Source organism: Tenrec ecaudatus, chromosome 10 (assembly GCF_050624435.1).
Source record: "Tenrec ecaudatus isolate mTenEca1 chromosome 10, mTenEca1.hap1, whole genome shotgun sequence".
NCBI lineage: Eukaryota > Metazoa > Chordata > Mammalia > Afrosoricida > Tenrecidae > Tenrec > Tenrec ecaudatus.
Genome location: NC_134539.1, coordinates 99,041,986 through 99,106,702, shown reverse-complemented (window position 1 = coordinate 99,106,702; position 64,717 = coordinate 99,041,986). Strand labels below are relative to the sequence as shown.

General features: G+C 50.2%; 1 protein-coding gene across 1 annotated transcript; it reads left to right on the top strand.

Moving 5' to 3' along the window:
• Positions 1 to 4,268: 4,268 nt before the first annotated feature.
• Positions 4,269 to 35,411, top strand: LOC142458127 (myosin-3). The gene is made up of 39 exons (XM_075559171.1): positions 4,269 to 4,472; positions 6,923 to 7,066; positions 7,505 to 7,661; positions 8,716 to 8,743; positions 9,126 to 9,234; positions 9,921 to 10,013; positions 10,861 to 10,924; positions 11,009 to 11,107; positions 14,010 to 14,113; positions 14,198 to 14,336; positions 15,508 to 15,626; positions 15,706 to 15,855; positions 17,140 to 17,310; positions 17,402 to 17,708; positions 17,820 to 17,890; positions 18,877 to 18,964; positions 19,048 to 19,165; positions 19,793 to 19,916; positions 20,022 to 20,158; positions 20,245 to 20,500; positions 20,667 to 20,909; positions 20,993 to 21,169; positions 21,290 to 21,435; positions 21,519 to 21,609; positions 22,558 to 22,947; positions 23,056 to 23,182; positions 25,141 to 25,259; positions 25,426 to 25,622; positions 27,077 to 27,260; positions 28,105 to 28,270; positions 29,221 to 29,345; positions 30,299 to 30,607; positions 30,728 to 30,931; positions 31,017 to 31,142; positions 33,315 to 33,485; positions 33,578 to 33,682; positions 34,000 to 34,095; positions 34,212 to 34,349; positions 35,385 to 35,411. The coding sequence occupies exons 1-39, from the start codon at positions 4,269 to 4,271 to the stop codon at positions 35,409 to 35,411; spliced, it is 5,823 nt and encodes a 1,940-aa protein (XP_075415286.1).
• Positions 35,412 to 64,717: the final 29,306 nt, after the last annotated feature.

Here is a 64,717-nt window from a genome sequence, read left to right as displayed (position 1 = left end):
TTTTGTTCATATTTCTGCTCTATCCCCAGCTGTCCGTGGTTTGCTGCCCAGGCTTCCCCAGGAGGTGATGGGGATTCAGCCGCCATTGGGGCACGGGGACAGTGAGACATGGCGATCCTACAACTGGCTGGCAGGAGGTTGGGTGGTGGTGGTAGGGATGTGGGTCCACAATTGGGTTAGCAAGCCCTTCCCAACTCACTCCCTCGCCAACCTCCTGCGTTACCTGACAGTCACCCAATAGCCACTCAGTAGATGCTTGTCGGGCCCACATAAAATCCCTGAAATCTTCGAAGCATGTGCACTGTTGCTAGGACAAATCACTTCTCACGTAAGCGGACTCAGGAAATGCCATTCCTTTTTGTCACCTTGTGCCCCACAGAGGGCCTGCATGCAGCTGGTGCTCAATGTCCCTTCCTTGTAGAACTGCAGCCCTACTTCCCCTTGCCTCTCCCTTCTGCTTTTCGAGTACCCCACTGTCCCAAGGGAAAGGCTGGCACTCAGGACAAGCAGCCCACCTGGGCATCATCCCGAAGGGAAACTAGCAAACAAACAGAATCGGGAGGAACACAACTTTTCAATCGGCACTTGGTTCTCTCTTTAAGGCTCCTCTCGGCTGGCTTGTCACCCTCAGCTCTCCTTTTCTCTATAGGCTACCTCTCTCTTCCTTGTCACCCGTCCCCCCACCCCTCACCAGCCAGCAGCTGGCCTTTCCTAATTGGTGATCTATCTTCCTAACAAGGAACCCTGAAACAGCTGCTGCAGTGAGTACTGGCTGGCAGAGCAGCTCCTAGTCATTAATTTACTTGTTGGTCCTACTGGTGCTTAAGAGAGGATTAAATTAATAATGGCATTAATTAGACAGAAAGTCTCCCCCCCCCTCACACACACACACTGACACAGAAAAATTAATTGGCAACATCATCATCCTTGGCAAAAGTTTTACAACGACACAGTCCTGTAGAAAGCCTGGTTGTGACAAAAAGTCTCACTCAAAATTCCTTAAAGGAATTCACCATCTTCTTTCATCTTGGGAGTTAGCCAGCCATTATCCATAGGATGAACTTTCCATGCGAACCCGTGCTGCATGGCGTGGGCTCCAGTCCACATGAGGGTGGGGGTGGGCGTCCACAGGCTGTTGATGTCACCTGCGACCCCTGCCTGGAGAAGAGATTTGGGTGGGCTCCCCACAGTGAGGCAGCCCCTTCACCTCCAGTGACGATGTGTTGGCCTCCATGTTGCCAGAAAGGCATCTTAAGCTCAACACGTTCTACAGCTGGGAAAACGGTGACGCCCCCTGTTCATTTCTATATATACCTTTCCCTTGGCAATGACCAAAAAAGAAGAAAAAAATAGGAAGGGGCCCGTCCTCGTCCTGTGGCATCTGTCATCCTCATTCCAAATATAGAGCAGGAATGAGCCCAGGCATGAGCCGCTGCCTATAAAAACCAAGGGTTACCAGCAGCCTCGCTGTGGCCACCTGCTCCGTCTCTGGCTCTGGGTAGGCAGAGGTAAGTCACCCCCTCCTCCTCCACGCCTGTTTGAGGCCACCTTAGCAAGGACGGCTGAGTGCATCTTCTTGCCCTGGTGGTGCAAACAGGTACCATGCTTGGGTGCTAACGGAAAGGATGGACGTTTAAGTCCACCCAGAGTCACTTTGGGAGGATGGAGGTCTAGCAATGGCTTCTGAAAAACCAGCCATTGAAAACCCCATAGGACCCAGTTCTAGTCCAATACATGCAGGGGCGCTGTGAGTCAGGGCTGACTCTGTGGGAAGATGTGAAGAGCGGTCGCCCGAGGCCTTGGTGCCCACGTACCCTGAGGCCTGTGGCTGCCTTTCAGGCTCGCTCCTCTCTTCCCCACTCTCCCCTTGCCCTCTTTCCTCTGGGGTCTTGGGGGCAGCGTGCATTTAGACACTGCACAGATGCCCCGTCTCTGATCCCTGGACAAGGGGCCTCCTTCCCTGGCCCTCACTATCCCTACCTGGGCATTATGGTCTTTTTTGAGACCACATTTGCTGTACCTACCTGGTAGAGATAGAGTAGCCAACCTCGGGGATTTCTGCAAGTTCTCAGACAACAAGGTGGTCAGAGCCTGGTCTAGTGAGACGAGCTTTTTAAAAGGGTTTCTGCCCTTGTTGCCTGATTCTAAACAGGAGGCCTGAGGACGCGGCTGGGTTAGGCCGGGAGGAGACAGCGTTATGGACAGCTGGGGGCTTTTCCAATCTTAGTAACTAACCCTACTGTGGGCCCTTTCCCGTCCGCTCCTCCAACTAGCCTCTGACAGACACTTGCAAATCTATCAGTCCATTATCCGCATTGGAGCCCCGGTCGCTAGCACAGTAGGTCTAAATGTTGGGCTGTGAGCTGAAAGGTTGATAATTTGACCCCACCAGCTCAAAGATGCGTGGCAGCCTGCCCCTAGCAAGATGAATAGCTTCAGAAATCCCGTGGGGCAGGTCTACTCCGTGCTTTAGGGTGGCTAGGAGTCGAAATAGGCTCAACAGCAGTGTATTTATAAAAAAAAAAAAATCTCCAAACTCACTGCCATGGAGTGGATGCCGACTCATAACGACCCTATAGGACTGGGAACTGTCCCTGTGGATTTCTGAGACTGCACCCCTTTACAGGTGTAGAGCCCGACCTCTCTCTCTCAGAGCGGCTGGCGGTTCCAAATTGCTGACCCACCACATAGCCATGACCTCACCAGGACTAGCAGCAAGCTCGTGCCCTCGTGGCATAGAGTAGTTACAAGCTGGTTTGCTAACCGCAAGGTCAGCATTTCCAAACCACCCGCTGCCCCTCAGAGAGGAGGCACCTCTGCAGAGCTGTAGTCTTGGAAGCTCACAGGGACAGTTCCTACCCTGTCCCGTAGGGTCACTCATTATGAGTCGTAGTCGACTCCGTGACAGTGAGTGGCTTTTGGTAGGTTTTCTTCTCACCAGTAGAAGTCAGCAGTGGCTCAAACTAGAACGCTCACTTTGCAGAAAGGAACCCAGTTTTGATTCCAGCCACTACATCTTACGGACACACACCACCCACCTGTCAGGAGAGGCTCCATGTGTTTCTGATGCTGAACAGGTTTCAATGGCGCTTCCAAACTCTGATGAGCTTGGAAGAAAAGCCTGATGATCTATCTGCAAAATCAACCTGTGAAAACCCGTGGCTCTCAACGATCTGATCCACGAGGGCTCACAATAACATCTGTATCAGTGCGCCTCCCAAGGACACATTCAACACCGAACCCAATACTTCCAAGTGCTCTGAGTTTTCCTTTTGCGTGTCCATTGTAGGTGGCAATTCCTGCAGTTCCTGTTGTCTTCTACTGTTCTCCTCTGGGTGTGATTCTCAGGTGAGAATTCCAGCCGTGCCTCTTTGCCCATGGGAAGTCTCCAGGTGGTTCAGGGTTTCCCACTTCCCCCTCCTCTCTATGGCTGCTGGGCACAAAGAGAGCCAGAGGAGCCAGAGAGGTCCGATTGGGGAAGGCTAAGCTGGAGAGCAATGGAGGGGACGCAGCGATTCCGGCGAGTTTCCAAATGGTTGTGTGAGGTCAGATGGTAGCTTCTATTCTTGGCAACTGAGAGAAAGAAAATGCTGAGTTCTTTGTCTGACCAGAGAACCACCTTGAAGAATCCTAAGGGTCCCCAGTTACTCTCCGTGGAGCACACGCTCTCCCAAGAATGTCTGAGGGTGGCTGTAAAAGGTCCTCACCGCGATGGAATGATGGGATAATAGAAAGTCTCCACAGATTTTTGAAGTTCCTTTGTAGCGTAAACATTACACACAAAAAGTCTAGAGAGGCCTTTGCCCTGATCCGTGCCTCAGATTACTGCTGATGACTGGATGGAGCATGCTCTGGGACTTTTGTACGGAGTCCCACCGATTGCTGCCAAGTCACCTTGGGCGCAGGGCAGCCCCTGTGGGTCAGAGTCGAATTGTGCTCTATAGGTTTTATCCTATGACTGATCCTTTGGAAGTAGGTCATCAGGCCTTTCTTCCCAGTGGCCCCTGGGTGAATGTGAACCTCCAACCTTCCCTTTAGCCACCGAGCGTGCTCACAGTTTGAACCACCTAGTGGCTCCTCATCACTCAGTCAACAGGTGATTTTCCCAGCACTGAACTCCTGAAGGAGGAAGGCCCCTGGGGCGTGGCCTCTGAGGGCCCTGTGGCCAGGTGTGGTGAGGCGGAGGCCGAGGCGGGCCGGTGGTGGTGGCCAGGTGTGGGCTGAAAGGCAGCCCACTCACCTGGCCTGCTCGCCTTCCAGCGGGCAGCATGAGCAGCGACAGTGAGATGGAAGTGTTCGGCACGGCCGCCCCCTTTCTCCGGAAGTCGGAGAAGGAGAGACTGGAGGCTCAGAACCAGCCCTTTGATGCCAAAACCTACTGCTTTGTGGTGGACTCCAAGCAAGAGTATGCCAAAGGGAAAATCAAGAGCTCACAGGATGGGAAGGTCACCGTGGAAACAGAAGACAACCGGGTAAGCCGTTGCCTGGTCCCTCGCCCTTTCTCAGGCTGGGTGGGCGTCGTATTGAGTTGCCTTGTGCGAGCAGCTTCCCCAGCCTGTACACACACATTGTTTCTGCCTCAGCCTTCCCTTCAATACTGGCCTCAGACCACAGTTTGGGAGAAGAGGCTGGCTGCTGATGACCAGAGCAATTCGTGCCGCTCCAGGCCACAGGGGCCGGCACCATGCATACTGAGGGTGTGGAATGCAGGCCCAACCCTAGCAGGTGGAGGCCTGGTGCCATTGGGCTCCTCACTGCAAGGTCAGCAGTTTGAAACCACCAACTGCTACATGGGAGAAAGTTGAGGCTTTCTTCTCCCGTAAAGAGTTACAGTCTTAGAAACCCCTAAGGGCAGTTCTACCTTATGCTATAGGGTCATTATGAGTCAAAAGCAATTCAGTGGCAGTAACTTTTTGTTTGTTTCATTTTAATAGCCTAGGTTTCCCTCCTAATACTTCTAAATCAGCGGTTCTCAACCTCCCTAATGCCACCACCCTTTCATAGTTTATCATGTTGTGGTAACCCCCCCAACCATAAAATTATTTTTGTTGCTACTTCATCACTGTAATTTTACTGCTGTTATGAATTGGGCAACCCCTGTGAAAGGGTCATTCGACAACCCCCAAAGGGGTCACGACCCACAGGTTGAGAACCTGTGGAAGTGAGGAAGTAAGGAAAGTGAGTGGGGCCCTGCTGGCACACCCCTTAATGACATTGCAGGCGCTGCCATACATGTTGGTGCCTGCAGTCCCTCTGTCCCAGGCCTCTGTGGAGGGTGGGGAGCAACCCTGGACCTCACTACCTTCTAGACCCAAGGTCACGGAAGTCTAGAAATGATCCAAGGAAAGTGAAATACAAAAAAAAAGAAAGAAAAGAAAACGAAGAAGAGAGGTTAAAGGAAATCTGAGAGAGAAGGGTCAAGGAAATGGTATCGTTTGGGTGTGAGTTGACTGTTCACCCACTGCCATCAGGCAACTCTGGCTCATAGCTACAGCACAGAGCAGAGCTGCCCCCGGCCTCCAAGTCTGTCAGCCCCTATGGAAGAAGACAGCCTCGGCTCTCTCCCGTGGCCCCGCCTGAGCAGCAGCCAGTGCTTCCCTCACCGCACTGCGGCATTAGGACTGCTCTTCAAGGCCACAGGAACCCTGATGGGGTAGTGGTTTCTGGGTGGGCTGCAATCCACATGTTCGAAACCACCAGCAGCTGCTCGCGAGAAAGATGGGCTTTCTTCTCCCGTCAACAGTTACAGGCTCTGACACCCACAGGGCGTCGCTCTGAGCCTGCTCGGACTCGATGGCAGTTAGTGAGAGTTTTTTTCAAAGCTACTGAGCAATGACCCTCCCAGGAGATGGCTCGACATATTTTTCAGATAAAAGGGCAAAGAAGGAGTCTCTCGTGCTTCGGGGAGGACAGCAGTCAGGCGAAATGAATGAAAATCAGAGACTGTATCAGAGGCCCTTCAGCAGACGGACCTGCAGTGTGGGGCCGTCTAAGTGGTTTCTGCTGCTCGAAGTGGGCAGAGGGTGGGCCACCTCCCCACTTTGCCCAGAGCTCCCGTGGGCAGGGAAGAGGAAGACCAGCCCCACATCCCCAGGACTTGGTGGTCTTGCAGCCCGAGGGCCACGGGGTGAGAGTTTTTCCTCAGAGAGAAGCATTCGGAAGGACTGATCTCACTCGTGCTTCCCTTTCCCGGAACGGTCAGCTCTTCTACTCACGGAGTGATGGGGAGGTAGAGGAAACGTAGGTGGGAAGCGGGGCGCTTGGACAGCTGCTTTCAGAGCACTCCCGATGTTAGCCCACCCCATGGGGACCTGGTGGCCAAATGTAAAACAAACAAGCAAGCAAACAAACTCACTGCCATCGAGTTAATGCCGGTTCACAGCACTCCCCTGAGGGTTTCTGAGACTGTAACTGGTTAAGGGGTGAGGGTGGGCGGGGAGAAAGCCCAGTTTTTCTCCCTCGTTGCTGCTGGTGGTTTTAGCCTACAGACCATGTGGATCACAGCCCAGTGCATACCCACTACACCACCAGGGCTCCTTAGGTTCTTGTGTGCCCTCAGGACAGCCAATGGAGAGGTCATTTCTCCTGAGTAGCTAGAAACTGCCTCCTGGCTGCGGGAGCCAGCAAGACTGAATTGTTGGCGCCCTGCTGTCCTTTCCATCATCTCAGAGACCCTCTTCTCTCACCTCTGCCTTCCTTTCCTCAACCCAAGGACCTTGGAGAGGAAGTTAAAAAGCCCAGGTGACAGAAACAAACCTCATCCTATCACTACCCGTCTGGCTGGCCACCCTTACCTGGCAACCTGACCTTACTGCACTGTGGACTCCATGCTAGCTCTTGGGCTGCCCCTTCAGGCCCCGGGTGGAGTGTCTCCCTGGGCTGCAGGCTCTGTCAGGGAAGTGCCTTGCCTCTTTCCTTTCAGACCCTGGTGGTCAAACCCGAGGACGTGTATGCAATGAACCCCCCCAAGTTTGACAAGATCGAGGACATGGCCATGCTGACTCACCTGAATGAGCCCGCCGTGCTGTACAACCTCAAGGACCGCTACACCTCCTGGATGATCTACGTACGTCAGGGCCAGGCCTTGGGAGGACGTGGTGTGGGGAAAGGGGCTTGTGGAGATGCGGGAGTGGGGTCATCTGAGTCTTGCTTGCCTGGGCTGCAGAGAGCAGCAGGACAAATGGAAAAGCAGCAGGGAGGTGAAGCCAGCAAGGGGAGGATGAGCCCTCACAGGTAAACCGGGGTAGGGAGAGGAGTCAGGACAGGAGAGGGCAGGAAGGATGGGGGCACAGACATTGCTATTTGTGGCTGGGTGAGGCCCCCTGCATCCCACTTTGGGTCTCAGTCACCTCACTGATAGAGAGATCATAATCTCTTCCCTCGTCTATGAGGTTATCGTCAAGAATAAGAAACTAACAATACAGGTGAAAGGATTATTTCATATATATATATACACATCTTGATTATCATTACCAATAGTATTTGTTGCTATTTACTTCCACAGACCTACTCGGGCCTCTTCTGTGTCACCGTCAACCCCTACAAGTGGCTGCCGGTGTATAACCCCGAGGTGGTGGCCGCCTACCGAGGCAAAAAACGCCAGGAGGCCCCGCCCCACATCTTCTCCATCTCTGACAATGCCTATCAGTTCATGCTGACTGGTGTGTTTCCTAAGGGACTATGGTGTGTGTGGGGGGGGGGGGGCGGGGAGGGCATGCATTACAGAGAAGAGCTTAGCTGTGTACCTGGGCCACCTCCTGTCTGGGATTCTGGCACCCAGCTTAGGGCACAGGAGTTATAACGGGAGTTAAAAGACCCTGAAAAGTGAAGAGCCCCTGGGTGTTACCCGCTCTCCTTTTACAGTCCAAACTCAAAACCACCCCTGCCATGGTGTCCATTCCGACAACCCTGCCTGACCTCTGGGAAGCTGTCAGTCTTTAAGGCAGTAGATAGCTGCATCTTTCTCCTGAGCAGTTGGTGGTGGGTCTGAACTGCAGACCTGAATGTTGGCAGTTCAATGTTTATCGCGTAGCGCCACCAGAACCAGTTAAGTGCTCAACTACTAACTGAATGGTTGGCAGTTCAAATCCACCCCCAAAGTGCCTCGGAACAAAGGCCTGGCAATCTGCTTCCTTGAAAAACCCACGCCTGCAGTTTCCTCTGCGCACAGGGAGTCACTAGAAGTCAGAGTGCACGCAATGGCAGCTGGTTTAGTGATGGAACAACATGGAACTTTTATGAATCTAAAGTAAACAGTGGCAATCTCATATGGTTTCCCAAATGCAACATGAAGCCATTAGTTGGTGAGAAAGGACCAGTTTAAGAAGTGGCTTCATGTCTCCAAGTCTCTTTCTCAAAAGGAGGGCTGAGGCTCTTCTGTTCCTATTGACCAATAACTGCCCATCAACTCCTGGCAGCCTTCTGCATGTCCAAGGAGAGGTGAGAGCCATAGGCTTGTCAGTGGCTGGATTTTCAGATGCTCAGGCCTTTCTTCCAAGGAGCCTCTGGGCGCACTTGAGCCTCCAACCCTGCTGTGAGCATCTGGGTGTACCCTCACCCAAGGACTCCATGTTCCCATCTAGCAATAACCACAAACGAAAGGTCAGCAGGAGTGTGCATCGCACCTCTTGTACTTGGGAGAAATGGAACAGAATCAGGACACCCTTTCTATATGGTCATCAACCCTGCTTTACCTTTTCGTTTGTCCTTTGGCAGATCGTGAAAACCAGTCCATTCTGATCACGTGAGTACCCCCGGTGCAGGCTGGTGTCATGGAGGTGGCCACTGTTACCCATGGGAGGACAATGAATAGGCTACCTGTGACAGTCAGGTCCTTAGCAAGTCTTTGGAGCTCCGTCTATGAAGGAAAGTAGATTGGGGGGTGGGCAAGGGCTCAGGACCCCAGAAGGACCCATCCTACACACTTGGCTGTGATAGTGCTTCCCCTTGGGCTGCTGGTCTATAGGTGTGTGTGTGCTGGTGCTCCAAGCAGGTCCAGGTCTCTGGGTGACTGGCTCTCTTTGCGGGCTCCCAAGAGCACACAGTGGCGGTGTCATCCTGGGGAAGCTGCTCTTCCTAACAGGGGCTTTTTCCCTCTCATGTCTTTCCTTCGGTCACCTCGACAGCGGAGAATCCGGGGCAGGAAAGACGGTGAACACCAAGCGGGTCATCCAGTACTTTGCAACAATTGCAGCTACTGGGGAGCTCAGCAAGAAGAAGGACTCCAAAATGAAGGTAGGGAGGTGAGGGTGCGGGTGGGGGGAAGGAGAGGGAGAGGGAGGGAGGGAGAGAGAGAGAGAGAGAGAGAGAGAGAGAGAGAGAGAGAGAGAAGCAGCCTTGCATTGCTTTCTCTGCTGACAAGGGAGGGGGCAGAAAAAGGAAACTCTTTGAGGGGAGGAGAAGGAGAGGAGCGTAGGCTTCAAATCCTCACAGGACAGTGAGTCATCCAGCAAGAGTGCGTACGTTCATGTCTGCGTGCGTGCGTGCGTGCTCGTATGGCCCCAGATCCTGGGACTTTCTTGAAAGTAAAGCTTGAGAACGTCCCAGAGGAAGCGCCATCCTATGCGGAGCAGCTCCCTGACCTCCCTTCTGTGGCAGGAGCATGTACCCCAGAACAAGTGAGACCATTGTCAAGGGGAGGCATTTTGTACGAAAGCACACCCCCCTGAGAATCAAGGAATCGCAGCGCTGGGGGCATTTGAAAGGGAGGAACTCTAGCACTAAGTCACCAACATGGGCAAAGCAGCAGGGGTGCGAGGATGATGTGCGACTCAGAAAGTGGGCCCTCAGGAGCCTGGCTTCAACAGAGCTGGCCAGGTAGTAAGGACAGGCAGGAGGAGAGTGAGCCAGGTGCTTCTGATGGCCACCCTGGGACACCTCCCTTCTCCTCCCCGCCCCCCTCCCCCTTTGGGCTTCCGCAGGGGACTCTGGAAGATCAGATCATCAGTGCCAACCCACTGCTGGAGGCCTTTGGCAACGCCAAGACCGTGAGGAACGACAACTCCTCCCGCTTTGTGAGTCTGCTCAGGCTGGGCTCCCGCCCTCAAGGAGATGGCGGATGGAGGGCAGAGCAACTCCAATCCTGTTGGTGTAAGGGGTTGTTCCATAAATAGAGGCATATCCCTCCATCTCTCCACCTGGTGGCCCAGGGCTGACACTTGGCTGCTAACCCACACAGAGGCTCCTGGGCTGGAGTCCGGATAGACTTAACGGTGATGGGGATTATTGATGAGAGAGAGACAGAGGCAGAAGAGGAGTCTCCTTTCTACAGAGGTGGTCTGGCATTCTCGGGGCAGACGGACTGAGCAGCAGATGAGGAAAGAACAGGGAGGACTAGGGGCAGGAGCAGAGCTTCGGAGGTGGCCGGAGCCTGGTGGTTAGAGATCTTGGAGAGTTGGGCATGGAGTGAGCCGCAGGAGAGAGGGCAGAGGAACGCGAGCCTCTTTGTGAGAGCAGAGCAGATTTCAGGGGCTGATGTGTTGAAACTGTAGCCCCGGGTCTTTCTTCTGAGCCTCCTCTGTGCTGGCTTGACTTCCAACCTTGCCGTTAGCGGCAGGCACACTCAACTTTTGTGCCACCCAGAGACTCCTTCCAGGAGACCCTCCTTGCCATCCAGCCAGTTCTGACTCATAACAACCCTGCACGACAGAGCAGAGCAGCCCTGGGGGTGTGAAGTCTGTCCATCTTTATGGGAGCTGACAGCCTCATTTGTTTCCCACGGAGTGGCTGATGATTTCGAACTGCTGACCTTGAGGTTGGCAGCCCAACGTGGAGCCCACTGCCCCACTAGGGCTCCTCCCTTACAGGTGATGACCACGTGCTGCTGTGTTAGACCCTGTTCCCCTCCTCCTCCTCCCACAGGGCAAGTTCATCCGCATCCATTTTGGCACCACAGGGAAGCTGGCCTCTGCAGACATTGAAACTTGTGAGTCAATGGAGGGGATCCGATGACGTCCCCAGGGTAGGAAGGGAGTCGTCTGGGAAAATGATCCTGTGTTTGTTTGCCTAGATCTGCTGGAAAAATCCAGAGTGACCTTCCAGCTGAAGGCGGAGAGAAGCTACCACATCTTCTACCAGATTCTCTCGAACAAGAAGCCGGAGCTCATAGGTGAGGAAGTATATGCCATCATGCATGGCCACCCGTCTGTGGACTTGACTTCCTCGATGTCTGGGATCTCGGATGCCTCCACTAAGGAGAGTTGTACTGGTACACAGTTCACTCGACTCACCAATCAACACAAAAGAGTCTCCACACTCACTGCCATCGAGTCTGTTCCAGCTCACAGCAACCTATAGGACAGGGTAGACCTGCCCCTGTGGCTTTCTGAGACTAACTCTATATTTTTAAATCATTTTATTGGGGGCTCATACAATTCTTATCACAATCCATAATACATCCATTGTATCAAGCACATATGTACATTTGTTGCCATCATCATTCTCAAAACATTTGCCTTCTTCTTGAGCCCTTAATATCTGCTGCTCATTTTCCCTCTCCCTCCCCACTTCCCCCTACCTCATGAACCCTTCATCATTAATAAATTATTATGATTTTCTATTTTTAAGATCATTTTATTGGGGGCTCTTAACAGCTCTCATAACAACCCATACATCAATTGTATCAAGCATATTTGTACATATATTACCATCATTATTGTCTAAACATTTACTTTCTATTTGAGCCCTTGGTAACAGCTCCTCTGTTTTTCCTTCCTTTCCCCCTTCCTCCCTTGTAGCCCTTGATAAACTATAAATTATTGTTATTTTCATATCTTAGCACTGACTGCTGTATCCCTTTCCCCACGGTTTGTGTTATTCCTCCCCCTCGTTGGTGTGTGTGTATTTATGTTTTGATCATTGTGTTCAATTCCCCTTTCCTTCCCTCCTCTGTCCACTTGCTCCCTACCCTCCTGGTATCACTTCTCCCATTTTCATTCTTGAGGGGTTTATCTAACCTGGATTTCGTGTGTCATGAGTGTTCATGCTCCAGTTTGGTCCGAAGTGAAAGGCAGTATTGGGGTCATGATAGTGGAGGGGGGGTGAGGAAGCCTCAAGGAACCAGAGGAATATTGTGTGTTTCACAGCGAGTGTAACTATGGGAGCAGAAAGCCTTGTCTTTCTCCCTCGGAGCGGCTGGTGGTTTAGAACTGTTCACCTGTGGTTAGCAGCCCATCATGGAAGAGGACGTTTATTTCAGAAATCGGACGAGGTTGTTCTGACAGTAGCAGAATACCAATGTGAAATAAAAAGAAAAGAATCCAATTGATGGCAACACGATTATTCTATCATTGGGTTGATTTCGACTCACGGTTACCCGCTATAGGTCAGAGTAGGATTCTGCTTTGTGAGGGTTTCAGTGGCTGATGCATGGCCGGAGATCACCAGGCCTTTCTTCTGAGGCCCTCACCGTTTTAGTTAGTGGCCTTTTGGCTAGTGGAATTCAGCTGGTGAATGCAAACCTGAGTAACTAAGCACTAAGGAATCCTGGTGGTTTAGTGGGTTGGTGTTGGACTACTAACTACAAAGTCAGCCGTTTGAAGCCACCGGTCACTCCATGGGAGAACAATAAGGCTTTCTGTTCCCATAAAATTTTATGGTCTCTGAAATCCACAGGGACAGTTCTGTAGAGCCATACCTGTGAGTCAGAATAGGCTTGCTGGCAGCCCTTTTGGTTCTGAGAATGAAGCCTTTGTCCTTTAGCGCCCCCTTGTGTTCTATCTTGGAACGAACCAGCCACCAAATGCCAGTATAGAGTAGATGGAAACATCTAGCCTGGGGATGGATGTTCACTGTGCCTCTAGAGTCACACAGAGCAGACGCCTGCATGCACACTGTCTTCCTGTGCTCATTAGGCCTTCTGGCCCACCATTATTCTCCAACCCAGTGAGGTGCCATCATTTGCAGACCAAGAGAGTGCATGTACCCTCTCTGGACTGCTGCGTCTATACTGCACGGAAAACCTGCCAACGTCTCCCCGGAGTTCACAGTCAACCTGCAAAGGTTTCCCTGAAGTTCACACTCAACTGTGGCTGCGTATCTTGAGGCTGTCTAAACAGAGACTTGCAGCTCCGCAGTCAAGTGAGGTTCCAGCACTAACCTCCAGGGCCAGGGTCAAAGGAAGGGCAAGGGAAAGGAACAGCAACCGCAGTTGCTGTGGGCTCGATTCTGATTCATGGCAATCCCCTGTATGTCAAGATAGAAACTGGGGTTTCCATCCCGCGTTTCCAACCTGGGGTTTCTGTAGTAGATGATGGTCAGGCTTGCATGCTCCCCTCCCCCTCCCCAGGCCTCTCCAGATGGATTCAACCAACCACTTGCACCACCTGGGCACGATCGGCACAGGGTTACTATTGGGCACCTTTGAGCCGCCTCTGACTCATAGCAACTCTATGCAACACAGAAGCACGCCGACGACATGGTCCTGCTCCATGCTCACAGGTGCTCTGAAATTTGAGTCTGTTGGTGCAGCCACTGTATCCGTCCGTCTCATTGGGAGCCGTCCCCGTCCTCACTACCCTCCACATTACCAAGCATGAGGTCCTTGTCCAGGGACTGGTCTCTCCAAAGCACGCGAGATGGAGTCTAACCATCTTTGCCTCTGAGGAATACTCTGATGGATTTCTTCCAAAACAAATCTGTTTGTCCTGTTGGTGGTCTTTCAATATTCATCACCAACACCATACTTCAAATGCATTTCTTTTTCTTCAGTCTTCTTTATTCAATGTCAGTCCTCTTTATTCAATGTCCAAGGTCCACAGGCATATGGATTGCCTGATTGAAAATACTGTGGCTTGGGTCAGGGATCCCTTAATCCTCAACATAATACCCTGTACTACTTTCAAGAGGTCTCGTACTGCAGAGTTCCGCAATGCAATATACATCATTTAATCTCTTGACTGCTGTTTCCATGAGCATTGATTATGCCCAGAGTGCAGGCGCTCCCATTGGCTGGGGGTGGGGGTGGGACAGTTCCTTGTATCTATCTAATCGCAAGCTCTTCTTCATTTCAGAGCTGCTGCTTATTACAACCAACCCTTATGACTACCCGTTCATCAGCCAGGGAGAAATCCTGGTGGCCAGCATTGATGATGCTGAGGAGTTGTTGGCAACGGATGTAAGTAGGGCCTGGAAGAGAGACGTGGGTTGTCCGTCATCCACCACCTGGACACCTGCCTGACTTGTGTTCTTTCAATGCCAGAGTGCCATTGACATCCTAGGCTTCACCCCGGAAGAGAAATCTGGGCTCTACAAGCTGACGGGAGCCGTGATGCACTACGGGAACATGAAGTTCAAGCAGAAGCAGCGAGAGGAGCAGGCCGAGCCAGATGGCACAGAAGGTAATGGATCACCGGGGCAGGCCAGACGCCAGTGCCAGGGATGGAGGGCTAGGACAGAGGTGATCTCAGAGGACTGTGGTCATCTGGTGCCTCTTCCCTGTGGAAAAGGGGGCTTCTGCGGTACTCGGGTGTCTTAGGTACTGTTAGCACACACCGTTTGTGAGATCCCAGGAAGGCTCCCATTTCAGAGTCAAGGGGAAGTGATCGGGGCTCTCTGGGCCCCAATCTGACTTCTGCCAAGCCCATGTGGCAGGACTGAACTAAGCTCCGTGGGCTTGTCAGAAGCAGTTGCTAGGACTGCCCACCTAAGAGGCTCTCCAGAGGTTTAAACTGCTAACCTTTTCAGCGAGAGTCAAGGGCAAAAGCTTTTGTGCCACCCAAGTATTTTGTAAGCAGTTTAGAGTTTAGGATTATGAAGCACACCGTGGCCATGCAAAAGGACAAATAGTGACTGAACCTGCTTATATGGAACAGGTAGACCAGGCAAAACGTCAAGAGACAGAGAATGGAACAGTAGTTACCAGGGCCTGGGGCAGGGGCAGGGGGAGAAGCTATTGCTTTAGTGGGTTCAGAGTTCAGTTTTAAGTGATGAAAAAGCTTTAGAAAAGAATGGCAGTAAGCCAAATGAAACAAAAATAAAAACAAACTCACTGCCATGAGTTGATTCTGACTCAAAGTGACTCCATTGCTACGAGACTATAAATCTTTACCACACCAGGCAGCCCATCTTCCTCCTAAGGAGTAGTTGGTGGTTTTGAACAGCCCACCTTGCAGGGAGCGGGCCAATGCTAAGACGACAGTGCCCCCAGGGCTCCTTCAAGTGGTGATCACTGTAAAAAAGAAAGAATACAGACGCTCAAGTAGAAAGCCAATGTTTTGAACAACAAATGTACAAATGTGCTTGACACAATGGATGTATATGTGAAATGTGATAAGAATTGTAAGAGCCCCCAATAAAATGATTTAAATTTTTTAAGAAAAGAAAGAATAAAATACTCCTTTGCATTTGACATTACTCAGGAAAATACAAAGCAAAACAAGAACAAAAGCCAGAACCAGCCCCTGGCGAACACATCTAGGCTTTGAAATACCTGATCGATTTTCAACACTGCTTTTCTGTTTTGCGGAGCCCTGGGAGACCCCTCTCTCATGGCCTTTCTTTCCTGACCAGTGGCTGACAAAACAGCCTACCTGATGGGCCTGAACTCATCGGACCTGCTGAAGGCTCTGTGCTTCCCCAGAGTGAAAGTTGGGAATGAGTATGTTACCAAAGGTCAAACTGTGGATCAGGTAAGGAGCTGCCCGGGGCTGGGAAGGGACCCTGCTCCCCCAGGGACGTCGAGGGAACCACCCCGCTTTCCCCTGACAGGTTCATCATGCAGTGAATGCCCTATCCAAGTCTGTTTATGAGAAGTTGTTCTTGTGGATGGTCACACGCATCAACCAGCAACTGGACACGAAGCTCCCGAGACAGCATTTCATTGGGGTCCTTGATATCGCGGGGTTTGAAATCTTTGAGGTGTGTGTCACCTGGGGCCCTGCGTTCATGTATCATTGTGTGCTGTGCGGGATGGGTGCCTGGGATTTTCTAGGAAAACCCAACTCACTGCCACTGAGTTGATGTGGACTCACAGTGACCCCTGTGGGTTTCCGAGACTGTAACTGTTGACAGGAGTACACAGCCCAGTCTTTCTCCCGTGAGCTTCTGGTGGTTTCAAACTGCTGACCATGCGGGTCACAGCCCACTGTGTAACAACTATGCAGAAATTGTTGACTCAATCACGTTGATACACCAAAGGTTGGTGGTTAGAGTCCACCCAGAGGTGCCTGGAATCTACGCCTGAAAACATGAGCCATCGAGCCCTCTGGGAGCAGCATTGTACTGTGACATGAATGGGGTCGCCAGGAGTCACAATGGGTGTTGTGCCAACTCTTTTAGTTTAGTTTAAATGGGGACACCATCGAGAAGGTCGACCTGTCCCAGCACCTGCTATGAAAACCAGGCAGAAGGTGGGTCAGACAGAAGAGGTGTACCAGTGAGGGGTGGAGGCGTTTGCATGATTTCAACCTGGGGGATGGGTGACTCCTGCTAAGATAGGTTTTAGAAGGCATTATTACCAAGTGGACAAAAGAGAGAGAAAAAGCAATTATTCAATTAGAGGGAGCCAGAAAAGGGATCGAGAGAATTGAACAATAAGCCAGTCATCCAATATTTTACAAACCTATTCCGGTTGGAGCCTAGTAGTATGGTGAGTTACACTTTGGGCTGCTAACCACAAACCAGCGGTTCGAGCCCACAAGCCGCTCTGAGGGAGAAAGAGGAGGCTTTCTGCGCCAGTAAAGAGTTACAGTCTCGAGAACCTACAGGGGCAGTTGTACTCAATCCGATAGAATTGCCATGGGTTGGAATCGACACAATAGCAGGTTCTGTGCTAAAAACACTCATCAAGGTGTATCATTTGCTATAAGACGTAAGCATGAATTAAAAGATGAGCCTGTCCTCTTGTGAAGGAACATGAAAAATATGCAAGGCATGTGCCAGGTAAGTATACTGTAAGGCTGGTGTGTGGGAGATAGCCAGCCATGGCCACTTGGAAGAAGGAGAAGCACCTTCTTCTGATGGGGAGTTAAGAGGAGGTCCCACGGAGGAGGAGGAGTGATCTGAAGTAGGCAGTGAAGAATGTGACTGTATCTAACCTGATGATGCGCTGGCGACACCAGAGGCCATGAGAAGGGGTGCCCCTGTGCCCTTGACTTTGACGGAAGTCTAACTGCCCATGCTAACATCATATTTTGGTGTCAGTATAACAGCCTGGAGCAGCTGTGCATCAACTTCACCAACGAGAAACTGCAACAGTTTTTCAACCACCACATGTTCGTGCTGGAGCAGGAGGAGTACAAGAAGGAGGGCATCGAGTGGACCTTCATCGACTTCGGCATGGACCTGGCTGCCTGCATCGAGCTCATCGAGAAGGTATCACCTTTTTAATCAACCTAGCCACTTCTCATACACTCTGCAGCTCTTTATTGCCATGCATACTTACCCCGTGTGTCTTCACGCCTAGCCCATGGGCATCTTCTCCATCCTGGAGGAGGAGTGCATGTTCCCCAAGGCCACAGACACCTCCTTCAAGAACAAGCTGTATGACCAGCACCTGGGCAAGTCCAGCAACTTCCAGAAGCCCAAGGTGGTGAAGGGCAGGGCTGAGGCCCACTTCTCGCTGATCCACTACGCCGGCACGGTGGACTACAGTGTCTCCGGCTGGCTGGAGAAGAACAAGGACCCCTTGAATGAGACCGTGGTCGGCCTGTACCAGAAGTCCTCTAATAGGCTCCTGGCGCACCTCTATGCCACGTTTGCCACGGCCGATGGTAATGGGCTCTCGGGAGGGCCTTGCGTTCGGGTTGTGGTCTGCTGCTGGCTCCACGGGACCTGAGGTCGCGTCGCTGTGCTCAGACGTGGCACTCTTTTCACTCTTGCAGCTGACAGTGGAAAGAAGAAAGTCGCCAAGAAGAAGGGCTCTTCCTTCCAGACGGTCTCGGCCCTTTTCAGGGTAAGAAAAGTGACCCCAAGTTTGTTTGCCTGTCGCTGGTTTGTGGCATCCCAGAATGAGCAGCGTAGACTTTGTGTGAGAACAGTAACATTGTCCTGATCTGAGGACTGTCACTTAGTCAGGTCGCATGGCAGGGCGATAATATACACGTGTGAGGGCTAAGAAATATAGATCCAGGAGTTAGTCATCATTTTGTAGGACGGCTGGTTGGGTGGACTGGGCGGTGTGGCCTGAGTATCCATGGCCTGGCTTGTGTGAAGGACAGACATGTGGAGTGGCATCTCACGGTCACAGTGTTCTCCTTGAGTTGGTCTCAGAAATAATGTACTTCACCGGTCTCTAGTTCACCAGCTCTTCTAGCCATAAACCAACCACCCAAACACCCCCTCCACCCCCAACCAAATCCACTGCCATTGAGTGGATTCCAACTCATGGCGACTGTTAGAAGTCTAAGGTAAGTTCACTCTTCTTTAGAATTAGTGGGATCCTGGGGGCAGAGTGGTTCCACGTTGGACTGTTAACTGCAAAGTCAGCAGTTCAAAGCTCTCAGAGGCTCTGAGGGAGAAAGACAGGACTTTCTACTCTCAAACAGAGTTGCAGTCTCAGAAACTGATGGGGGCAGTTCTACCCTGTCCGATAGGGTGGCTATGAATTGGCATGGACTCGATGGCAGAGAGTTTTGTTTTGTTGAGAATTAAAATGATTTTCAACCATCTTTTATTACAAAACTTGCCTCTGTGTTTACAAAGACTTGTTGGAGTGCTGGTGGTGCGAGGGGCTGAGCATTAGGCTACTAACAGCAAGACAGGCAGTGGTTCAAACCCACTTCCTGGGGGCAAGAGGAGGCTGTCTGCTTCCATAAAGACTTTCCGTCTCAAGCCCCAAAGAGCAGTTTCTGCTCTGTCCTATAGGGTCAGTATGAGTCGGAATCTACTCCTTGGCTGGGGGTTTGAGGTTTCTTGTAAGCAAATGTAATCTGCTTTTAGGAAAACCTGAACAAGCTGATGTCAAATCTAAGGACAACTCACCCCCACTTTGTGCGTTGTATCATCCCCAATGAAACCAAAACCGCAGGTAGGACCCCTGCTGGTGGGCGGGCTGGCACTCAGTGTTTCAGACAGGGTGTGTGAGTTGGGGTTTCTTGTGTCTGTTTGCAGGGGCTATGGAACACAGCCTCGTCCTCCATCAGCTGCGGTGTAATGGTGTACTTGAAGGCATCCGCATTTGCAGGAAGGGGTTCCCAAACAGGATTCTCTATGGGGATTTTAAACAAAGGTGGGCAATAAAAATGTCCTGCAGGTTTCCTCCGAGATGTGTGCAGGGAGAAGATGCGAGGAAAAGAGCTTTTTTCCCCCAAAAGATCAACCACGGACTGACTTCCACATAAAATGAATAACCTTGACTAAAATATATAGCCTTGTTTCTTCTTGATTCTCAGGCACTTAATGTATATACAACTTGGCAGGAAAAAAAGCCCTGCCTTAAAGTCAGAAAGAATCCCTGAGACGGGGGGTGGAGGTGGGGGGGTTCTAATGGCTCATGTGCATGACTGCTCACCAACTGGTCTGAAGTTCAAGGCACCTCCCAGTTGTCTCACAAGCAAGGCCTGGTGATGTACTGCTGAGAAGCCAGCCTTTAGGAACCCTGTGATGTGAAGTTTAACTCTGATGCCCACGGGGCAGCCGTGAGTCAGAATAGACTTGATGGTAAGTTCCCTGTGCCACTGAAGAGTCAGGCAGCCCAGGTTCTAGGTTGTTCCATGCTGTGTGGCTTTGGGCAGGTTCCTTCAGCTCTCTGGACCTTGCTGTCCTTGCCGTATGAAAGGAGAGGCCTGAACTAGATGGCTTGTAAGACTGATGGCCTGGCTAACAGTCTGCGCTGGTGTCTGTGTCTGCATGGTAGATACCGTGTGCTGAATGCCAGCGCAATCCCCGAGGGGCAGTTCATCGACAGCAAGAAAGCATGTGAAAAACTGTTGGCCTCTATTGACATTGACCACACACAGTACAAGTTTGGACACACCAAGGTAATGCATCGGTTCTGATGGGTGCTGGCCTCTAATTCTCTTAGTACAATGAACTTCTCCAGATGATGGAGCCATGGCCCCCTTCTCCCCTCAACTCTTCCCCAGGTGTTCTTCAAGGCCGGCTTGCTGGGGACACTGGAGGAGATGCGGGATGACCGCCTGGCCAAGCTGATCACCCGCACCCAAGCTGTGTGCAGAGGGTTTCTGATGCGTGTGGAATTCCAGAAGATGGTACAGAGAAGGTTGAGCACAGTCTTTGTTCAAATAGGAGCTCTTTGCGGGGCAAGGGGTGAGTCTCTTTGGAGAGTAACCAAGATTTTGCTTGTAGGGAATCCATCTTCTGCATCCAGTACAACATCCGCTCCTTCATGAACGTCAAGCACTGGCCCTGGATGAAGCTGTTCTTCAAGATCAAGCCCCTGCTCAAGAGCGCGGAGACCGAGAAGGAGATGGCCACCATGAAGGAGGAGTTTGCCAAAACCAAAGATGAGCTCGCCAAGTCAGAGGCTAAACGAAAGGAGCTGGAGGAAAAATTGGTGACCCTGGTACAAGAGAAAAATGACCTGCAGCTACAAGTTCAAGCTGTATGTATGGAGAACAACTCCTTTTCTCTCAATTTCGGGATTTGATTGTTTAGGGACACCGGATCATTCAGTTGCGATATGTTACACAGGGTTTCCAACATAGCAAAATTCCAGAGTGTCAAAAACCTTACTTCGTCCATGGCTACAGTGACATTTTATTTTACAGGAAAGTGAAAACTTGCTGGATGCAGAGGAGCGATGCGACCAGCTGATCAAAGCCAAATTCCAGTTGGAGGCCAAAATCAAAGAGGTGACAGAGAGGGCTGAGGACGAGGAAGAGATCAATGCGGAGCTGACGGCCAAGAAGAGGAAACTGGAGGATGAATGCTCAGAGCTCAAGAAAGACATAGATGACCTTGAGCTGACACTGGCCAAGGTGGAGAAGGAGAAACATGCCACAGAGAACAAGGTACTTTCTCCGTGCGTCTTTCTAGCCCGGTGTAGTCTTAGCGGATCAAAATCTATCCTCATCATGGCTTGTGGTTTTCTTAGGTCAAAAACCTTACTGAGGAACTTGCTGGGCTGGATGAAACCATTGCCAAGTTAACCAGGGAGAAGAAGGCTCTCCAAGAGGCCCACCAGCAGACCCTGGATGACCTCCAAGCTGAAGAAGACAAAGTCAATTCTCTGAGCAAAGTCAAGAGCAAACTAGAACAGCAAGTCGATGACGTAAGTACAGGATGTTACAAGGATCCCTAGACCTTCAGGATGGGGAGAGTCTCCCAGAGTCCTGTGGTACGAGACATTTATTCTTCCGTGGAAATGGTGCCTTTTGGATTGTCATTTCAGCTGGAAAGCTCCTTAGAACAAGAAAAGAAGCTCCGCGTGGACCTGGAACGGAACAAAAGGAAGCTCGAGGGAGACCTGAAGCTTGCCCAGGAGTGCATACTAGATCTGGAGAATGACAAACAACAGTTGGACGAGAGATGCAAGAAGTAGGTTCCCCGACAACCGGGTTCCATTTTTTGTGCGGTTGCTAGGCGTTTTGTCTCCACACAGTCTGTGTTTCCCCTTCCAGGAAGGATTTCGAGTACAGTCAACTCCAAAGCAAAGTGGAAGATGAACAAACACTGGGTCTCCAGTTTCAGAAGAAAATCAAGGAGCTGCAGGTCAGAAGGCTTTTTTTCCTTCCCAACATGGGGCCAGGCGGTCTGCCATAGCCAAGTGGGCAGGTGGGCAGGTTCATTGCTTTCCTTCGCCCTAGTCTGGGACAGCAATGCTAGACAATGTTCCCATAACTTAAAAAAAATACACCATCAGAACCATTTTGGTCAGTATTTATTTCAATGGAAAATCACCCTATGTCGCGCAGGGTAGGGCTGGTTCGGGCTGTGCTGTGGGTGAGAGCCAGGGTTTCCATGAGCTTGGTGTTTGGGTTCCTGCAGTTATTTCTGGCAACATTGTCATAGTCTGGACGTTTTCTCTAGATAATAATGAAATTTGGATTTTTAGCCCAACTTTCCTGTTCTTCATCGTTTGCCAGTATATCTCTATCGACATATTTGCTAGTGGTGCCTACAGAGCTGTCTACATCCTCAGAGCATCCTGAAGCAAACAGCTTCAATGCTCTTGGGGAAAAGGAGTCAAATTCCTTATGACCCTTGGGCATCTGTTTCATGTTTTAGTCTGCCCCCAATTGGGTGACTAATGGGCACTTGAGTCATCTCAGCCAACTGAACGCAAAGGGGAATGTGCTTGAGGACTTCTGGGAAAGGGCAGTGGATGATGCGAGCAGGTTCATGGGTCCCCTTCGTCTTTGGGTTCCTTCACTAGTCTGGTGCAGCATTGTTGGATAATGTTTTCATAGCACCAGAAAGCCCTCCATCAAAACCACCATGATCAACACAATATCCTAGGTTGGCCTCTGAAAGGACTATGTTGTGTGAGAGAGGGAGAGAGAGAGAGAGAGAGAGAGAGAAATTCTAGCAAGGGAAATAGATAGACATTACTCACCCTTCTGTAGAGAAGTCTAGGATTTCTCTGTTCCTCTAATGGGGATGGGAGCAAGCCGGTCCAGGGCACTGTGTCACTCTGGCAGGACTGGCTGCCCTCTGCAGGCTCGGATTGAGGAGCTGGAGGAGGAGATCGAAGCAGAGAGGGCCAACAGGGCCAAGACTGAGAAACAGCGCAGCGACTATGCCCGGGAGCTGGAGGAGCTCAGTGAGCGGCTGGAGGAGGCGGGAGGTGTCACCTCCACCCAGATTGAGCTGAACAAGAAGCGAGAGGCTGAGTTCCTGAAACTGCGCAGGGACCTGGAGGAGGCCACTCTGCATCATGAGGCCATGGTGGCCACCCTGCGGAAGAAGCATGGGGACAGCGCGGCCGAGCTCGGGGAGCACATCGACAACCTGCAGCGGGTCAAGCAGAAGCTGGAGAAGGAGAAGAGCGAGCTGAAGATGGAGATGGACGACCTGGCCAGCAACGTGGAGAGCGTGGCCAAGTCTAAGGTGCCTGGGCAGGGTGCTCCTGGGGGCTTTTGCTCAAAGAGCCACCTTGGACTAGGCAGCGCCAAGGTCGACTGACTTTCTGTTCCACACCCGCATCTAATCCTTTAGGCAAATCTGGAGAAGATATGTCGGACTCTGGAGGACCAGTTAAGTGAGTCTAGAAACAAGAACGAGGAGATGCAGAGAAGCCTGAGTGAGCTGACAACGCAGAAGTCTCGTCTGCAGACTGAGGCTGGTGAGGCAGGAAATTGAGAACAGCAGGAGGTCACGGATGCCCCAGAGGGGGGACAACTGGTCCAAAGCAGGGACAGATTTGGTGGCGTTGGGGTGGGGGTGGGGTAGAACTCCTAGGAAAGCATATTTTTAAGGTGAATGATAATTTGGACCTTATCCTGGGCTGAGAGAGAGATGGGGCTTTCTACCCCCATGAAGAGTTACAGTCTGGGAAACCCACAGGGGCAGTTCTACCCTGTCCTGTAGTGTCGCTATGAGTCAGCATGGGCTCACTGGCAGTGAGCTGAGCTATTTTATCCTGAAGGAGGAGGCTAGCCTCTAAACCCTAACCAAACTCACTTCCATCCAGTAGATTCAGCCTCATTGCGCCCTTACAGGGAACAGGATAGACGTCCTCTTTAGGGTTTCTGAGACTGTACTGTTTATGGGAGCCTATTTTGTTCCTGAAGAGCATCTGGTGGGTTTTAACTATCAACCATGCTGTTGGCAGCCCCATACAGAATCCGCAGCCCCACCAGGGCTCCTTCATAGAAATATAGAGGAACAGTTTTGGAACAGTAGCTTAGAATGCATGGCTTTACCCAGGGGAAGTCTCTTCGCCTCTGAGCACAGGTGAATCACCCTTCTGCTCATACCCACAAGCAAGACAGCTAAGGAGACAGGTTTTGTTGCCCCTGCTAGAGCCATCCTTGGGGACTCTCCTGTGGAATCACAAAGTACCCCACTTGTTTTAAAATCTCGAATCTCTCTGTCAACACCCAAACCAAGCCTGAACTTGACTATATTCATCGAAGAGTCTAGTTTCCAACTGCCAGAGGTAGGAAGTCCTAAGGAAAGTGAGGCTTATTTTCATGACAAAACCAACCAACTGTTGGAAACATCAGCCATGGGAAAGGCCTGATGGGAGTTGTTAGGTGCCCTTCATCAAAGTTACCACTGTTCTCGTTGATAGATGTGACTACAAATTCTTGGGAGTTTACAACAATATATATCTTAACATCTTAATATATATTAATATCTTAATATATATTATATTATATATTAATATCTTAATTATATATAAAATCATATATTAATACATTATATATTAATTAATATATTGATATTGATATATTAATTATAATATATTAATATAATATATTATACAATATATTAATATCTTAATATATCTTATATATTAATATCTTTATATATATATATATATTTCTCCCTTTTCCTCCAGAAGGGGCCATACCTTACACTATGTTATCTCCCAAACTTTTAGAATGTTATTGTTAGGTGCCATTGAGTCAGTTCCCAGTCATAGTGACCCAATCTACAGGAGAACGAGATGCAATTTGGTCCTTGGCCATCCTTACAATTGGTCTTATGGCTGAGCCCATTGATACAGCCACTGTGTCAACCTACCTTGTCGGAGGTCTTCCTCTTTTTCACTGTCCAACGACTATCGAGACCATATCCCGCTCCAGGGACGGGTCTCTTTGGCATCCTGTCCGAAGTCTCCCCGTCCTCGCCTCTAAGCAGCATTCTGGCTGTGCTCCTTCCACGACACATGTGTTGGTTCTTTTGGTTGCCCAGGATGCTTTTCTTACTCTTCACCAACGTCACAATTCAAATGCGTCCATTCCTCTTGGGTCTTCCTCCTTGGGTGACCAGCTTTCACATGCATAGGAGGCAATTGAAAAGACCCTGGCTTGGGTCAGGCACGTCTTAGTCCCCCAAGTAACCTCCTGGCGTTTCAGTACTTAGAAGAGGTCTTCTGCAGCAGATGTACCCAAAGCACTGTTATTTGAGCTCTCAATTGCTGCTTCCATGAGCATGGATCCAAGCATGATGACATCCTCAACAACTTTAATCTTTCCTCCCCTTGTCATGCTGTTGCCTGCCGGAGTAGATGTCAGGATTCGGGTAGGGCCCGGTAGTTGTGACTAAGATGACAACGTTTCCCTCTGCACACAGGTGAGCTGGGCCGCCAACTGGAGGAAAGGGAAAGCATTGTCTCCCAGCTTTCCCGAAGCAAGCAGGCCTTTACCCAACAGATAGAAGAACTCAAAAGGCAGTTGGAGGAAGAGAGCAAGGTACTCCATCAGAGCGAGTGCGTCCTTGATCCAGCATTCAAATCACACGTGCAGAAACAAAGGCCACCTTAGTCCGTGGGTGATGCTGGCAGGCAAAGAATGGGTTGCGTTTGGCACAGGGCATCAGTTCACATCCAACATTGCTCTTCCTTCTTGACTTTGGCAGGCCAAGAACGCCCTGGCCCACGCCCTGCAGTCCTCGCGCCATGACTGTGATCTGCTGCGGGAACAGTATGAGGAGGAGCAGGAGTCCAAGGCCGAGCTGCAGAGGGCCCTGTCCAAGGCCAACAGTGAGGTGGCCCAGTGGAGGACCAAATACGAGACAGATGCCATCCAGCGCACAGAGGAGTTGGAGGAGGCCAAGTAGGCAACTTGATCTGCCTCCAGCCCCTAATCAATCACAAGACAGCTCACACTGCCTACAGAAATATGTGGGAAAGAATCTGTCTTGTTGCCTCATCTCCTTTGTCTTTGAATGCCCTGACTCCCTTAATGGCGTAAAACAGCTTTGATCTTAGAGACAGGGCAGCTTATTGGCCACTGGCTTTTGGTAGACAAGAAACTCTCCTGGGCTGATGGATGCAATAGGTACACGTGCTCCCCAATTCCCAGCCATCTTGTTTTCCAATCTTTTGGATACATGGGAAACATCTACAATCTGACTATTTTCTACTCTAACTACATGTCACATCTGACAGTACTTACTTAATACCCCAAGGGCCCACTGTCCAGATACAATCTGATGGGTCTCTGACTGGTGGACCCCATGTGCATGTACAAAGGAGGTTTCTATCATATGGTATTTCACCACTTGGGAGGGAGAGGGGGTGAGGTCTCCCCCTGCTTCCATTGTGCTGGGTAGAGGAGGGAGGGCTGGGATGGAGTCAGCAGGGTTCGCACAGGGATGATAGATGGCAGGCAGCTGGTGGCCTGAAGGTGGGCTGCATTTGTGGGGGGCTGAGTGGAAGCAGACACTAGACACTGGGGTCTCATTGTAGCACCCAGCCTAAGAGGCATCAGGGATGGTCCAGACCCCACATTAGCCAACTGGTACTTTTGCAGCCTTTTATACTTCCGAAGTGCCCCTCCTGGGTGGGAAGGGCAGGCTACCTGCACAGGGGTGGGATCAGGTAGTGAGTGGCTAGCAGTACCTATAGGTGTTTAAGGTGAAGAGCAGAAGCCAGTTCTGGCTGCCATGGATCGGAAAACTTCTGGATGGCCAGTTCTCATTGGTGGCAAAGTAGAGGGCTGCCCAGTGAGTGGCGGGGGATGCTCAAATATGGAATGAGTATGTGGGGGGCTCCACTAGTCAGTGTGCACCCCTGACGCACTGATACACGCACTGACAATGTATTGGCAATGCACTGACAATAACCAAAGACATTTTGGGGTTGTTGGGGGGATGAGCCAGGGGCATCCCTCCATCAAATATGGTAAGGGCAGGAAAGGGGTAGGGATGGTACGTGGGCCTCTCTGGCTCTGGAAGCCTGGGCAGTACTCCCAGTGGGTAGCACTGGGGGGCTGAGGTCTCCCAGGGCATCATGGGAGAAGGAAAGGTGGCCCCCAGATCAGGTGAGCTTGGCAGGGTTCTGGGAAAATGTTCCCAGCCCAGGCCAGGGGGTTAGATGAGGTGGCCCTCCTCCATTTGGCCGGCTGTCGATTTTGGCCTAGCCATGGGTCTTTGGGGCTTAGCCACGTCAGCAAGCGAGTGGTGGGGCCCTTCCAGCGCTTAGATCAGCAAGTCCCCATTGATGCATACCGGCGTGGGAGAGGATTGCAACTTCAATAGCATCTACTTCTCTCGCATTTCCCATTAGGAAAAAACTTGCTCAGCGCCTTCAGGATTCCGAGGAGCAAGTGGAGGCCGTGAACGCTAAATGTGCTTCCTTGGAGAAGACCAAGCAGAGGCTGCAAGGAGAGGTGGAGGATCTGATGGTTGATGTGGAACGAGCCAATTCCCTGGCCGCGGCCCTGGACAAGAAGCAGAGGAACTTTGATAAGGTGTGTGGTCTGCCCTGCTCTGGCTGAACTCTCGGCTGAGGGGACCTGCCTCGTGGTAGGAGGTCTGGCACTGACTCTGCCAACACGAGTCGAGTGACCTTGGGCATGCCATGAAATTGGCTGGCACGAGGTTTCCTCAGCTGTAAAACAGAATGGGCATGGGGTGGGAGTCGAGGTCCTGACTAAACACTACCCCTGGAAGCCCACTGATTTCTCCAGGGTGCTTCAGCCCCGGGCTTCTTGCCTTCCGCCACATTGCTGGTCCACCTGGGTTGGTATGTGGAAATTCATCTGAGACCCCTTTTGATGAATTTTCTGGAAGCTCCCCGTTCAGTGTGAAAGGTTAGGCTGAGCTAATGAAAATATTGGAAAGTGCAGGGCCAGTGCTACATTCGGAAAAGGTCGCTGGGGTCTGAGAGAGTCCTACTTAAAGGAATGTTGGGGAGGAAGAGAGTGGCTGGTGGATGGCCCGGGAGGCTCGGTAGTGCAGGGGTTGTGTTGGGCTGCTAACGGCAAGGCCGGCAGCTGGAAACCACCTGTGGCTCCTGGGGAGAAAGACCGCGCGGGGCTTCCTACTCCCGCCCAGAGTTAGTCTGGAGACCCACAGAGGCAGGCTACTCCGGCCTGCAGGGTGGCCATGATTCAGCACTGACTCGACGGCGGTGAGTGCACGCATGGAATGGAATCCTGGTGAGTCGAATCATCGAGAACAAGGGACTAGCAAGAAAAGCCTCTGAGCCCAGCCCTCCCGCTCAGAGTGCTCGCTACCCTTGGGACCTCCAGTGGGCAGCCGGGGTGAAGTTGCTGGTCAGTGGGGTGTGTCACTCTCCTGGCGCTGTCTCAGGTGCTGGCCGAATGGAAGACCAAGTGTGAGGAGAGCCAAGCCGAGCTGGAGGCGTCCCTGAAGGAGTCCCGCTCCCTGAGCACGGAGCTCTTCAAGCTGAAAAACGCCTACGAGGAAGCCTTAGACCAACTGGAAACTGTGAAACGAGAAAACAAGAACTTAGAGCGTAAGCAAGCCAGGCCGCGGGCGGGTGATCGTGCGTGTGTGCATGTGACGTCACTGCGCAGCTACCGCTCTCAGACCCAGGCGTTCCCGTTCCGTATGGGTGCTCCTGCACGCCCAAGTGATGTTCACCCTCACGGGGGTGCTGGGGTGGCACAAAAGCTTGTCCACCGGGTAGTACTGCGGAAGAAAGGCCTGGCGGTCTGCTTCTATGAAGATGGCAGCCACAACCCCCTTCCCCCAGTGGGGAAGTTCCATCTTGTTGCATGTTGGGAGTCATCACATGTGGGTGTTGTAACCCCTTGAAGCCCACTGGGCAGAAGTAGGTTTGGTTCTCACTTACTTATACACAAGGCAGCCCTGGGGGCTCAGGGTGGTTCAGTATAGTTAATTCCCTGGGATGCTAACTGAAAGGTTGGAGATTTCAGTCCACCCAGAAGGGGGCTCAAAAGAAAGGTCTGGCGGTTACACCTGAAAAAAAGAAAAAACACCACCACCAAAACCCCTGGCCACTGATAACTTTATGGAGCAGAACAGTCCCCCAACACACAGTGGTCCTCCCAACACAGTGTTCCTCCGACACGCAGTGGTCCTCCGACACAGTGGTCCTCCGACACAGTGGTTCTCCAACACGCAGTGGTCCTCCAACACAGTGGTCCACCAACACGCAGTGGTCCACCAACACGCAGTGCTCCACCAACACAGTGGTCCCCCAACACAGTGGTCCCCCAACATGCAGTGGTCCTCCAACACAGTGGTCCCCCAACACGCAGTGGTCCTCCAACACAGTGGTCCCCCAACACGCAGTGGTCCTCCAACACAGGGGTCCTCCGACACAGTGGTCCTCCATGCGACGAGTCTAATGAACTAGTTAGAAAGCATTTCACCTGCGCCTCTCATGCCCAGAAACCTGTTAGAGGTGCTTGGGTGTACCTGAGACCCGTTTCCTTACAGAGGAGATAGCAGATCTCACAGAACAAATGGCTGAAAATGGCAAAGCCATCCATGAGTTGGAGAAATCCCGGAAGCAGATGGAGCTGGAGAAGGCTGATGTCCAGCTGGCGCTCGAGGAAGCGGAGGTGAGGGGAGCTCCGGGGAGGGAGCGTCAGGTACCTGTGTGAGCTGTGGCCCGCAGGGGGTAAGGTGGGGGGTAGGGGTCTCAGGCCCTGCTCAGCACCCTCATTCCTGCCTCTGAAAAGGTATTCGTACTGCTTGCTCCTTTCTTGTCCAACAGGGTGGCCACAGGCTGAGTGAAATGTTGTTAAGTGCCGTGGGGTCAGTTCTGACTCATGGTGACCCTGTGTGCCACAGGAAGAAACACCGCCCAGTCCTGCCCCAGCCTCATGATTATTCATCTTTCTCAGCCATGTGGCAGCCAAGTGTCAATCCATCTCATTGAGGGGCCTTTGCCTTTTGCCCTAATTACGTTGAAACTCTTAAAATGAGCTAGAAAATGAGATTCTGACGGAGTGCTTAGTTGAATTCCAAGTATCTAGAAAGTGCCTTAAACTCCTAAAATATAGGATGATTTCAGTATGTACTCATCAAAACCAATAACAATGAAGCTGAGTTCATTTCTGCACTGAACATAAGTGAAGGCCTTTTGTAAAGATAATTTTGAATATTACAGAGTTTGCCTTAGGAAGGTTGTTATTAGCTGCTGTTAACTTGGCCCCCAACTTATGGTGCTCCCGTGTACAACAGATGGGACTGCCTTGGATCCATAGGGCTTTCATCGGCTAATTTTAAGAAACTGATTGTCAGGCCTTTCTTCCTCATCTGTCTTAGTCTGGAAGCTCTGTTGAAGCCCAGCCACTATCACAGAAACAGGCGAGGCTTCCCTGGCAGCTGGGTGGTGGCTGCACAGGAATGGGCATCAGACCTGCCTAGAAGGGGAGGAATCTACCAGAGCCAGCCCCACCACTTCTAGGGCCAGGCCTAGGCCACTGACACATTGCTAGCCCCAAAGGCTAGCGTGGCAGGTTCTCTTCCATCACTGGTCCCGTTTGTGTTTTGTTTCTGCTCCTTCAAGGCCACTCTTGAGCACGAAGAGGCCAAGATCCTGCGAATCCAGCTTGAATTGACCCAAGTGAAATCGGACATTGATAGGAAGATGGCGGAGAAAGACGAAGAGATGGAGCAGCTGAAGAGGAACTACCAGAGGACGGTGGAGACCATGCAGAGCACCCTGGATGCCGAGGTGCGGAGCCGGAATGAAGCCATCAGGATCAAGAAGAAGATGGAGGGCGATCTGAATGAAATCGAGATCCAGTTGAGCCACGCCAGCCGCCAGGCTGCCGAGACCCTGAAGCACGTCCGGGCCGTCCAGAGCCAGCTGAAGGTCTGAGAAAGTTCCACGCTGTGGGTCCTTGCCCTACCTTCAAGCTCTTCCAGCTGTCGGTTAGTCTGGTGGTCCTAAAGCCTCAGCTTTTCATCTGCTTTCCCCATTCTCTCGGGCTAGGAAACCCAGCTGCACCTGGACGATGCCCTGCGGGGCCAGGAGGACCTGAAGGAGCAGCTGGCGATCGCGGAGCGCAGAGGCAGCCTGCTGCAGGCCGAGGTGGAGGAGCTGCGGGCGTCTCTGGAGCAGACGGAGAGAGCCCGGAAGCTGGCTGAGCAGGAGCTGCTGGATTCCAATGAGAGGGTACAGCTGCTGCACACCCAGGTAAGGGCACAGTCAGGGGGGCCAGGGAGGGAGAGGAAGAGGCCTCAGCTCCCCCAGGGTAACAGAGTCCCGTGTCTTGCCCTAGAACACCAGCCTCATCCATACCAAGAAGAAGCTGGAGACAGACCTCACGCATCTCCAAAGTGAGGTTGAAGATGCCAGCAGGGAGGCAAGGAACGCAGACGAGAAAGCCAAGAAGGCAGTTACGGATGTAAGACTTTCTCTTTCTGTCTCCTGTTTGGTTGCAGAGATCTGTGTTGTATTAAAATGCCCTTCCCTGCCCTGAATCCGAGTTTGCTACTATCAGACAGATTGGGGTCTCCTCAGGTCACACAATGACCAGCATTCTGCTCCCCAACTCAGCTCACTGCCCGCCAGCCAGTTCTTCTGAATCACAGTAGCCCTACAGGGCAGGGTAGAACTGCTCCATGGGGCTCCTAGACTGTAACTCTGCATGGGAGTTGAAAGCCTTATCTTTGTCTCAGAGTGGATGGTGGTTTTGAACTGCTGACCTTGTGGTTTACAGCCCATCTTGTAACCAGGGCTCCTTGAATGCTGCTCCACCTCCCCTCAAACTCAACTTGTTCCCTACTGTGCTCAATGCAACAGCAACAAAATGAATAGAACATGGCAAAAAGAAGTTTTGGTGGTACAGTGGGTTAAAACATTGGACTGCTAACCACGAGGTCCGTAGTTCAAAATCACCAGCCCCTCCAAGGGAGAAAGAGAAGGCTTTCTACTCTCATAAAGAGTTACAGTCTGGGAAACCCATGGGGACAGTTTTACCCTGTCCCATAGGGTTTCTATGAGTCAGAATTGACTCGGTGCCAGTGAGTCTGTTTGTTAGCTTTCGAGTTTGGATAAGAGAAAGGCGGGAAGGAATTCTACCCCATTTCTCTCCACATGCTCGTTGAGATGTGTGATCTTTCCTTCAGCGTCTAACTAATTCCAAATATGAAAATAAGACCCCCAGAATTTAATACTGCATGAAATCTCAGCCCCCAGGAAGCTAGCTTCCCTTCCACCACCATCTAGCCTGCTCCCTCTGAGGCGGTCATCTCTGGTCCAGACACAGCTACAACAACGTCGCCTGCTGCTGATGGGAGAACATTGCCTCTCACCTCTAGCTCTCCAGCACAGCCACACCCCACGTCTTAACCTCTGGATCCCCAAACCTGAGATGCTGTGTATCAGATTAAACTCCTCTGAATCCCAGGGCCTCCAAAAATCCAGCCTTAACCGGTATCCAAGAGTTGAATGTTCTTAAGAAACCTTTCATAAGCCAAATGGTGTCAAGTGAAAAAAGCAATTCATGTTCATTTATACGAGAAAAATATTTTGAGCCATGCCAGAACCCCCAAGCCCAAATAACCTATCAAGTCACACCAATAATGCACAAAACCTAAAATAACACGAACATCACACACAGCTCAGTGTTACGGCCCCTTGATAGTGAGATGCTGGATGTAGTTCCCAGATAAGCCACTGGGGACGCTGTTTTCACTGCTCAGGCTGCACATTCTCCTGAATTACTGGACACTACCTTGACTCTCTCCCCACCTCCCCTTTTTTGGTGGGTGTGGTGGGGTGGGGAGCAGAAACCCCACTCTGATTTCTTTATGCAAAAAACCTTACTCCCATCCAGTCAATTCTGACTCATAGTAATTCTGGAGGACTGGGTAGAACTGCCCTGTGGGTTTCCGAGACGGTACTTCTTTATGGGAGTAAGAGGTCTGGCTCATTCTCTTGAGGCACAGCTGATGGCTAGCAGTCTGATGAGTAAAACCACTACACCCCCAGATTCCTTTAGGCTGGTGAAAACAGGTATTCATATAGTTCCTTTGTAAAAATGAAGTGGCATAAAGTGAATTTCAAAACAAGGATCGTTGGAGTTATTTTCACCCAGCGATGACCAGGAAAGCCTTTTCCTGGGGTGGATGAAGTTCTCTCAGGGCCCAGATTAAACAACCACCAGGCCTCAGCCAGCCTTTGAGGTGTCGTGTCTTAATTCCATATAACTGCTGGATCTCTTGTCATATTCTGTGGTGGAAGGAGCGAGCCCTGGAGGCGTAGTGGTTACACATTGGACTGTGATCCACAAGGTCTGAAGTTCAAAACCACCAGTGAGAAAGATGGGGCCTTTTACTCCCATAGAGCTACAGTCTCAGAAGCTCACAGAAGGCAGCTCTAGCCTGTGTGATGGGGTTGCTATGAGTCAGCATTGACTCGGCAGTGGGTTGGGTTTGGTGGTGGAAGGGCACATTCAATCATGATCTTACCTGTAGTTGTTTTTCTCCTTTGGCATTTCTCCTGGGCCTCTGTAGTACCCAGGTTTGGGCATCTGATTTTGTCTGACTCGGGGTGGGTGTCACTTGCTTTTCAGGCGGCCATGATGGCCGAGGAGCTGAAGAAGGAGCAGGACACGAGCGCCCACCTGGAGCGGATGAAGAAGAACCTGGAGCAGACAGTGAAGGACCTGCAGCACCGCCTGGATGAGGCGGAGCAGCTGGCCCTCAAGGGGGGCAAGAAGCAGATCCAGAAGCTGGAGAACCGGGTACCTATGGGAAGAATCCCCACTTCAGCAGAGTCCTCCCGACCCTCAGCTCCCACCACGGCCTCACACTGACTTCTGACCCTTCCCCACAGATCCGTGAGCTGGAGCTGGAGCTGGAAGCGGAACAGAAGAAGAACACGGAGTCTGTCAAGGGCCTCAGAAAGTACGAGCGCCGGGTCAAGGAGCTGACGTACCAGGTAAACGGAAAGAGGAGTCACTGGGTGGTTCAGACACCACCTGGAAGGTGGAAGGTTCAGGTCCACCCACAGGAGCCTCAGGGGGAAGGCATAGGGATCCACTTCTGAACAGCCAGCCTGTGAAAACCCTAGAGAGCAGGGTGGGCGTGAATCCAAATGGACGCCATGGGGCCCGGCTTATGGGTGGAGAACAAAGGAAAGCTGCTCTCTGTGACATGCAAATGCCACTGAGGAGTAAGGCCCATGCCAGAATGTCGCTAGAGATGTACCGCCCCCACGTGTGTGGTCAGCGTCGCCCCAGGACCCTCCATTTTCAGAGCGAAGAGGACAGGAAGAATGTGCTGCGGCTGCAGGATCTGGTGGACAAGCTGCAGGTGAAGGTGAAGTCCTACAAGAGGCAGGCAGAGGAGGCGGTAAGTCATGCCCGTGCGGGGCTCTGTCCATTCCTCCCAGTCAGCGAGGGGTGTGTGCAGTGGGCAGGGGGCGGAGGGGGCACTTGACCTCATCAGCCTGGGCCCTTTGGTTTCAGGATGAACAAGCCAACGCTCACCTCACCAAATTCCGAAAAGCTCAGCATGAGCTCGAGGAGGCCGAGGAGCGGGCGGATATTGCTGAATCCCAAGTCAACAAGCTCCGAGCTAAGACCCGGGACTTCACCTCCAGCAGGGTAAGTCATTTCCTTCCCCATTCAGCAGACAGCAGCAGGGGCAGCTCTGGGACGGCTGGGCGGAACCCACTGGGACCTTCAGGTGTTTGGGGCTGGAAGGCATCTCCGCACTGCCATGGAGCCCAGACTAATGCAAAACAGCCCCATAGGACAGGGCAGACCCGCCCCTGTGGAGTTCCTTAACTAATTCTGTATATGAGTAGAAACCCCAGGAGCAACTGGTAATTTTGAACTGCTGACCTCGTGGTTAGCACCCAATTCATAACCACGATGCCACCAGGGCTCCTGGATAGAATCTTAGAAAACCCTTTAGTTTAGAGAAGAGACCTCTCAGAGTCAGGATACTCACTGCACATTCACTCAAGTCAAATCCAACTCAAAGTTAAAATCCACTCAGAGAGAAACCCATAGGGCAGAGTGGGGCGCCCCCCCCCCTCCGTGGGTTTCTGAGGCTATAACTCTTTACGGGAGCAGAAAGCCTCATCTTTCTCTAGCAGAGAGCTTGGTGGTTTCAACCTGCTGACCTTTTTGCTAGCAGCCCAATTCCTAGCCCACAAAACCACGCCCCAGACTTGGGAAACTTTACTTAAAGTCACCAGCAGAGCAGAGGCAGAGCCCATTGAGAGGGCAGGTCTACACTGCCGGCCTTGTGGTTGGCAGCCCAGCGCATTCATGAGTGTGCCCTCAGGGCTCTGGTTAAGGTAAAGTAACCACAAGTAAAGGGAAACAAAAAAAAACAAATGAAATAAACCCTCTGAGGAACAAGAGAGGGACTTGGTCCCACTGGTTGCTTTCCACCGCCCTCTGCTGACTGCTGTGGGCAGCATTCCAGGGCCTGCAGGGAGGCTGCTGCTGAGAGCCAGGGACCAGTTCTCTCCTCTCTGAAGAACTGGCAGGGCCAGTTTCTCATGCTACGGGGAGCTGCCTCCACACGTGCAATTGGGTATTTTCCTGAGGTCCAGAAAGTCCTTTGAAAGGTATAAGACGGTGTATGCCTGCCATCTGACACAACTCAACATGCCACTTTCCTTCCAGATGATTGTCCACGAGAGTGAAGAGTGAGCAAACCCTTCTGGAGCAGCAGGAAATGTTCACAATGGCTGTTTCCTTGGCTCCTGACAGAGAGTCTTCAGGTCCACGTGACTGCTCTTCACCTGCAATAAAGTTTGCTTTGCTTTCAATGTGGACTTCCTCCTTTTCTCTTCGTCCTCATACAGAAACGGCTGAGATTTCTTTAATGCTTCATGTTGAATCTCAGTACAGAGCAGACTTCATGAGTTCAACTGGTATGGGTGTGGAGCCAGGGAGATTGCTTTGTGTTTACATCTGAGATTAGATTAGAAAGAAAAAGTGTGTCTTATCAGGAGAGGCCAGACCCTGGAAAAGGACATTGTGCTTAATAAAGAGGAGCAGTTAAAAACAGGGAGACCTTTGATGAGATGGATTGACACGGTGGCTGCCATGATGGGCTCAAACATAGCCATGATGAGAATGGTGCAGGACAGGCCAGTGTTTCACCCCAGTTATGCACAGGATCACCTCCAGGCCGCCTAACAACAGGGTCACACTGCTTTGACTGGGGAGACGAGGTGGAGGGGTTGTCAAAAGAGCTACCTCTGTATCTGACATGAAAGCAACACAGAGCTTCAGGTCAGGAAACTCCAGTCTCAAATAGGGGGGTTAGAAAAGGAGACCAGATTCCCTTCATCTGCCCACTCTCAGGGGGGCTTCCCCATGCACGGAACTTGTCAACTGTCCAAACCCACTGCCATCAAGACGATTCCAACTCATAATGACCCTGTTGGGCTAACTAACCATTAAGCTGCTAATCTCAAGGTCAGCACTTCAAACCCATCATCTGTTCCTCAGGAAAAAAGATGAGGCTGTCTTCTTCCATAAGGATTTATAGTCTTAGACATTTCAGGAGCAGATCTGTCCTATCCTACGGGGTTGCTGTGAGTGAACCACCAGGAACACACCAGTGCATAAAATAGCATCAGGCCTTTCTCAGGGCTCACAGTCTATATCTGATTAAGACATGTTATCTCGGTGAGGTCAGCACTAGCTCACCCCTTACCCCGGGTGCAAGGTCAACAGTTCGAAACCACCAATGGATCCTCAGAGCTTTCTACTCCTGTAAAGAATGACACTCCTGGAAACTTACAGTGGCAGTTCTACCCTGTCCTCTAGGGTCACTGAGTTGCCATCAGCGCGATAGTGGGTTTTGAGTACACAGAGTGAATCGGTCTTGGAAAAAGTGCAGCCAGATCATTCCTTAGAATTGAGGATGGCGAGACAGCACCTTGTACTTTGGACACTGTGATAGATAGTTTTATATCAACTTGAAGATGCATAAAAGTGTAGGGGTGGCATCTATCCTGTTAAGCGGGTCACAGCCTGATGGTGCCTCCTTGTGGACATGGCCTTCTCATAAGGAGGGCCCGGAGAAATTCTCCCCTCCCCCTCTACCGTCACCTTCCTGCTGGCTGACCCCTCTGAAGCTGCCAGAGCCCTGCCATGGGTTCAAGGACCTTGGATCCACATGCCTTTGCAGTCATCGGCTGTGATCTTCCTGCATCATCGCAGATGACTGGGTGAGTCTGCAGAGGGGCTTAGGGACTAGCGTTGGACGTGTGGACTTAAGTTGGACTGGGCTGGGATGTTTTCGTGTTATAAATCTCTTTCTTACACATAATTGAGTGTTACAGGATTTGTTTCTCTAGTCAACCTGGCCTGACAGACACTTTATCAGAGAGACCCATTTCTAAAAGAGGGCCTCATGCTACATAAAGTTGGGGTCAGCCCCCCCCCCCAAAAAAAAGGTAGACCCTCAACAAGGTGGATTGCCACAAAGGCTTCAACCAGGGGCTGAAGCCCAAGAAAGGCGAGGATGGCACAGGGCAGGGCAGTGTTTCCTTTTGTTGCATGGTGGGGCTCTGTGAAGCAGAATCTAACAAGAACAATGGCGCCCAGGGTGAGCCTGTCTTTGCCTTTAGAAGGTAAAAGAAATAACAAAACCAAACTCACCGCCATTCAGCCCAACTCAGAAGAACCCTGCAGGGCAGGGTCGAACTGCCCCTGTGCGTTTCCAAGATTAGAATTCTGTACAGGAGTCGAAAGCCCCATCTTTCCTCCTTCAGAGCAGCTCCTGGTGTGGAAGTGCTGACCTTGTGGGGCACAGCCCCGTGCGTAACCACTACACCCCTGGGCTCCCTTCAGAAGGTCTGGGAGGTTAGAGTAACCTTCTGGTTGATCTACCACTGGGAACCACACATCCCACCGGGAATCATAAACTTCACAGCAATTGTTGCTGATTCAGAAAGGTTAGGAGATGGAGCTGCATGACTCAGGTGAGAATTAAAGGCCCAGGGGATTCTCTTCAGCATCCAGAGCTGAGCAGTCTCTGAGATTGGCCGTCCTAGTGGAAACCAGGCTTGGGGAAGGTGTGATCTCAAGGACTTTTATCTCAAACCCAACAAAGAAACCGCAGCAGGTCCCTTTGATGGTGGCCCTTGCTGAGAGGAAGTCACCACAGTGAGAACCAGTCTGCTTTGTGCCCAAACATTAAGCCCAAAGGGTCACAGCCATTCAATGCTCTCGGGAGGTGTGAGACTTGGCAAAGCTTGCCTTTGGGGGAAAGCAAGAGATAAAATAAAGGAAATGGCGAGAAGAGAGACACAACCTGCAGCCCAAAGAGTCCAGGCGGTGGGGACTTGGACTGAAGACACCACCTAGCTCTTTGAAGAGGAAATCTATATCTTCAAAGAGACTCGACAGACCTCTGAACCAATGGAGGCTTTCTATTCTAGAAAAGAGTTACCATCTCGGAAACTCACAGGGGCAACTCTTCCCTGTGCTGCAGGGTCTCTATGCTTAGGAGGGAGGGAGTGATCACCAGCTACTGCATGGGCCTTTCTGGGGTCCCAATGTGTACAAGCAAGTCATTAAAAATAAAGACTCCTGTGTGCACACCCCCCACACATGTATCCCAATAGCAAATATTTGATGGTGATAAAATTACTGTTATTTTTTTAGGTCTAGTTTGATACTGTGATTGTGTGTGTGTGTGTGTGTGCGCGCGTGTGCATGTGTGTGTTTCTAATGGCCTGTATATGAGGGATCTTCAAAAAGTTCATGGAACAATGGAATAAAAAGATCATGAAATTTTTCCACGAACATTTTGAAGCCCCTTTGCATTTCAAAAATCCAGTCAAGGGAAGGAAAGAATGGAAGAGAGGGAGGAAAAGGAAGTGAGGGAAGACAGAAGGGAGGAGGGAGGGAGGGAGGAAGGAAGAAGACACAGTGAAGACGCCATCTTCAACATGAACCTGTATTACAGAATCACAGCTTTGTCGGGTTTATAGAAGATGAAATGTATGCAGAACCAGGCCGTGAACTCTGGTGGGCAAAGATTACTGACCGCTCACTGCCACCGAGTGGCTGCTGGCTCGTTGTAACCCTACAGTACAGGGTCAAACTGCCCCTGTGGGTTTCTGAGACTGCAATGCTTTACAGGAGTAGAAAGCACATCTTTCTTCCTTGGAGCAGCTGATGGCTTTGAACTGATGACTGTGTGGCTGGCAGCCCAACACATTAACCACTATGCCACCAGGGCTCCTGGGCAAAGAATGAAGATGAGTAATTGGGTTCTGGAAACAACCTGTGACTATTTCTATCAGACCCTCAGTTCATGAAGAATAAACTGGAAGACTCAACTTGAGAACAACCTTCACCAGTGCTCGTTTGTCCCTGAGGTACTTAGTTAATTGTGTCAACCTGGCCGATAAACACAGGTGGGGTGAATTGAAGGGTGGAGGGATAAATGGCTTGGTGAACCTCGCCTTGCTAGTTCTCGGGTCTCTTGCTTTCTGATAGTCGAACTGGGGTGCAGCTGCCTTAGCCAGTTCCCTGCTTCAGCTGGCAAGGCTCACTTCCTGCAAGACATCCCTGAGGAGAAGCCTCATGGACCTACCCTGATGCAGCCCTGGGTGCTGGAGCAGCTGTGTGGAGACCCCTGCCAGTGCTGACATGCTTACACGCTCACTGATCCAGCTTTCCTCATGCAGTCGACATCATTGCTTGTGTTTTGTGAGATGGAGGAGGACTTTGTAGACCAGTGTCGGACATATGGGTTAATGTTGGACTTGTGGGCTTGGGCAGCACTGGGTTGGGATGTTTTCTTGATGTGCACTTAATCTTTATATAAAACTCTCTTATACATGAGTTTCTGTGGATTTGTTTCTACAAAGTACCTAGGCTAACACAGTCCCTTAAAGCAGAAGGGGCCCATGGTCAGAGAAAATACAAGCCCTCTGTTAGTAAGGAGAGTCCACTGAAAGTGAACATCCCACTCTAAATAAGGGCCTGCTGTACCACACAATCGGGAAAGGGCAAGTCTCACTTGGGTGGCATCAGCCTCTATTGACCCCTAGCAACTTGCTGACCGTACCTTGGCAATGGGCCTCGTAACTCACCCCTTCCAGCTGTAACTTCCTCAAGGCCCAAGTCACAGAGCTAGCATTCACCCCAGGACCAAGTGTAAGCGCCTTCACCCTGCAAACTCTGCCCAATAGAGAAGCTGGTGAAATGCACCCAGAAAGGCCACGAGGAGGCACATGGGGCAAAGTGTGCGGAGGACACTGGGAAATTCCAAGTCTTACAGTTGTGGCTTCTGACCATTGATGGTTTCCTGTCTCCACTGCCAGCGGTTCCTCTGTAACTCCTGTCCTGCCCAATGTGAGCCATCTCTCCTGCAGAGTCCCTCCCTGAAGGCAGATCATCTATTCGGTCCTTTAGGTACAAACTGGTTGATCTTGAACTCTTGTGACACCAACCAGCTCTTGTAAACACCAGTCCAAAACTGGGAGGCAGGCAGGGGAGAATGGTCCTTCTCCAAGCTAATTTCTCTGGGTGGGATTCCACTCTCTCCAAAATAAGAGCCATTTCTGTTTTCTTTCCTATCTTGGGTGCCCTGGTGGTGAAGTCGGCTATACTTTGGGCTGCTAACAGCAAGGTAAGCAGTTTGAACCCACCAATCGCTCTGAGGGCGAAAGTTGAGACTTTCTATTCTCATGAAGACTTAGCGTCTCAGAAACCCACAGGGCCCTGTCCTATAGGGTCCCTATGAGGTAGACTCCTCTTGTGGGGATGGAGTTTGGGGTTCTAGTTGCCCTTCTTCAAGAGCCTCTCTCTCTCTCTCTGGAATTGGATATGAAATGTACTGCCTGTCCTGCAGCTCACATGCTATCTAGAAAGCTCCGATTGTCTGAATTCTTTCCTGAGTCTCAAAGTCTCTTAGCAATAGGATTCTATTTTTTATTACCTTTTATCATTTTTAGAAAATTAAACAAGACATACACGATTAAAAATAAAGAGACCGAGAAAGCTAGGAGCTATATAAAGGGGCCGTCAGCTAGGATTGAAACTCCTTTATTGGGAACAGAGAAGAACTTGATGAATGGTTGGCAGATGGTTCCCTTCTTAAGGACATGTGAGGGACATGGCTTCTAATAGGGGTAACATGCCCTCATGGGGGGAAGGGGCTGCTGCCCGACACCTACCACCAGCTGATGAGGGCAGCCTTTATAATCTCTCCAAGCCTCAACCACCATGACAGCTGCAGCCTTAATAGAGCAAAGTGCACCTAGGAATGTGGGTGAAGGAAGCTGCCCAGAACACAGAGGACTATTTATGCCCCAACCCATAATCCCACTGCTGAGAAACAGCTGAGGCTGAGCGGTTCTGGGGCTGCTGGTGGGGTGACAGGCGATCTTGTTACCCTCAGCAAGGCCGAGACATTCCCCAGGCTGTCTTGTCTGCCTGCCCACAGGCCTTCATGGTTATTTTTACCCAAGAAGCTTCATGCTTTCCTTGGCAGGGAGGGGTGAGAAACCCCACCTCCTGGGCCTTAGGGACCTTCTCTAAATTCTGCCCCAGAAGACAAGGCCCTCCTTCAGGAACTCCCAGGGAGAACAGTAGGGACCAGCTGACAGATGCCTGCTGAAAACCCTCACGTGACTTAGACAAAGTCAAAGGGGCAGTTTAGACAAATGAATGGGAAGTTGTCACCAGTATTGGACTACTCAGTGACACAGGGATAGAGGCATGCGGGGCAGACCTGAGCCTTCAAGAGGGGTAGAAGGAACACAAAATTCCAAGCCTCCAAACTCACTGCCTTCAAGTCCATGCCAACTCATAGACACAGGGTTGACTCGACCTGTGGGACTCTGAGGCCCCGCGTGCACAGGGCAGCAGGGCGTATAGGGAGACAGCCATGTCCAGTCTGGCCCTGCACTACTGCAGCAGCTGTATCTATTTGGGGCCAGGGTCTCGGTCCCTTGGCCAATGACAGGTGCTGAGACCCGAAGAGCAAGGCCACATATTTTGGGCTGGGACATGCACTGTTCCCTTGACTAGCTGCCTCCCCTCCTTCTCTGCTTCCACAGTGGGACCCCAGCCAGGCGGCTGTCTTGTCTCCATCCCACAGGGTGGCCTGGGGCAGCGCCCTGGCGGGTTCTGAGTAGAGGTTAGGTTTGAGAGGAGTGCTCTTGTCCCCTCCTCTGGGCAGCGGAGGCAAAGCTCACATCTCCCCACAATCCATCCCGGCTCCCTGAGACTCCAGGCGGGAAGTCAGGGCAGCAGCTAGAGACCAAGGGAAGTTGCCCTGTTCTGTCCACACCACCTCAAGGCTTTGCGTGCCGGGGTCTCACCGTGCTGGTGGATGACTGACAACAGAAGCTGCTCCCAGAGAACATGGCTGTCCTCAGCCAGACAAGGGCCTCAGGCACATTCCTAACACACTCTAGACCCCAGACCCACTCCCCCGGCTCGACTCCAGGACACCTATGCCAGAGGAGACCTGTGCTTCTTCCCTGGGGGTTTCAGGAGCTGATTTTCTAATAGTAGGTCACCAGTCCTTTCTTCTGGGGTGCCTCTGGAGGGACCCCGGCAACCATATGGTTAGCAGCCAAGAAGCCATTACCATCTGCACCTCCCAAATCAAGCCCAAATCACACGCACTGCCATCCAGTTGATTCTGACTCCCAGCGACCCTCTAGGGCAGAGTCGAACTGCCCCTGGGGGTTTTTGAGACCTGACATCTTCACGGGAGTAGAAAGCCTGGTATTTCTCCAGAGGAACAGCTAGACCAGTGGTTCCCAACCTTCCTCATACCGCGACCCTTTCATACAGTTCCTCATGTTGTGGTGACCCCCCCCCCCCCCCCTCAACCACAAAATTATTTTCATTGTTACTCCATCCCTGGAATTTTGCTACTGTTATGAATCGGGCGACCCCTGTGAAAGGGTCATTCGACCCCCAAAGGGGTCACGGCCCACAGGTTGAGAACCTCTGAGCTAGTGGGTTTGCCCCGCTGCCACGTGGTTAGCACTCATTCCATAGCCCACTGTGCCAGCACCCGATTGACTTCTGTCACCGTCGCAGGATGCAGGCAGAGGGAGCCCTTAGCTCTCTGATTCCAATCCTTTGTTGGAAATTAGATTCACAAGACAGGAGATTTTCATGTCTGTAAGTGACTTGACTTTTCGTCCTCTGGTAAAGGTCTAAGCCCATCAGGGCTCCCATGTGCTGAGTCTTCTGTTGAGTTTTCTGTGCCACAGGGGCTTTCTAGCAGTAGCAGCAGCAGCAGCAGCAGCAGCAGCAGCAGCAGCAGCAGCAGCAGCTGGCAGCAGGCAGCGGGCAGCCCCCATGGGGCTCTTCCTCTCCTTTGGAGGTAGCACAGTGTCACTCCCGCTGGGAAGATCAGTGCTTCCGCGGTGACTGGAGAGACTGTGGCAGCCAGAGGGAGCCTTTAAATAGAGAGTCTTTTAGCCGCCTGTCCCTTTCTTGGCCTTCCTCGATGTCCACCTTAAGTCTCAGTGTGACAGTGGTACACTGGGCTGTCCCCAAACCTGGAATCAGGGTTTTAGGGACACCCAAACTTCTGAACCCCACTCACAGCTGGGATCTGAATTCCACTGGCTGGCCAGCAGAGGGCAGACCCAGCCAAAACCCAAACCCAGGGCCCTGGAGTGGACTCTGACTGCTAGCAGTGGGCAGAACATCCCCATCTGCATATCTGAGAATGTAACTCTTTACAGGAGTAGAAAGCCTCTTTTTTCTCCCGTGAAATGGATGGTGATTTCGAACACCTGACCTTAAAGTTAGCAGCCCAACATGTAACACACTATGCAACTCCCACCAGGCTGGTTTCTTCCTTCAGATCCTGTCTCGCCTTGTTTGTTATCTAGAGAAATCCACTGCCTTTGTTTCATTGTCTGCAACACGCACTTGAAAGCCAGCAAAGGTTTTGTGGGTATGTGTGCGCTAGCATATGTGTGTGTGTCTATTTCTCAAAGAAAACATTAATAGTGGTTCAATGTTTTAAAGCACTCTGAGCGCCTGAGATAAAAAGAATATGGATAAAGAGAATTGAATACGAATCATTACTCCACTGAGAAAACAACAATTTGGCAGGTCTCTGTTAGCATTGCATGACTTCTATGAAGCCCTTTGTGAGGTTCACAGGCTGATGGCAGGAAGGTCTAGGAATCTGAGCTAAGCATTTGTCACAAGTCATTTTGCCCAAAAGAATGCTGGGAGGTGTGGGTCTGTGGGGGTGGTGCGATGTCGAGGCAAGCAGTGCCACAGCTAGGCCCGCTCACATCACTCTGCAGCGCACAGTCCTCCATATCAGGCCATGTGAGACACCCTCTGCTCCGCCTCCTTCTGTTCTTCAGACACTCCGTCTGCCTACCAGGCAAGTCCCCAGCCTGGCACTCGGTGGTCAGGCCAGCCTCCCCTCCCACCTGCAGCCCCCAGTCCAGATGCACGTGCCTCTGCTTTCTCCCACCCAGCCACCTCCACTTCTGGAAATACTGACCTACAAGAAGCTTCAGAAATGTGTGTGGAAAAATTCCAATGCCCTCCACTGCCCCACTCCCCCAAAACACACACACACACACACACACACACACACACACACACACACACACACACACACACACCCCAATCACCGGTAACCTTTGTTTCACATTTCTGTGGACACCTTTTTTATTCCTCTCACTCCATGTTCCGAAGAAGGGGCTGTGACTGCCTGACTTGTCTTGGTGTCATAGCTTCTATGGTCAATCCCTTGCACTTTCAAAATCACACGCACGCACATGCCATTCAGATATAATCGTTGCTGTCTTTAGGGCCTGCAAGGTGGTTGTCAATCACAGCCACCCTAGCAGAGTGAGACCCGCCCAGGCCTACCCCACCCGCACCGTGGTGATAATAGGCCCACGTTGCACCCACTGTGCCAACCAGTCCATCTCATCATGAAGGGCCTTTTCATTTTCACTGGCCCTCTGCTCTGCCAAGCATGATGTCTTTTTCCGGGGACTGATCTCTCTTGCCAACATGTCCAAGGGACACGGAGCTCGGGCTCATCACCCCCACCAGCCAGGGTCGTTCTGGCTGTAGATTTGTTTGTTCTCCTGGCAGACAGCAGGCCTTTCAATGTTCATCCTCAGCACCATCAGCATCGACTCTCCTCTAGCCCTTCTTGTTGTTCATTGTCCAGCTTTCACATGTGTACAGGGGTCGGGTTAGAAGCCCTGGTAGCTCAGGGGTTACACATCGGGCTGCGAACTGCAAGGTCAGCAGTTTGAAAACACCAGCCTCTCCTCAGGAGAAAGACATTTGTGAGGTAGCTAGTTTATTGTGCCAACCTGACCAATAAACCCATGTGGGGTTAATTGAAGGGTGGAGGGATAAATGGCTCGGTGAGCCTCGCCTTTCTAGTTCTTGCGTCTCTTGCTTTCTGATGGTCGGACGAGGGTGCAGCTGCCTTAGCCAGTTCCCTGCTTCAGCTGGTAAGGCTCACTTCCTGCAAGACATCCCTGAGGAGAAGCCACATGGACCTACCCCGATGCAGCCCTGGGTACTGGAGCAGCCGTGTGGAGATCCCTGCCAGTGCTGAGGTGCTTACACATTCACTGACTCGACTTTCCTCCTGTAGTTGGCATCATTGCATCTGTTTTGTGAGATGGAGGAAGACTTTGTGGATTGGTGTTGGACACATGGGTTAATGTTGGACTTGTGGGCTTGGGCAGCACTGGGTTGGGATGTTTTCTTGATGTGCACTTGACCTTTATATAAAACTCTCTCTTATACATGAGTTTCTGTGGATTTGTTTCTCTAAAGTACCCAGACTAACATAATTTGCTTCCAACTCTTGTAAAAAGTTAAAAAACAACAACAAAAACTAAAAACCCAAACCAAGCTCACAGCCACCCAGTTCATGCTGACTCATGGCGAACCCCTGTGGGTTTCTGAGACTGTAACTGTTTATGGGCATAGAAAGACCAGTCTTTCTCCCATGGAGAGGCTGTTGGTTTTGAAAGGCCTAACGTGTAACCACTATACCACCAGGGCACCAGAAACCCACAGGGGCAGTTCTATCTTGTCCTATAAGATTGATATGAGTTGGAATCAACTCAATGGCAGTGAACGTGGGGTCAGATTGATACAGTCAATGAGAAGAAAACAAACTGTGAGTGAGTAAACCAGGTCTTTGTTTTGTTTTCTAGTTTCTCCCATAATCTTGGACGGCTCACCCTCCAGGCTCCAGGCTCCAGGCCTTTTACTTGAGAAATAAGAGGTGTGAAATCACCAAAGGCTTCCTAAATCTAGCAGAACATCAAAACTGCCGGCAGTACTTTAAAAAAAAGAATATTCAGTGTAAAGCTCTCCCCTGGAGATTCTGATTCTGTAGTTGGGTTTCCAGCTGGACATCTGTATCTAAAGACTCCCAGGCAATTCAAATAACCTGCCTCAAGATAATTTCTTAGAACAGGAATTTAATAACACAGATTCCTGGATTTAAAACACAGACTAACTGACCTGGAATTCCAGAGTGAGGGACCTGGTGGCTATTTAAGGAATATCCAGATAATTTTGACAGGAAAGCTGGCCTAAGACAGATCGCCTTTGATCCTAGCTGGCACAGGGAGCGTGGCTTGAGGACCCATAGCAACAGTATCTATGGGAAACAGTCAGAAATGCAGTCTCAGGCTCCACCCAGAACATGGAATCAGAATCTTCATTTTAACCAGATCCACATGCCCATGACAGCTTGAACAACACCGCTCTACATCTGCGCCGCAGAATCCTCTAGAAACCCATGAAAACGCAGACTGCCAGGTCTCCCTTGCCCCATCCCAGTCCAGTCTCTGACTCAGTAGGCCAGGGGCTGGCATGAGAACACACCTTGCTAACATGCCCCAGGTGATACTGGGGCGCTGGTCTGGCTACCGCACTTAGAGAATCAATGCTCTGGGCAATCTCTCCGAGACCTCCTAGTTCTAAACCATTTTGAAAATTTTATTGGTTTTTCAATTGCCGGAGTGGAATGTCCCCACTTGAGATTTTGTTCCTCTTATCCATCCACTTATATGAGCCCCCGTGGTGCAGTGGGTTATGAGTTCTGGTTATGTGATTGATTTTTGAATTATTGGAGAGAAGTATTCCCATTCTAGATTTTCTCTTCTTACTACTTCCCTTCTGGGAGACTTGGTGGTGTAGTGGGTTCGAAGTTGGGCCATTGTCCTCAAGGTCAGCTGTTCAAAGCCACTGGCCGCTCTCTGGGAGAAAGATGAGGCTTTGCCCCTCTACTAAAGAGCTACAGCCTAGCAACCCTCGGAAGCAGATCTCTTCTTCTTGTATCAGGGTGCTATAAGTCCAATTCCACTCGATGGCAAGATGTTTTCTTTGTTTGTATTCTGCCACCTGAACACTCACACTCCTCCTGTTTGCCCACCCTGAATGTCCACCATTTACAGATGATCAGGAGCTGTGTAGCTACTCCTGGGTGACACAGGGGGTCAAATGCTAACTGAAAGGGGAAGATGCCTCAGAAACAGGCCGATGGAGCTGCTTCCAAAAGGGCTCAGCCTTGGTAAGTCCCTGGGCACAGTTCCCATCGGCATGCCAGGAGTCCCCCTGGGTCAGCAATCAGTTCTGAACCATCTTATTGTAAACAGCCATTGAAACCATTTGGTACAGACTGTATTTACCATATAAAGTTGTTCAAGTTGGAGCCAATGCAGTTGCTATTTGCTATAAAAATTCTGAGAAAGCGCCATGCCATCCTAGCTGGGGGCAGCCATGCAGAGCTCCATGGCTGAACCCCGTTCTCCTCACCCCCCCCCCCTCCTTCAGGATGTGTGCCAAAGGAGGTGGTCACGGAGCTCTCGGACAGGAGTGAGTCTTGTTGCTTCCAGAAGTAGATTCCTCACTCACTGGCCATGAGCTCCCAGCCCTGGAGACCTGCACACACAGCCTTGAACCTTCCGGTCACCATGGGGGAGAAAAATGGGGCTGTGTACTGCTGTAAGGAGCTGTAGCCTCAGAAACCCGCCGGGGCAGGTCAGCCCTGTCCTAGAGGGTCGCTAGAGGCAGCCTCGACTCCATGGCAGTGGGTTTTGAGTTTTGAGAAGGAGGCAAAGATAAACGTATCACTGAAAGAACTTGCCGGCAGCCCCACGGCCTACAGAGGCAAGCTAAGCCACTTGGTTCCGAATAAGCCTTTGCATGTTTGAAGTAGGACCCTGACAGCACTACTTTTGGACTTCGCCTCATTTTGTCAAGCTTCTCTGGCATTTTCGTGACAATATTGCAATTGGGACTCGAGGCGCTAGATCAACAACTACGTTGGAGACTGAAGGAGTGATTAGAGGAAAAGAAGGAGACAAGTTAGAAAGGCTTCCACTCGGCGAGTCCCAATGTGGCCAATTCAACATTACCCTATTGTTAGGATTCACAGACTCTAAGAGACATAACATTGAAGCAGGTCACAACGATAGGTCCCGCGCGTGATTTGATGATTGATATGGGTCATGAACATGGCTGAGGATTCTGGGTGGCAAAGGAGCCCTGGTGGCACAGTGGTTATGCGGTGTGCCACTAAGTGTAAGGCCAGCAACTTAAATCACTAGCTCCATGGGAGAGAGAGAGAGTCTCAGACCACCACAGTGGCAGTTCTACTCTGTCCTACAGGGTCGCTGTGAATCCGCATTGACTTGGTGGCAGTGAGGGAGGCTGTGTGGTCTGGGCTGGGGGTGATCCCCTGAGTGGATGCACCAGCTGACACCAACCCTGGTGGTGGGCCAGCGGCTGCCTCTTAGGGAAGTCCTGAGTACAGGTTCGCCTCCTTCTAGGAAGGCCTTCCTCCTGGAGGGCTCACTCTGGGGCATCACTTTTCATCTGCTGGCATCACCCCCTTGACACCAGTCTCCCACCAGGTGGCACCCCTGTTCTGCTAGGTGCCTGGGCCTCCTGCTGCGTGAGTCCTCAAGTTGGAGGTGGTGGGGGGGAGGGGTTGCCAAAGCTGATGGAAGTACTGGCAAAGTGTGGGTCAGACCTTGGCCAGACCCTTTGTTAGAGACCAAGAGGGAGGGGCCAGGCCACATCGGGGCAAAGGAAAACCCAGGGATAGGAGTCTCATCTTCTTTTAAAATGTGGATATTTTGTTCATCGTGCATTTTCTTTTGCATAAAATCATGACTTGCCTTGCATCAACTATTACTTGTCTTGATGACGGGTGGGTATTTTTGTTTTTTGGTGTTGCAAGCCCCCTTGAACAATGTACCTCCCCTGTCCGCCCCCCTCCAGTGGTGGCCTGCCCCAAGGAAGAGTGGCTTGTGTCCTGAGGTCTTTTAGCTGGCCTGCCCAGAAGATATCACACCCCCTTCTCTCTGTGAGGTCCAGGCACTGGGCTGGGTGGCTGCACGAACAGCCACCATGCCTGGTGGTGAAGGCTTTGGGTTAGGCCAGATCCCCATTCCCCTGAGTTTAAGTTCTGACAATCCCCCTAACCCCCCACCACTATCACCACCACACACACCTCAGGCCCATCACTCTCCTTGTGACGCAAATTCTGCCAATCCATATCGACAGGGACCCAGAGAGTCTCCAGCCCTAGCACTGCCTCTGATAAGACAAGGTCTCAGCTCTAGGAGGACAGAGACGGCCTGCTTTCTGGGTTATTCCCCTCCCTCTGCTCCCCAAACCAGCAAACAAAAAACACACACTCAAACTCACTGCCACCAAGTTGATAATGTTGACTCATAGTGACCCAATAGGACAGGGTAGAACTGGTACAGTGAGTTACCGAGACCATAGCTCTTGGAGGCAAAGCCCCATTTCTGCATTTCCTGGTGGTCTAGTGGATTATACACAGGACTGCTAATCACAAGGTCATCCATTTGAATCCACTTGCTGTTCTGACAGAAAAAAATGAGGCTTTCTATTCCTGCATAGCATTATAGACTCTAAACCCCACAGGTGGCAGTTCCACTCTGTCGCAGAGGGTCACTGTGAGCCAGAATGCACCAGATGGGGGTAAACTGGTGATTCTGGTTGTTGCTTTGGTTGGCAGTTTAAATCCACCCATACACCCTCGGAAGAAAGGCCTGTGATCTGCATCCCCAAGATCATAGCCGCAGAGAACGCTGAGGCACACAGCACAACAGACACACACAGAGGTTACCGTTGGAATTGACTTGATAGCCACTGGATTTGCTTTTGGGTAATGAGTGTCATCTGGTGACCTTTCTCAAAGCTTTTAGTTTCTTTCTAGGAGCCCCAGTGGTGTAGTGGTTATACGTCCGACAGGTAACCACGAGGTCAGCAGTTCAAAAACACCAGTGGGTCATCAGGAGAAAGATGAGGCTTCTAAAGACTTACATGCAGGGGCCTCAAACTTTAAACAGGGGGGCAGTTCACTGTCCCTCAGACCCGTTGGAGGGCCGGATTATAGTTTAAAAAATACTATGAACAAATTCCTATGCACACTGCACATATCTTATTTTGAAATAAAAAATAAAACGGGGCAAAAACACCCAGAGGGCCAGATAAATGTCCTCGGCGGGCCTCATGTGGCCCATGGACCATAGTTTGAGAACCCCTGACAGCCTCCAGGCTTCACCCTGATTTGCCAAGATGTGAATGCAGCATACCAGCATGTACCAATAGAGAGGGGAATACAGCACACGGCATGTACCAATAGAGAGGGGAATACAGCACACGGCATGTACCAATAGAGAGGGGAATACGGCATACGGCATGTACCAATAGAGAGGGGAATACAGTACATGGCATATACCAATAGAGAGGGGAATACAGTACATGGCATGTACCAATAGAGAGGGGAATACGGCATACGGCATGTACCAATAGAGAGGAGAATACGGCACATGGCATGTACCAATAGAGAGGGGAATACAGCATATGGCATGTACCAATAGAGAGGGGAATACAGCACATGGCATGTGCCAATAGAGAGGGGAATACAGCATACCAGCATGTGCCAATAGAGAGGGGAATACAGTACATGGCATGTACCAATAGAGAGGGGAATACGGCATACGGCATGTACCAATAGAGAGGGGAATACAGCATACCAGCATGTACCAATAGAGAGGGGAATACAGCATACGGCATGTACCAATATAGAGGGGAATACAGTACACGGCATGTACCAATAGAGAGGGGAATACAGCATACCAGCATGTACCAATAGAGAGGGGAATACAGCATACGGCATGTGCCAATAGAGAGGGGAATACAGCACACAGCATGTACCAACAGAGAGGGGAATACAGCACACGGCATGTACCAATAGAGAGGGGAATACAGCATACCAGCATGTACCAATAGAGAGGGGAATACGGCATACGACATGTACCAATAGAGAGGGGAATACAGCATACCAGCATGTACCAATAGAGAGGGGAATACAGTACACGGCATGTACCAATAGAGAGGGGAATACAGCATACGGCATGTACCAATAGAGAGGGGAATACAGCATACCAGCATGTACCAATAGAGAGGGGAATACAGCATACGGCATGTGCCAATAGAGAGGGGAATACGGCATACCAGCATGTACCAGGAAACCAATGGAGAGATCTGTGGGGCGGGCCCCAATTCCAACTATGTGGACCAACCCCCCACCCCCGCTCCCTCTGAAGAATGCACTTCAGAGGACAGCATTAGGGCTACAGCTTGGGGAGAGGGGCACATTACAGCACATGAGAGAAATATAAAGGATGGAGAGGGAAGTGAGGACATCCCGGTCCACCAAGCCTCAAGGATGATGTTCCTGCTCAGAACAGACAATGCATGGAGAGGACCATAGGGCCAGCCTCACCACAGGACACGGTGTCCCTCACTGAACCATGATGCCGCGGAGGCCAACACTGGAGACATAGGGCTGGAATAGTGCATGGGGTGGCCCCATCATGCTGGGGCAAGGCACTGAGGGCATGCAGTAGAGCAGCAGGGGGAGCAGACTGATGAAACCCCCGGGGAATATAAAAAAGAGGCTTGGGAGACAGTGGCACCCCATCAGACTCAACTGGAAAACATTTTAAAGGCCAACAAACAGACCTTGAAATATTTATAGGCTATGTACTCCCATTTTTGTCAGTGGCTTTCCTTTCATTGTTGTTTCGTGTTTTGTTGGTTTTAACTTTCTTTGTTGCTTTATTTGGACTTGCCTGGTTTTTGCAATTCTTAGTGTATCTGCATGTCTATCTAGGATAGATAGTCTACCTAGGATAAATAATTCTGAGATGAAAAGAATGGGACCATTTCCAGAGGGATACAGGAGAAGGGAAGGTGGGAGAAAGGAAAGGGAGGGGGAAACCAACCCAGGAACAAGGGAACAACAAGTGAACTAAAATCAATGGAAGGAAAGTCGTTGGATGCCTAATGGGATGAATCAAGGACAATGTAGCAGTGAGAAATTAATAAACCCGAATGAAGGCCGAACATGATGGTGGAACAAGAGGGAAGTAAAAAAGAAACACAGGAAAGAACCCGGAGCAAAGGACATTTATAGGGGCATAAATACAGGCATGTACATAAGTAAATTATATATATATATATAATGAGAGGGGAACTATGTACTCACATCTATATGTTGCGAATTAAGGTTTCAGATAGACATTGGACCTCAACTAACACAAGAATGCTCTGTGATGCTCACCTTCCTGACACTATCGCTGAAGATAAAATGGGTGCATAAGCAAATGTGGTGAAGAAAGCTGATGGTGCCCGGCTAACAAAAGATATAGATTCTGGGGTCTTAAAGGCTTGAAGATAAACAAGTGGCCATCTAGCTGAGAAGCAACAAAGTCCACATGGAAGAAGCGCACCAGCCTGTGTGATCATGAGGTGCTGATGGGATCAGATATCAGGCATCAAAGACCCAGAATAAAGTCATACCCAATGTGAATGGGGAAGGGTGGGATGGAGTGGAGAGCCAATGCCCATGTGTAGACAATTGGACATCCCCTCACAAAGGAGTCATAGGGAAGAGATGAGCCAGCCAGGGTGCAGTATAGCACCGATGAAACACACAACTTTCCTCTAATTCTTTGGTGCTTCCTTCACCCCACTATCATGACCTCAATTCTACCTTACAAATCAGATTAGACCAGAGCATGCACATTGCTACAGATAAGAGACTGCAACACAGGGAATCCAGGATAGATGAATCCCTCAGGGCCAACAAGGAGAGTAGAGATACCAGGAGGATTAGGAGAGAAAGAAAGGGGGAGCCAATCATAAGGATCAATCTAGAACCCCCCTCCTAGAGGGACGGATAATGGAAAAGTGGGTGAAGGCTGATGGAGGACAATGTAAGATATGGAAAAAATAATCTATAACTTTTCAAGGATTTGTGAGGGAGGGAGGGTGGGGAGCAAGGGGGAAATGGGGAGCGAATATTAGAGGCTCAAGTGGGAAGAGAATGCTTTAAAAATGATGATGGCAGCATATGTGCAAATGTGCTTGACACACTGGATGAATGTATGGATTGTAATAAGAGATGTAAGAGCCCCCAATAAAAGCATTAAATAAAAAAAAGAGTTACACTTCCGACAATGGTGTAACCAGGAGAGATCAGCCAACCACTATATTAATAATCAAAGCCTTTATTACACAGCTGGACCGAGAGTAGACCAGTGCCTGGAAACCTCTCAATCCAGAACAAAGAAACTCCAGGCATTTTATACTTCAAAATAGGGGCTGCCTCAAGGGGAGAGATAGTCTAGCCTTTCCATTCTTACCAGGTTGGCAGGGTAACAGGGTTGGGGGGAACAGCACAATGTAGGGTGGGTACTAATTCCAGGTTTTATTGGGAGACCTGGGAGAGGGAAGAGGAGAAGGGGGCTAACTGCTAGCAGGGGTTCAAGGCAGTTTGGAACAAGGTGGAGTTATTCATGTTAAGCGAGGTCACTACAGGAAACCCACAGGGGTCATCCTCCCCTGTGCTATAGGGCAGCTATGAATCAGAATCTGCGCGATGGCAGTGAGCTTGCTTTTGGGGTTTGGCGTTTCTTCCTATGTGTGGAGGCTCTCTCCTCAAAGTACAGTGCCGCTAAATGAGACAGGTGACAAAGAAAAGGAGACAAGTCGTATGGACAGAAGAGGCAGAGCCAAGGCAAGCAGCCAAACAGCCCCTCCCCACCTTGGTTTAGAACCCCTGGGGGGTTGTTAACCATCCCAAATGCCCAGGCCACACTCAAAGCCAATTAAATCATCTGGAGTTGGTACATCTGGAGTTTATAAACCTGCAGCCCCCGATCATTTGTAGTTTATAAATCTCTCTGTGGAAATGATACCTAGCCAAGCATATGAACTAAAAAAGGTCCCAGTCTTGGACTCTGTCGGCTCAGTGGTGCCACCTACAGGCTAGTGTAGGTGCTGTGGCCTATTGGTAACTTCACAGGCTTAGGGACAGAAAGCTCAACTTTCTCCCTCAGCAGCTGTAAATCAAGAGGCTGTGGAAGCAATCCTTTAAAAAAAGGCGGGGGTGGGGGGGGGTGGGGAGGAGGCCGGGAACTTGTTGCAGCTGACCATCAGGGGGCAGTGCTGTGTCATTTATGAAGTGACTGCCTCTACCAGTCAACCCATCAAAGGGCCACCAACCAGCGTTTCAGAGGCTGTCTCAATTCGAACCGCTTTTAGTGGGACCTGGAGGTGAACAGGGGAGCCCTGATGGTGGGTTATGCCTTGTGTTGCTAATCAACAGGTCAGGGCAAGACGAGCCTATCTGCTTCCTGTAAAGAGACACAGTCTTGGTCACCCAATGGGGCAGTTCTACTCTGTCCTGTGGACTCACTGTTAGAATCAATTCGATGGCAGTGAGTCTTATTTTGCTTTTTGGTTGGGGCGGTAGGAGGTGGAATTGACTCACTGGCAGTGAGCCTGGTTTGATTTGGTTTGGGGATGGCCTGTGGGTTTGTTGAGTATCAGGTCACCCAGAGCTGGATGTACCCCGAATCTTTTCTGGTGCCCATGTGCAATTGAGGGCTATTTCAACCTCTCGAGGCTCAGACAGTGTGGCTTGTATACCAGGCCTGGCCCCGCAGTGTGCCGCTCCTTCTCCCGCTCCTTGCTCCCTGCATCTATGGCCGATCAACCCTGACCTGCAGCTTCCCCTCCACGTGGTGTACGACTCAGCGGCTAGCAGTGCTCAGACTTGGTGCTATTCAGCAGGCATTTTCTGAGACCTTACTTTGTGCCAGGCACCAAGCGATTCGCCATTCATTCTTCTCACCCCACTCAGGTCCCACGTGGTGCTGGCTTCCTTGACACCGGCTGCATTTGCTTTGATTTCTCCAGATTTGGAATGGCCCAGAGCTGCTCTCCTGGGTGCCCGAATCTTCTAGACATTTCCTGAGAACAGACATAGGATGGGAAATCTCAGATCTTGACTCTTGGCCAGACTCTTCACGGTCCGCTAGTCAAATTCAGAACCATGACAACCCCCACCTAACTAACACATCTCAAAACTCACACTGATCCAGATTCAGGAGGATATCCCAGGTGAGACTTTCCCTCTCTTCCACCATTCCCCCCCGAAGGGGAAACAGACTTACAGACCCTCCAGCTTCTGGGGAAGTTTCCATTTCAGATCATCTCTGTCCACATCCAACACTCCAATGTTCTTGGATGTGGAAGATGAAGAGTCTATCAGTTTAGAGGCTGCCCGGCTCCCCTGGGTCTGGGGTTTCATATTCACGGATGTTTCGAGTATGTGTGCTCCTGACACGGGGGAAATGTTCTCTTTTGGTTTCATGATTTGGGAGCAAGGGAAGGGGATAAGGTCCTTGACATGAGGGCTATTTATTTTGAGAAAGAGGGGAGGAAGGATACAAGGAATCAGAGGGTTTAGCACTGCTTCCACCGGAGAGAACATAAAATCCTTGTGGGGGATTTATGGCTATGATGGAATTTAGCTGAAGACTCATCCAAGATGCTTGAGTGAGCAGCAGAAGTGCGGGGTGGGGTAGGGTCCTAGCTTACTTAATCACCTCCGGGAAACACAAGAGCAGGTTGAGTTATACGATGTGCCGTGGTTGGGAGAAGGCTTGAGATCTCAAGCCTGGTCCACTCTCTATATGAACTGCCCAGCGTTCTGGGATAGCAGCAAGGAAATGATGACTTCAATGGGAGATGCAGGCTGTACGACAAGGTACCCAAATATTCCCTATGGCCTAAGCTTGCTGGGTGCACCTCACTAGACCACAGAATGTAGAGGCAAACATTTCTCAAAATCACCACGAACATGGCAACCCATCAAGAGAAACAAACCTATGTCATCACACAAAGATGAAACAGTCTATTTATTACCTTTGAGGAGAGGAAAGCCATGGAAGTCCACATGTTGTGTCATCCACTTAGGGGCTGTGTCCAGAGTAGACAATTCATAGGGGCAGCATGAAAGAGAGCAGCACAGGGGAAAGACTACTAACTGGTTTCTGGTAGTTTCTTTTTCTAGATTAGACTGTAGTCCTGGTGGCATATCCCTGTAAAGACATGAACCCCCACTGAGCTTTTACTGGTGAATGTGATGATATGTGAACTACATCTCAATACAGCTATTCTTTATATAGAGAGAAGATGGGACGGAATGCAATGAAACTTAGCAATACTCCTTCAGAACAGAATCTGACCTTCCACCTCATTTGCTGAGAGACTTCACAGCTTAGGAAATGTCATTCTCAGGCAAGGCTAGCAAAAAATGAGGTGTTTCCACATCATCGAGACAGTTGAGCTCAGTAGAGTCTAGAGAAAGAAAAGACAACATGGATGTTGGAGTCAATAGAATTCTAGAATTGTAGGGGAGAGAGGGACTCAGAAGACGATGTGCTCATTCAGAAATAATCTCTTACTGACTGGATGACGAAGCAGCTGGCACCAAAGATTTCAAAATAAAAGCTGACTCCGGCTCATCGGCTCCCTTCTCTAAATCAAGCAAACTGACCAGTTCATTGCAGCTCATCTCTCCTTCCAAAAGGAACCCTACTGGCAGAGTGGCTATGAATTAGGCTTCAGACCACAAGGTCAGCAGTTTGAACATACCAGGGGCTCCTTGGGAGAAAGAGGAGGCTTTCTATTTCCACAAAGAGTTACAGTCTCAGAAACTCACACAGGCAATTCTACCCTGTCCTAGAGGGTCGCCATGAGTTGGCATTGACGTGACAGCAGTGAGTTGATATAGCTTTCTGTGAATGGTCTACACATGTCAAGGACACAGATTGACACACGGAGAGACTCATTTCCCTTTAGTTCAGTGAGACTGAAAGGGAAAATATCAACTCCCTCCTGAGTAGAATGGCAGATCCTCCCTGTATGTGATGGAAGCACTTCCCTGTAATTCACCGACTCTGAAATCCAGTGGTGCCAACTCATAGCAACCCTCTAGGTCGGGGCAGAACTGCCCCCAGTCAGCTCTAAAGTGAAACCTGGGCCCAGCATTGAAGACCTTCCAGCACCATAGCACAGAATCAAGGCGATGGTAATGCCCAAGCAGGAGAAGTACAGTCCAGGTTACCAAAGTTCCCTTGAGGATTCTTCAGCCTCCAAAGTATTTTTAGCTGTGGTAATTGTAGACAGTGGCCAGAGCCCTACAGTCCTCAAAATAAGATAGGTCCCAAAACGTAAGGTCAGCAGATGCCATCTCCGTAAGTCAAGACAGCAAGAAGGATGGGATTAGCTGTCTACAGGACAGCTTTCCAGAAGGAGCTCAGCTCGCCAGGTGATGTGGAGAGACTTTCCAGAGGAGATTAACGTGCCTCTCCTGGGTATGTCATGAGCAGACAGGCCAACTCTATGCAAAACAACCAGACCCTTAGGAAACGGTGTGTTGTGGTAATGGGGGTGGGTGCCAGGGGAGTGGTCTGTATGGATACTTTGGGAAACACAAGCTGGAAAATGGAACCTGTGAGTGGGTCACCAGGAGACCCAGCAAGCTGCCTGGTCAGGTGACTGGTGATTGACATGAGGAGAGCCTCGAAGAAATGGAGGCTGAGCTGTTGGAGCCTCAGAGTGTGGAAGAAGCAGGACATCAAAGGTTCCAGTTTTGTTCTGAGTTTACCACAGGACCTTCTGATCACATTCCCCAGGAAGGGAATGCTCGGGAAACAAGGTTCGGCTCCCTCCGGGGTCTCAGAAGGGCTCCTTCGAGAAACAAATAAACTGAATTCTGGTGTAAAGAACCGTCTTTTGTGAGTTTGCTTAGGACAGAGTAGCTACTGACCATAGGACCGATCCTAGATGGCCCGAGCAAACCATAGTTGTAAACTTCAGTCTATCACTCTTCACCCACCATTTGCTGAACATCAGCTTTCTGCCAAGAACTGCGCTGATTGTATTTCTGACTCGTAGTGGGCCTGCAGGACAGAAGAGATGGCCCCATAGGGTCCCCGAAGCATACGGGCTTTCAATGTTTATGTAAGCAGATCGTTTTCTAGGTATTTTTTCTCTGTGGAACCACTAGTGGTTTTGAACCCCCAACCTTTCAGTTAGCAGCCAAGGGCATAATCATTGCACTACCATGGCTCCTTAGCATTGTGATGAAAAGAAGCCAAACACTCACTGTCATCAGATTCCAAGTGACTCCATAGGACAGGGTAGATCTGCCCTTGTGAGTTTCCAAGACTGAAGATCTTTACAGGAGTAGAAAGCCTTGTCTTTCTCTTGAGGAAGAGCTGGTGGTTTGGACCTGCCGATCCTTCTGTTGGCAGCTCACTGTGTAACCATTACACCACCAGGGCTCCTTAGCATTGTGAAAGGGATTAGGGAAACTCAGAAAAAGAAGAGGGTCCTTCTCCTTGGGAGCTCTAGACCATGGTGGCCAGGGCTGGACAGTGGTTAAAGGTCATCAGGATTGGCCACCCCCTGGCTGTACCTGCAGGGGAAAATGAGTGTCCTCCTCCTCCAGTTCTTCTTATCTGTAGTTCTTTCCTGGAAACAAAGAGTCCATTGATCGCAGATCAGGGAGGAACCTCAGTCAATATGATGCCTATGGTTTCTCAAACTAGGCCTACAAAGTAGAGTCAGCTTGTGGGACTTTTGAAACGTACCAAGGCCTGACCCAAACCTCCAGAGGTGTTGATTTTATGAACCAGGACAAGGTCCCAAGTACAAGCATTGCATTTGAAAAATAGCTCAGGTGATTCAACGATGAAGGCAGGGCTGAGGACCACTGACCTAATCCAATGTGTACATGCTCTAGGTGGGAAAACAGAGACCACAGGAAGGGAAAGGGCCTGACCACTTTTGAGGCGTGAGAGTGGAATACTTGGAAAAAGTTCCAAGTGGAATACTTGGAAAAAGAGCGCTTTCAGGAAAACCAGGCTCTGATTGAGGGGATGGTTTCTAGATCTAGTCATTTGCATATGATCTCCGTCCTATTTGCTATCACTACAACTCCCTCTATGTAGTTGGTGTTTTGTTTTCTTTTCTTTTTCTTTAAAGCAAATGATTTTGCAAAAATGTCCATGCTTGTCATCAGCAATCCAAGTCTCTGAAATACGCAGAAACAGGAATAATCAGCGTTGGGATTAGTTTACAGGCAACGTAGTCCATGGAGCAGTATATCAACTGCACATCACAATTCCGGGCACATACAGCTGGGATATGCTTAAACCCTTTTGCAGGTCTGGGGTAGGTGCTGTCAGGCCTTGCTCACAGTGGTTGGAGAGACAGCAGGTGACTCCCCAGGTAGTAGGTTGTCCTGATCCTCATCGTGCCTGCCACTTCTGGGTGCTACATGCACTGGCAGGACAGCTGGTTCACAGGTTAGGGGGAGGAAGGAAGAGCATGATGGGGGGGATTTATTTACCTCTTCTGGAAAGGCCACAGGTCCCCTCGTACTAACAGACTATTAAAACAGAGCTGCCTATCCATCACCTGGAATCTGCTGATGCAAACTTGCTGAAATTGATCTAGAGGAGGGAGGAAAAAGCAAACTCATTACTGGACACCCATAAAGTCACATTACAGGGACACAGCTTAGATTCCATGCCCTCTGTCAGTCTGAGTTCATAACAAGCCCGCCTTTTTAATTTACCATTTGATTTACTACATAGACTCGCTTATTTTCTTTTTGGAGGGAGCTCATTAATCTTGAAGTCTTGTCTAATATCATTGAAATTGATATACAATATTCCAAGGGGAACGAGAGAGAGAGAGAGAGAGAAACAAGGCTTCCTTCCATTCAGCAGCTCCAGGTAAGTTAGTTCTTGGGGTTCTCCCCATTCCATTCTCCTTAATCAGAGAAGATTCTTCAGTTTTACATTTGGGAGGCACGTGGCAGAAGGAGTTGGAGAATTCAGCCTCAGGTCAAGTGAGATAACCTGGAATCCTTATTACAACCACCCACCTGAAGCCGTTTTCAGACGTCCCGCAGGCTTCTCTTTCTTCTGCCTCTCAAGTTGCCAGAGGCCTTCAGCGACTCCACAGTGATACACTGAGGAACAGCCCTTACCTGGGCTCAGATTCAAGCACACAGCAAGACGCAGGCAAGGGTGCTCAGTGAAGCACTTTCAATGAGAGAGAAAAGGAGAACTCTCTTAAAGGTCTATCAGTAAGATGAAGGCGACACTCTTGTGAAGTCATTCAGTGGCATGCAGCAATGAAAAGAAATGAATCAGGCATCCGTTTATGTTACAAAAGAGAAAGCTGATGGAAGCAGCAGGGGGTGGAAACAGAATCTTAAATATAAGGTATTGTACATATTCGTTTGGTATGGTTTGGAGATATAGAACAGTCTTGTCTATTGTGCATGGCCATTACTCCCTGCCATCAAGTCGATCCAACTCAGTGCAACCCTATAGGACAGGGTAGAACGGACCTTTGGGTTTCTGAGACTGTAACTCATGAGCAGAGTAGAAAGCTCATCTTTCTCTTGTAGACTGACTGGTGGCTTTGACCCAACGTGTAACCTACTACGACACCACTTGTATTATAAAAGTGTAACCAACCAGACAGGGAGATACATGCCAATGTCAGGAAAGCCTGAAGGTAGATGGTCACTGTAATATTTTAGGATTGTTATTTTTTTCAAATATTTGATGCCCACACATGTGAAAAAATGACCTTTGTTAAGTCTGAACAGCTGGTAAGAGATGTTTGTTAAACTATGTCCCATGGTTTCCTATCCATTTGAAACTCCATGCTTAGGAGGGGGAAGGGTATTTAGGTTACTGGGATTCTGGTCCAAATGCACGTATAGGAATTCATTTGGTAGGGACATTTGTTTGTGAAGGGCCACATTGACAGATGCAAAACAACCTTTCTCCTAGGAGTCTGGCGCAGGTACAATGGTGGACGGATGTGATTCAAAAAGAACTATATCATTAAAAACCGAGGAGTAAAAGCCATTCCTCTTAATGAAACACTTCTGCTTTTTAAAAACACATGGCAAAATAACGTCCTTTTCTCTGTTTTTTTTTATTTCTAGCATGGACTTTGCCAGAAGGACAAAAGAAATAGAAGCTAATGTGAACACATCAAGCTACACAGAGATCATTAAGTTCAAGCCCACCGTCCCGCACCTTGGTTTTCCCATCCCACACCCATTATACAAGGGCATGAGGTTTACAATTCGATGTGTGTCCCCATCCCCTTTTTATTAAAATAATTTTAATTGTTTCATAAATCACATCAGTTGCAAATGTTAGAGTTTGTGTTGACCACAGTCATTTAAGAAAAAATTAGGAAATGCAAATGGGCAATGAAGAGCTGGAATAAATAGACACATCACTGTGTATACAATGTACTTGCCCTTTTAAGAAGCGTCTGGCTTGTTGAGTCCTGAACCAGAGGCCGTGGACAGACAAAGCAGTCCAGCAACTGGACGGCGAGCTCTGTTTACCATCGGACTTTGCCATCAGTGTGTCATCAAGTCACTGCCCCCATGATGGCCCCACGTACTGCACGCCCCACAGTTTCCAATGGCTGATGTTTGGGGAAGCAGATAGCTAGACCTGTTTTCTGAGGTGCTGCTGGGTGGACTGGAACCTCCAACCTTTTGGTTAGCAGCATCAGCTGTTTGCACCACCGAGGAACTATGCTCCCTTATCATAAACAAACAAACAAACAAGCCCCCAAACGCACGGCCATAGACTCAATAGTGACTCATAGCAACCCCATAGGGTAGGGCAGAACTGCCCTGTGGTTTCCAAGTCTGTAACTCTTGATGGCGGGAGAAAGCCTTTCTTCAGAGGAGTGGCTGGTGGTTTCAAACTGCTGACTTTGTGGTTTGCAGCTCAATGCCTAACCACTATGCCAACACACCCTTAATGATACGGGGGTGGGTGGTGGGGTGGGGATTCAGCTAGAGTGCTTCCGCTTTAGGCAGGGTGAAATTTGGGTTGGATGCTCACCAGTTATATCTTGAGATTAAAAATGGGGTGCCACTCTTGTCCCCCAAAGCGTAGGTCATAAACAGGACATTCCATCGCCTTCCACAAGGCGATGGCTCACACATCCTGCCTCTCTCCTTCCTCACTGCCCCCTCCCTCCTGTCCCTGTCCTTCTCCTCCTCACCTCCCTCACCCCACGCCTTCCATTTCTCCAAGTGACAGAGTGCCCATGTCACTCACCTCTTGGGTAACCGGAGCCCTTCAGCTGTTTGGGTCCCTGTTTGGAAGGACATCTCAGCGTTGCCCTGGGTTCCCAGATTGGCAGCCAACTGCCCAGAAGGCCTTATCTGCAAAATCAAGAGGTCGATTTAGAATTCCTTACAAGAACATTGCAAGAGCAATTCAACTGACTTATAGGAGATGCTGAAAAGCTCTCCTCGAAATTTCCCTCGCCGTATTCTGAGACTCACATTTTAGAACGTTCTCCTGTCACAGTGTGGGGGCCTCCTCATGTTGCTGAGACAAGTAAAGATACCCAGAGGGGGTGCAGGGAAAATCATTATAAGGGGAAGATGGAAAAAGAGAAGCCTTCAGAGACTGTGCAGGGTTGTCCTTCTCAAATCCCTATGAAATAGCCTGTGAATATTCTTGACTAAAACTCTGATTAACTTCTATTTGTCAACAACTTGAGAAATTTGGGGTGGGGACTCCCTGACTGAGTACATGGTTCTTTTCTGTCTCTCTCTTCTCTTCCACCCCCATGTGTGTTCTTTTGTACAACTATGCTATCTTAAAAATTTTTGTTTTGTCAACAACCCCCGCCACAACAAAAAAACCACACATTTTAGAAATATGTTAGCACCATCAGCCTTGGCCCAAAGTATGTGGATATGCCTCTGGAGGCAACTGCTTGTCTGAAAATGAACCACCAGAGCCAGGGGACTGAAACACACACGGTACTCAGCAGTCTAATACAGCGATGGATGCTACAAAGTCACTGGGGGACAGAAACAAGGACTTTCCCAAACAGTCCCCAGGGCCTCATAGCAGTCGGCACCAGAGTGCTCATGTGGGGACAAGGAGCCTTGGGCATGGAAGCAACCCTTGGCTTGTGCCAGAAGGCGCTGGCATTCTCATTTTACACAGGGAGGTACAAGAATGTCTTTCTAATCCAAGACTTGAACTCCCCTCTTCTTGATCTCCAGAGAGAAAGAAATCCAAGTACAGAATGAGCCTGCCAGGCATGACTTCCAACACTGCAAACCTGGCCCAGAGATGGGGGCAGAGTTGTAAATCCCACTGGGGTTATTCCCGGAAACCAGGTGGTTGGGTAACTTGACCATGGCTGTTCTACCTGACCCTGGAATTCTTCACTGACCCCCACCAATGGAGCACCATTATTACCAACCATATCTTATCCATCAGGTATTATTATTGGTCATGTACTATTGCCATTGGCGGTGTGTGTGTGTGTGTGTGTGTGTGCGTGCGCGTGCGCATGCGCGCGCTAAATGCTGCATTGAGTGCTCCATGCATATTTTGCTTTATGTTCCTACTTCTGAAGTAGGTGCTATTGTTATCCCTATTTTACAGATTACGAACCTGAGGTTCAGGGAGAGTGAATAATTGGCTCAACCAACAAGTTCTCATGTAATAAGTTTTGAACCCAATAACACAGCTCATGTCTGGCAGGCTCTGTAACTCACACTCATATATCCTACGTCCTGGGTCTCATGAAATATTATGAGCATGACAAAGAACGGAGAGCTCCAGATTTTACTAGTGGTTACATCTCTTTTACAGGGTCCAGAACGGAATTCCTTGAAGACCCCTGTACCTCGTTTACCTCTCCCCTTCTCTCTTGGACACCTTGGGGATCCCTTTGCCTGCTATGTTTTTGTGATTGTCAGGTTTCAGCGGTTTGGTTCCCACTCACAGTCACAGAACAAACCATCGCTCGAACCTGCACCATCCCCAGTCTGATGTTTGAGTCCATTGGTGCAGCCCATATGTCAAGCCATCTCCTTGAAGGGCTTCCTCTTTCTCACTGGCCCTCTGCTCTACCAAGGATGATGCCCTTCTCCAGGGATTGGTCCTTCGTGATTGGATGTCTAAAGTGTGCGAGTTGAAGCCTCACCACCTTCTTGTCTCAGGACTCTAGCTATCCCTCTGCCAAGACAGATTTGTTAATTCTTCTGGTAGTTCATGGTAGATTCAATATTCCTGGCTGATACTTTAAATGCACCAATTTGTTTGTCTTCCCTATTCATTGTCTAAATTTCACCTACAGACGAGGGGATTGAAAAGACCACGGCTCGGGTCAGGCACACCTTAGTTCTCTTTGCTTTTCAATACTTTAAACAGGTTGTGTGCAGCATAGTTTTCAAATGCAGTGCTATCTGATTTATTACTGCTGCTTCCGTGGGCAGTGATTGTGGATATAATTCCGATAAAATCTTTGACAACTTCAGTCTTTTCTCCGTTGATCATGAAGCTGTTTCTTGGTCAAAGTCTGAGGAATTTTGTTTCCTGTATCTTGAGATATCATACATACTGAAGATTGTAGTGTTTGGTTTTCAACAATAAGTAATTCAAGTCCTCTTCACCTTCAGCACAAAATGCCAATGGTATTTACGTATCACAGGTGTGAATGAATCT

Bases quoted from the DNA above. Each gene is read 5' to 3' on its own strand.
- LOC142458127 (XM_075559171.1), top strand. From the start codon at position 4,269: ATGAGCAGCGACAGTGAGATGGAAGTGTTCGGCACGGCCGCCCCCTTT. The intron at 4,473-6,922 runs GTAAGCCGTTGC...CTTTCCTTTCAG, and splicing joins TGGAAACAGAAGACAACCGG to ACCCTGGTGGTCAAACCCGA. The intron at 9,235-9,920 runs GTAGGGAGGTGA...GGGCTTCCGCAG, and splicing joins AGAAGGACTCCAAAATGAAG to GGGACTCTGGAAGATCAGAT.